The sequence below is a fragment of the Gopherus flavomarginatus genome, chromosome 2 (genome assembly GCF_025201925.1).
Source record: "Gopherus flavomarginatus isolate rGopFla2 chromosome 2, rGopFla2.mat.asm, whole genome shotgun sequence".
Classification (NCBI taxonomy): Eukaryota; Metazoa; Chordata; order Testudines; family Testudinidae; genus Gopherus; species Gopherus flavomarginatus.
Genome location: NC_066618.1, coordinates 150951373 through 151007039, shown reverse-complemented (window position 1 = coordinate 151007039; position 55667 = coordinate 150951373). Strand labels below are relative to the sequence as shown.

The window sequence follows — 55667 nt, the reverse complement described above, 5'->3', positions numbered from 1 at the left end:
CACTCCCTGAGTCAGGGCCTGGCTCTGGGCCCTGCTCCGTGAGGGGGGCTGGAACAGGGTCGGTGACACCCCCCAGCCTCCTCCAGCCAGGGCTGTGCTGGTGTGGCCTACTCTGCTCCTCCGAGCTGCTGGGAGGGTTGGAAGTACCGGGCAGCCCCTCCTCCACATCACCAGGCAGTGCTCTCTGTGCCCCTTACACTGAGGGGTCCTGTGGTGGTGGATGGGGCAGGACTGTCTTCTGTCCTCTTAGCTGAGGCTGATTTGGGGGAGCAAGACCCCCACAGCCTGCAGGTAGGAATGGCTTTCAAACTTAGCAGGGCCTGATAAGGGAAAGGGGCCTTCCTCTTGCCCCCGCCCGCCCAGGGTATGGCAAAATTCCTGGCAAGCTTCATTTCAACCCACCAGACGGAAAAGGAGCTGGGAAAGGCTCTGTAAACACGGCGCCCTTTGAAAACACAAGCTGTAATTCTCCTGTCCGCGGTGACTCACAGTGCTGGGTTTGCATTAAAGCACCAAATCCTCCACACAAAAACAGGGATTTGCCTCTTTAAAACAACGCTGATGGGACTAAAAAACCGGGTCTGGGTCAGCTACTGAAAAGCAGGCACAGTCTAAGTGTGTGTGTGTGTGAGTGATATATAGGCAGAGTGGGCGTTGGCTCCAAGCCAAGCAGAAACTGACAAATGGTTTAATTATAAATATCTGGCTACATGTTATTTGCAAGAAGTGCCCTGCAAAGCCCTGACCCCTCTGGGGTGGTCGCTAAATTTGTAATTAACACAGATTGGCCTCTTCCAAAAACACCCTTGAAATAAGCCAACCTGGAGACAGCATAAACGGGAAGTGGGGAGAAAATCCACTCCCCAGGCAGGTTCTGGCACCACAGGTCAGCCTGTCTCGAGCTTTACAAACATATTAAAGATAATTAGACACAACAGTGGCGTCTATAAACAAGCCTATGGTCTGGAAAGACTTTCCCCCTCGGCGTGGAGCTCGATCCGTTCAGGAAAAGGCCCTATGGTTGTCAGTGCAGACAAGAACACAGAGCTCTGGGAAATGGAGATTGCAAAGAGCTCATTTGCCATCCAAACCATCTTTCAGCATGGGAGGTGGCTAGAGCAGGTTTTTGATTTTATCTTTGGGCCTTATCAAAGCCATAAAACAGCTAATAGCCCCGATTGCAACATAACCAGCAAAGCCCAACAGCTGGGCCACTGATTGCCAAAAATCTGGCTTTTCAGGTGAGCAGTTTTGGGGGCTTTTGGTTGGGGAAGTCGGGACAAAGGCTAACCACTTGCGATAGACACTCTTGTCAGACATGAATAGATGGTCTCTCTGTCATCCAGAGGAGAAAGCAGCAATGAAAGTAACCAAACCATTAGTGACTTATTAGTCAAGCAGCCGGATCTTATTATACTAGGTGGAGGGCTATACAAAAGAGTTTGAAGTTCACCTCCTAGAGTATAATGCCAGCCATCTTTTAAACTTGTCTACATGGTGTTTCAGTACAATTCAAACTGATACTGTTACAGGGGTTACACCAATCTGATGGCAGTGGTGCCACGGGAACAGCGGGAGACAAGGCGTAAAGCAGCTGCTGCAGAACATTGCTTACTCTGAGTTCTCCAGTTCATTTTGCCTGGCGGCTCTGTCTGCAGAGCAGGGATGCCTGCCCACAGCATTAAGGAATATGCCCTTTTTTGCGTCAACTGATCCTCTCTACAGGTGTTGTGAGCCCTACAGACAGGATCCAGTCGCAGGATCAGGCCCAGAAACCTTAGCTGCCCTCTGTTATACTAGTCACAAAAGTGGGGACTTAGGAGTAGACAAAGAATTCAGTGAGCTGGCCGATGCAGCAGATTGAAAGGAATTGCAAACCTGCTTGCAAATTAAGCACATCCAGGAAGGATGGTCCAGCAGTTGGGGCACTAGTCTATGACTTGGATTCAATTCCATGCTCTGCCGCAGACTTCCTGTGTGACCACGGGCAAGTCACTTAGTTATCTGTGCCGCAGTTCCCCATCTGTACAATGGGGACAAGAGTCCTGTCCTACAGGGGTGTGTGAGAACATACACATGAAAGAAGTGCTGTAAGATACTGATGCTATATAAGAGCAGGACGTTATTATTATTTCCCACTAACGTCCAAGTGCATTCATTCCCTCTTTGGGATCACTTTTCGGGACATTTCTAGCCAAGAAACATCTCAGAAACTCTGAATTTTTAACAACTATTTCTGGATATTTGCAATGAGCCAGTTTCCAATGTGTAATCACAAGCTTTTGCACCAGTAAATGGTTCCTAAGAGCGATGCTCAACCAATCAGGAAAGAGAAACAAAGCACCTGTCCAACAAAAACAGCTTGGTCGTTGTCTGCGGAATGGTCTCGGGAACCAGCTCACCAATGAGCTGCAGCCCAAAGATCACTCATAGAAATGATACAGCAAATCACTAGCTCACGCTAGCTCGTTGTGGGGGGGGGGGGCATCGTAGACAGGGCTGGCTCTAGGTTTTTTGCCACGCCAAGCAAAAAAAAAAATTTGGCTGCCTCCCCACCCCAGACCTGGGTTCTCACCCCCCCCACACCAGTGCCCTCCCCCACCCATACCCACACCCCCTGCCGCCCCAGCCCTGAGCTTCTCCTCCCACTCCACCCGCACTCCTTGCCCCCTCAGCCCTGGGCTCCCCACTACCAGTGCTGACTCTGCCTGCTCCCCCCTCACCTCCAGCCGTTCCAGCGCTGGCAGGGTCGGGATAAGCAGTGGGGCTCTCACACCGCACCTCAGCCCATGGTCCCTCCAGCCAGGGATCCTGCCTCCAGAACCGGCCGGGACCCGGGAGGGCAGAGCTGGGGGACCGCCCTGGCAGGGGACTGAGGAGCCGGGGCAGGGAAGCCCTAGAGGGAGCGGAGAGCCAGAGAGTGGGATGAGGACCCTGCATGGCAGTGCCCCACCCTCTATGGCCCCCCGATGTTGCTGCTTCTGGCCGTCCTGCCGCAGTCCCTGGGTGGCTCGGGCCACTTCACCCAGCCCTAGCTGCGGTGCTGGGGGGCGGACACCCTGCGGCACCTGCAGGCAGCTCCCCCCAGCCCGAGTGTCCCCCACTCAGAGCCTGCCTGGCCCAGCCACAAGGTGTGGACACTGCTCCCCCGCAGTGCAAACTGCACCCCCCATGCACGATGCGCTGCTGCTGTCGGGGATGGCTCTAGGCTTTTGCCACCCGAAGCAAAAAAAAAAAAAAAAAGAAGTGTCTGGAATGCTGCCCTTGAAAATGTGCTGCCCCAAGCATGTGCTTGATTTGCTGGTGCCTAGAGCCGGCCCTGATCGTAAATGAGAACTCCATTGTACTGGGTGCTGTACACACATGGCACAGAAAGAGAGGCCCTCCCCCAAGGATCTTACAATCTAAGGCCCTGTTCCTGCAGACGCCTAGGAGACTACTCACTCATGGGAAAATGAAGCACATGCAGGATCAGGGCAGAACAGGACTATGGGTACAAAAAAGAGGCACGAGGTCTAACTGAAAGGCAGTCATCGCAGAGTGGGGCAGGGGCCCTGACCAGGAGCAGATTGTGTGCAGGATACCTATGTAGTAAGGAATAACTGCGAGAAAGTCGTGATCTAATGGCAGACAGAAATTCATCCATTATTCATTAACCACTAACGGGCTAGGCTGGGTAACTCTTCCCGGTCAAGAGCGACACTGGGCCAACGTGTCAGCAGCTGTGTCTCTTTGCATCAAAGAGCTGCCTGGAGCCTGTCATTCCCAGAGTGCACTACCCCATTCTGAGCTCTAAAGCAGTGGTGCTCCACCTTTTTGGGCTCAGAACCCATTAATAAATGTTTATGGCCAGTCACAACCCAGGGGTGGAGGCCCTGGGGCGGTTTTGGTTGGATCCTCACCTTCTGTGTTGTGAAAATGGCTGGGCTTGGCTCTCCACTCCAAGCTATGCAGCCTCTGGGGTTGCAGCGCTGCTCAGCCCCGCCCCCCGACTGGACCAAATTTGTGTGAGTGGAGTTGTGACCTGGCTCATGGGGTTGCAGTGTCACTCACTTAAATTAGGCCTCCCCAGGCTCTCATCATCATGACAGCTAGGCCAATCATGAGTGGCACGAGGATCCCAGAGATTGCAGTGCCTGGAGGATATAGGCAAGCCCAGTTTGTCCTTCAGGACAGCAGCTGCCACGCAACCCTTTGAAACGTTCTGGCGACCCATTTTTGGGTCCCGACGCACAGGTGGAGAAACCCTGCTCTAAAGTACTACTTTGCTTTGTAGGCTGCTTGGATGAAGATGCAGCACCACTGGCAACCTATGTTCCTGCACCCGCATTTGGATCAAGACAGACCAAGTGTCTCAGGCGCTAAGCATTGTGGGATGCACAGGGGCCCCCATCCCATTGTCAAGGGGAGCTTTGGTGTTGTAAGAGCGTCACAGTGAGACCTGTCCTGCTTTGCATGGCCCTGCCTGATCTGTGTTAGAGCGACCCATAGAAGCTCAAAGCCTGCCCTCCATTGCCAGTCCCACCCACTCATGGTTGGACGGAGGGATAGCTCAGTGGTTTGAGCACTGGCCTGCTAAACCCAGGGTTGTGAGTTCAATCCTTGAGGGATCCATTTAGGGAACTGGGGTAAAAATCTGTCTGGGGCTTAGTCCTGCTTTGAGCTGGAGGTTGTCTAGATACATCCTGAGGTCCCTTCCAACCCTGCTATTCTATGCACATCATGTTCTGGGCACCCCACAGTGCATGGGCAGGACTGTGGGGCTTGTGCCAAGCCCTAGATTGATCTGTTCCTGGCTGGCAGAGGGTGTGGTGTTCTTTGAGCCAGCTGATGATGTTTACTGGGAATCAGCCGGCTACTGCCCTTCGTTAGGGTCCAGAGTGACCCGGGTCGACTGCAGCCGGAGCCGCGCCCACCACAGCAGAGGGCGTGGCCAGGATCCCGAGGTGGCGAATGGCCGCGCGGCAGCGAGAAAGGGGGCCGCGTTCTCCCTGCGTCACGCGTCGGCTGCGTGCTCGGCCGGGGGGGGCGGGGCCGGATGGTCACGTGGCCGGCTCAGGCTATAAAATGCGGCCGGCGCCGGCGGCAAGCTGCGTGCGCTGGGAGCTGGTCGGGACGGAGCAGCCGGTTTGAACCAGCTCGATACCTCGGTGAGCGCCGCGCTCGGGCCGGGGAAGTGGCGGGGCCCTGCGCTGCTCGCCGGCGGGAACTGGGGCTGGGGGGCGGGGCGCGCCCCTCCCCCCACGTGCGCCCGGCTGCCCGCGCGGCCCTGGACCTGCCTGAGGCGAGGCGCGCGCGGGAGCAGCCGTTTCCTGCTGCGCGGGAAGGCAAGGCGGGCGCGCGGGAGGGGTGTCCCGGGGGGGGCGCAAGGGGGCTGCGCGGCGCTGCGCTGACGCCCCATGTGTAAGGGAGCTGGCGGGGGCGGGCGGTGCTGAGGCTGGGCACCGGGGAGGTGGTGCGAGGTGCTCTGGGCACAGCCCCCTCTCGCTGGCAGCAGGGCGCGCTCGGTGTGCCCACCTGTGCGCCCGGGGTCGCGGCCTGGCCGGGTTCAGAGGAGCGTGGGGCTGCCCTTGGGCTGGTTGGGAGGGGAGGGCTCGGCTCTCAGAGCAGAGTTTGAATTCACACGGAGGTGATGGAGGTGCCATGTGGCTACAGCGGGGCAGGCGAGCTAGGCAGGGCTCTTCTCCCCCCTGGGGCTAATTCACCTGGCCGGACTAGTGCAAAATGGAGGGTGAAGGTTGAGTTTGCTGGGATTTTCTATTGAGGTGGCTGAGATAAGGTTCGGGTTCTTAGCTATTTGTAGCTAGTTTGAGGCCCCCATGTACCTCCCACCTGGGGCTTGATATAGCCAATTGGTGTAAAAACAAGTGACTTGTTCCCTTGAGATTTTGACACTAAGGCCAGGTCTACAATAGGGAACTGGATTGATATAGTTCCACACCCCTGAATAAAGCTGTTAGGTCAGTTTAACTCCCTGTGTAGACTGTGCTGGTCAGCGGGTTCTCTTGTCAACCTAGCTAATGCCTCTCAGAGTTAGGGTTCTGGCTACAGCATAGGTAACCTGCATGTCAGTGTGGGTAATGTCTTCACTGAAGTGCTGCTGGAGCATTTTAAGTGTAGATTGCTAGTTTGATGTAAAAACACTTTTTTTTTTTTTTTTTTGCTGTGAAGACTTAGCCTTAATGGGTGCCTGAAACAGTGAGGGGCTGAGTATCCACAGAGCCTGTTGATTTCCAGGTGCATGGTGGCTATTTGGTTCCTCAAGTGATAAGGCTGACTTAGATGTCCCAATGTGGACGTCATAATTTCCTCAGGGGGCAGATGGTGGGCAGTCCCTCTTGAGAGGTTCCATCTTGGAATCCGAGTGCCAGCTGGATCCCTCACTTGAGATACTGCAGCCACATAGAAAACCCATAGAAAAGTCTTCTGCCTCCATGCAGCAGATGCTGTTTCCCCAGAGTGTGCTTTGTAGGCTTGCCTTTTCAGGCAGATTGTTCTGCCTTTCCTCTCTCCAGTCTAGTAGGGGGATGATCCTTGGTAGTGTTTCAGGGAGTTTCAGTTTAAGTGTGCCTGTTGCTCAGATGAAAGGTGTTGCTGCCTCCATTCCAACTCATGGTCAAGTTATCTGCAGTCCTTCCTCCTACTTTGCAGCAAAGGTGGTAATGGTGTGTGAGGAGGTCTGGGGCTGGTGCAGTGTAAGACCTGATGTTAAATTGGCTGGATATTAATCTCCTGCCTCTTCTCAGTGTTGTGGTGAAGCATAGCTGCAACACAGATAGGGTATGGGGGGAAATAACTGAGATGTAGGACCTTCTGTTAACATCTGTGATGGGCTCCTTCCTTCCCAAATGCTCTTGGGGAAAGGCAAGAATCTTAATGAACAGTGTCTTTCCTGCTCTGGTTCTTGAGGGCTGGGAGAGGGCTTGCTCCCTCTTCTGATGGCCATTTTCAGGGACATCCAGAGCCAGTGCTGTCACCGTGGGGACTGGCAGCAAACAAACCAAGAGTGAGTAATTTTGCAGCAGCAATAGCCAGGCTAAGCACAAAAGACTGCAGCTTAGGACACAAGGTACTATGGGGAATTCAGCTGAGCTGCCAACATGCCTTACTCAAATCATTGTTCAGGTAAAGGATTTGCAGACTGACTAGGGCTTTTCCTTATTTTGGTGCTTGTCCACACTAGGTAGAGGTGCTGTTACCTTTCAGATTTTAACATGTTAAAATCCTGGTGTAGATGGGGTAAGTTGCAGTTTTAAAATATTAGCTGGCCAGGGATGAGCCATGATGTTAGTTGTCTTGCAGCAGGGCTTCAAAGGGAAGCCACTTCCACTCTCATGCCCCACTGCAGCTTGCATCTGTGGCCTAGCAACAGCCCACTTAGTCCAGGAATCTTTGCTGGCAGGCAGAGCTAGCGATCTTGGGGTTTTGTTATACCCAACGTAGTAGCTGAACACCTGCCGTTTAATAGCAGTGGCAATAGTGAAGTCCCTTAAGGGCTTCATGAAGTCTGACATGTCTCTTTTTGGGGCCAAAACTCTGCTTGGGTAGAGGTGATTTTTGGTAGGGTTTTAAGGATTGAGAGGGCTCTGTGCTGAGTGTCTTATGAAAGAGCTGAAATTGGTAGACCCAGGGCCTGATGTGCCTACCTTCCAGCAGATAATGTTTTCCTTTCTTACTTTTGTGGTTTTGGCTGCACTTCTCCCACCTTCGTGTATATGCACACCCTGTCTGTGGCCCCCTAAAGTTGTGGGGCATCATCAACCTCCTCCCAGCAGTGGCCAAAGTGGCAATCTTTAACACCAGAGAGGAGATGTTGGCTGAGTGGGTTCTCTCTGAATGTGGAGCCTGTTTCCAGTCCTCTCTCCACTTACATATCCAGGCAGAGTTCCTCTGGGCAGCAACTGCTGGCTCCTTTGACACCTTTGAGGATCAGTGGGTGTTGTCTGGGGTTCTCTGCTTGGTGTCCCCTTCAGGTTCCCTACTTTTGACCCTCACCTTGACTTTGTTTTCTGTTGTCTCACGTAATCCTGGGCCCTGTGGATCCTCCCCATAGGCTGGGGAAGAGTCCTTTAGTTCCTTCCTGGAACCCAACAAGAGCAGAATGTTTGTAGCCTGTTCAGGAAATACTTGGCCCAGAGTGTGCCTTTCAGGCTAATAGGGATGGTGGCTATTTTTGTCCTAATAGATTTAAGGTAGGGTTCTGTGTTACTGCCTGCTTGCTTTTAGGTCCTTGCTCCACATGGCAGCATGGTGAGTTGGAATTGGCCCCATTCTTCTAGTCCAGAGCTCGTATCTCTCTCCCCAAGAAATAGTTGATCTGGTACTTGCCATGGGTTTCATGCCCTCTTGTTTTACCATGTTCAGCAACTAGACTCCACTGAACTGCTCTCTAAAATCACTGGCTCAAATCCTCTTCTCTATAGGCTAGAGAGCAGCTCCATTCCAAATCCTGATGGCATTGTCAATGTAGTGGTACTCTTTTAAGCATGCCAGCAGGGGGGAGCTGGCATTCAGCTTGGATTGTGGGAGGGTAGAAATCACAAGGGATCTTGTGTCCCCATCTGCATTGTGTAACATAGGCAGAAGGCCAGGAATACAGCACTAATGGAGCAGCAGATAGTCACTTAGTTTCCTAATGGGTACCCAGTGTGGCCTCTTGCTGCTAAACAGGGATGTAAGCTTGGCCTTGCTCTTACTATTTGGGGGAAGTCTCGCTATGCTATAGCCTTGTGCTCACTTAGCCAGCATCCATGGATCATGGGGACTCAGTTCTCCCTCTCTCATTTCAGGATGAAGAACTTGTGTTCTCTATTTTCTGCACCATGGAATTTTATTCAGCCCTTCTAATTCTCCAGAGCCACAGGAACTCTAGAAAAGAGATTCCCATGCACACCGTATAGCAGTAACTCTCTGGTTCTGAACATATCTTTGTTTAGTTTATTTAATTTTGTAACATTATTTATTAATATTTTCATACCTCATTTTGTTTATGTATCAAAGTTGCAAATTCCTGTTAATTTGAAACCACTAAATTAATAACATGGAATCCACAATTGAATCAACAACGGCTCTGATGGATCTGCTAATAGGAAGTAAGGCATCTGGTCCCATGGTAGCTTTCCTCTGGATGCTGATATTGGGCTTCATCATTGCCTTTGTGTTGGCGTTTTCTGTGGGTGCCAATGATGTGGCAAACTCATTTGGAACTGCAGTGGGGTCAGGTGTGGTGACTCTGCGGCAAGCATGTATCCTGGCATCTATCTTTGAAACGGTGGGCTCTGTTCTGCTGGGTGCTAAAGTGAGTGAGACCATCCGGAAGGGGTTGATTGACGTGGAGATGTACAACTCGACACAAGAGCTACTCATGGCTGGCTCAATCAGTGCTATGTTTGGTGAGTAACATTCTAGCTGCAGCAGCAAAGTGATTAAGTACACATGGATTAGTTATCTTGTTGGAGTGTCTGTCCCCAAATCTGCCATATATTGTAATGGTGACTAGTCACTGAGACACAACTTTGTTGCTTTAGGGTCAGCTGTGTGGCAGCTAGCAGCTTCATTCTTGAGGCTTCCCATTTCTGGTACCCATTGTATTGTTGGAGCTACAATTGGCTTTTCGTTGGTGGCCAAAGGACAGAAAGGCGTCCAGTGGTCAGAGCTGCTTAAAATTGGTAAGTAAAGTACAACCCACTAGCTTTTTCATATGGTAAGGTGTGGCATTAATAAACCATCATAGAATATTAGGGTTGGAAGAGACCTCAGGAGGTCATCTAGTCCAATCCCCTGCTCAAAGCAGGGGCAATGCCAACTAAATCATCCCAGCCAGGGCTTTGCCAAGCTGGGCCTTAAAAACCTCTAAGAATGGAGATTCCACCACCTCCCTAGGGAACCCATTCCAGTGCTTCACCACCTTTCTAGTGAAAGTGTTTCCTAATATCCAACCTAGACCTCCCCCACTGCAACTTGAGACCATGCTCCTTGTTCTGTCTATGGCCTTGGACAACCTTGGATTAGTATGAAATAATAACTGGGTTTTACTTCTCAGAGCCATCTTCTAGTAGCCAGGATATTAATTGCCTCTTTATCTTCTGTCCTAGTGTTGTCCTGGTTCATCTCTCCCCTGCTTTCTGGCATCATGTCTGCTATCCTGTTCTTCCTTGTCCGTATGTTCATTCTTCGTAAGGTAAGGGTGCCAGATCTCCACAATGTGCATCTGCTGTGTGAAAATTGTTCTGCAGCTGAAATTGTATGAGCTAATAGGAATAACCACTCCCGGTCAGGGCAATCTTAAATGCGTATTACTGAGAACTTCGTGATCTTTAATGTTTTGATCTATGCATCTCCCACACTAGCACCCTAGCTGCTGGGCTGCCCTTCATAATTACTGGGTACGTACTTGCCACAGGCTGATATGAACTTTTTGTGGGAAAAGGGAGCATGGAGATCCAGTGCAGTGTTCTGAGAAGCCGTGTCCCCAGCAGTGGGCATGGAAGAAGTTGCTGGGATAGTAACCTGTCATAAGAAACTGCTTATGAATACCAGGCCTTGTTTGAATGCTCCATCTTTCTTATCTGTCTCTGGCTAGTGGTTATCTCAGCACTTTGGAGACTTGAAGACAGGAGGAGCTTTCTCTTTTTCCCCTTCTATCCAAAGCTGCCAGTTCAGGGATTAATACTGCACACCTATCTCATGTCCAATCAGATGGAGAACAGAAGCAGGCATAGCTTCTCCAGCAGCAGCAGCATGAAACTGATAAAACGCTGGCTACTTGTGCTGCTGTCCAATGCCTTGTGGGCTGCAAATCAAACTGACCAGTGTCTTCTTGGCTTTGTGTTGCCGCTGCTTTACCTAGTAGCAGTAGTTAATTCTGGCTGCAGACTGGAAAGCATCACTGCAACTGGAAGAGCTAGAAACTTCTCTTTAATAAAACGTAAAGTCTGTAGACACTGGCTTATGCATCAGACTTCAAAGGGCAGGCTAGCTGAGTAGACCAAATAGATTGTGAAATACCTTCTCCTCAGACCCATTTCATGTTAATACCATTCTGCCTGCCTCTTATTTATACTGTCCAAGTCTCTCTCCCCTCAGCTTGTACTATGCAGTGTTGTAGCTGTTAGGATTGTAAAGAGAGCTCTTTAGTCTTTCAAAGGCAGGAAGGAATCTGGCACCTTGATTGCCACTTGGCACTCAAAGGAACAGTTTGTGGAAGTGCCAATTAGAGCTAGTTGTAACTTGAATGACCTGCCTTAGCATTGAAATGCTTGGGAGAGCTCTGCCCTTGTGATGGAAACTCTGCTTCTCTGCATGACTGAACTGGCAGCTTGCCTACACAGGGAAACTTGGGGCTTGTCTACACTGGCACTTTACAGCGCCAAAACTTGCAGTGCTCAGGGGTATGTTTTTTTCACACCCCTGAGGGTATGGCTACATTTGGAATTTCAAAGCGCTGCCCCAGCAGTGCTGCGGGAGCGCTGCCGCAGCAGTGCTTTGAAGTGTGAGTGTAGTCGGAGCGGCAGCACTGGGAGAGAGCTCTCCCAGCGCTGCATGTAAACCACATCCCTTACGGGTGTAGCGTGCAGCGCTGGGAGCCATGCTCCCAGCGCTGCCGCCCTGATTACACTGACGCTTTACAGCGCTGTATCTTGCAGCACTCGGGGTGTGTTTTTTTTCACACCCCTGAGCGCAAAAGTTGCAGCGCTGTAAAGTGTGAGTGTAGCCGTGGCCTAAGTGAGAAAGTTGCAGTGCGGTAAAGTGCCATTGTAGACGGTGCACCAGCGCTGGGAGCTATTCTCCTTGTGGAGGTAGTTTGTTTTTTTCTCCAAGAGCACTGGGAGAGTGCTCTCCCAGTGCTGTGCTGTGACTACACAAGACACATTAAAGCATGTGGCAGTGCTTTAACGTAGCCAGTGAAGACATGCGCTTAGCAGCAGAACTGTACTGATACAGATATTTGCCATAGCTCCCCATGTACTTGAATGTGTCAACATAGGTAGGTGTATTGGCATAACTACAGCAATATAGTCTTGCTAATTTCTTGATGTTGGCAAGCCCTGGTGGATCTTGGGCTCATGTCTTAAATTAAACCTGCGGACCAGAGGTTCCCAAAACAAGTTCTTGAGATTCCACCAACCTAAAACCAGTTGCTTGAACTTCAGGATGGGCTTTGTCTGGGAGGTTTGACTGTATTGGGCTGAACTCTACTCAACCAGACAAATGCTTTCTGTTGTGAGTCTCCTTGGTTTGGAACTCTTTACAAATACTTTTCTCGTAAGTGGAACAAAAGTAGCAGTTGGAAATGGGAGCATGAAATGAAACTTGTTTGAATGATTTAACACAAGCCACTCTCTATACTCCTGCTGTTCAGTATGCTGAGTAGATCAGTAATCTGAACATGAATTAACACTAAGCATGCTGGTAGTATACAGACTAGATTACAATTAAAGCATCTGTTTAACCAGCGTAGTCTGGTGTCCAGGATTCAACTTGTGTGTAAACAGTTCACAAATATAAAACATAAAACTAGCTCTGGAGTTACCAAGTGTATTTTGAGGATGTTATTGAGTAGCTTAAAACGAACTTCAGATCTCAAATCTAACACTTGTGGATTCTGCTTTGAAAAATGCAGTAATTGTTTTCTCTTAACCTTCCATGGTCATTTGCAACCTGGCAGTAGTTTATGTAGCACAGCTGTCAGATTAATATTGTATAACTGGCCTTTCAAAGTTGTACTCACTATTTAACACTTGTTCAGATGCTTTTATAATAGGACAGAGCAAACACTTTTCAATACATTAAATTTCATTGAGCATCAGAACACTTGGATTTGGCTCCTGGTCAACAGTCTCAAACAATGCCACTGCCTGGGTGAGGTGTTGCTTTCAGTACATAGGAATGCATTTGTGAATAATCTCTCTGAATCAGTCAAATGACTTGAACAATTGGCCTGACTCACCTGGGGAAATGGAGGAAAAAGCCCTTTTGACAAATGAGACTTTTTTCCAAAAGAGACTTCCTTTAGTGGATTGAAGCAAAGACTTCTAGAAAGTGCTGTTGAAAACTGACAGTTTTAGAGAGCATCTGTTCTGATGGGTAGGCTATTGAATACCTGAGAGCAAAATCCAGAGCCTTACAGAATACAGAGAGCAAACAGTCTTGTGACTAGCTACTTTGATGTCTAAAACTTAAAAGTAAAATGCTCTTAAGTGAAGAGTTCTCAAGCATCCGATTCCATCCACTCTTTCTGTGGGATGGGCTGTTCAAAAGGCAACATTGCTGTTTCAGGGAATGTGCATTTCTGCTTTGAAACAACAATGGCAACAGGGAGAGGCCCATTTCTGTCTTCAACATCGAAAGTGCTCTGTTCACTAGCAAGGGGAGAGACTAATTATCAACCCTAAAGCCCCAGTGGATCTTGTGATGCACAAGTTCTAAGGGTTCTTCAGGCCCAGTTCTCTCCTTGCTGACTCCTATGCAACCCCACTGTGGACAGAGCTTTTGCAGCTGTAATAGATAAGCCTGTAATTGGCTTTTAGGAAACAATTGTTTGCACAAGAGACTCCCATCTCCCTCTTCTGGAGCTGCCTCTGCTGGGCTAGTAGGAGGGAAGTAGTAAACTTTTAAGTCTAAGTGCACAAAACAGATCTTTGTAAGAAATTACTATTTTTCTACACTCTTCCATGTAGAGGTGTACTTTAAGTGTCTGCTTTGCTGTTATTTTCAGAGTCTGGGGTCTGGATTTGTATAACATCAAAACTAATCTGTTTTACAGGCAGATCCAGTTCCAAATGGGTTGCGAGCTTTGCCAATCTTCTATGCCTGTACCATAGGGATCAACCTCTTTTCCATCATGTACAGTGGTGCACCTTGTAAGTACATGTCAGAATACTTCAGCGCTGCTTTTATAATTCTTTATAAAAACCTCCATTAAATGCATGATTTACCCCTTTTGCTTTACAGGGCTGAAATCTCCTAGAAGGCTGCCGGCCTGTGCCGGCTACAGAAGGCTGCAGGCTAGCGTGCGCTGAGTTCTAACCTAGATAGTTACCCAACCAAAGAGGCCTGCTCAAAGTCTAAATCACTACAGAGCTTTCTCCTTAGTCTTCACAGGAACAGCAGATAACATGACTTCCCCTTTCCTCTCTCCTACTTATGCTAGAGCTCAGAACCCAGCTGCTGAAGAGTCTCCTTAAGCTTTTCCTATTCTCCAGTAAGGCTAGTTAGCACTGGAGTCTTGTATTGGATTTGCTCAGTTTGGCCTTTCCAGCATGAGAGCTTGCTTGCTTTTCATCCCTAAGAATATATTAACTGCTCCAAAACTTCCTGACCAAGAAGAACAGGCATGTCCTAGCCGGCACAAGTACTCCGAAGAGGAATTCATGCTTCGGAGTTGAAATCTTTTGGGAGCTCCAGATAAAAATGTTTGTTAACTTTCTGTTGCGGTGGGGGGAGAAACACAACTGACAAATGGAACAGGCAGCTGCCATCATAATCCAATGTAGTTTGGCACAGAAGGGCCTGGAGACGTGCAGAGTTAAAAGGCAAGCTGTAGAAAATCAGTCACAGCTACCTTAACAGTCAATTTCAAAACTGTATACTGAACTACTTTATTCAGGGCCTTCTGCCTTGGACTGTGGTGGCAGCTTCAGCTGGGGCTTTCTGCTGTGATGTATTATAAAACAGGTCATCAAGGAACCAGAGCTAGGTAGAGGCTGACAGAGGCAGGTATTCAGTGTCATTCAGACACTTCAGATCTATGTCAGTATTTAGTAGTGAATAGCCTGGTGTGTAGCTATGAAGTAATGACCCCAGCTTTCCCTTCATACATTGGTCCCTTCAAATGCACTTTATGGTCCTGAAATTCTAACAGATGTTGCAGCGCTAGTGGAGTTCAGCCAAAGTGGTGTTTATGCCTGTCAATGACATTGTCTTGTGAAGTAGGGATCTTAACCAGTTAAAGCATAAACAGCATTGCACCATGTGATCCAGTTTATAAGTTTACACATTTACTAGCCAGATTCATGTCAAATTTACATTCTGTAGACAAGGTTTGGTTAAACTTTGTTCCGCTTTAGCTGGGGGTTTTGCCAGACTCTGTATTTGTTGTAAGCTGCTATTAGTGTTCCATGTTAACTAAGCCATATGAAATAGATGTGACATTGTGCACTTGACCTCTGCAGTTCCTTTATCTGCCCTCTATGCACTGGGAGTGTTTATAGTTCTTGGCTGCAGCAGAAAATGCAGAAGCATTTTGATGGCCATTTAGCAAACGCCCGATACCTTAGCTTAAGGCTATAGTAAATATAAGTGAGTAAGTGTCTATGGAAAAAAGTTCAGCCACTCATTTGTAAATGCTTGTGTAACTAGATCAGTTAACACCTTAAAGCCTCTCCTGTTTCAAGAGATGTCGATTTGGTTCTAATTTAAAACTAAGTGCTCTGGAGTGAGATGTAGAAGCTATCATTGTTGCACCATGTGGCTGGAAAAGTCCTATCCTGTCACAAACCTAAAATGCCACATCACTATAAATCTGTTAGAGATCTCCCTTGGATACAGCTCTTCTCCCCCTGGCTATTAGCAGACTGGCATGCCAGGGGGAGTAGCACTGTCTGCTGCAGCAGCAGACTTGCTGCAATGTCAAAGCAAAAAAGCAAGTCAGGACATAAGCCTCTGTGTGTATACTATATTGAGAACTAAACTGAGGGAAGGATGGTAGTGCACGTCTAGTCAGTTGCTGCTGGGTCACCAGCATGTACAATGCTCTCAGTAATCCAGTTTTCCCCAGGGAGGGGAGAGGTCAGGTGAGTCTCCGAACATGTGAAAGAGATTAGCTGGTGAGAGATTGTAATCTGTTGGGGGCTCCCATGTGAGTTAAGCTCTAATTTTTGCGGGGTTAGTATTGGATTTTCTATTACATAGTCACATCTCGCAGATTTTCTGCTAATATAGCAAAGCTGGTGCAGGACACTGCAGACTCCTGGGAGGCAGCAGTGAATGTCATGTGCCAAGCATCCCTTGATCCAGTTTTCTGAAGAGGGTAGTCATACATTGAAGGGGCTCTTGCCCTGGGGTTTTCAAGATTCATTGTTTTATTTCCTAGTGCTGGGCTTTGACAAACTTCCTATCTGGGGTATCCTTCTAATTTCGGCGGGGAGTGCTGTTGTCTGTGCTCTCATCGTCTGGTTCTTTGTGTGTCCAAGAATGAAGAAGAAGATAGAACGTAAGTAATACTTTAGAATGACATAAAATCACATGTTCTGCTTAATGAGTTACTTAAATATCCTGTTTTGGCTTATCTTGCTTGTGGGTGGGGGGAGGGGCAGGAGAGTCTTGCAAATCTCACTTTTAACAGTCTATTTTTATTAAAGGATCTTAAGTGGGGGTGGGGGTTAGCACTCAGATCTCACTCAGCTGCCTCTGAAAATCTCATGAGTCACTTAAGTACTGTATTTGTAATCAAGCTTTTGCTGGTTACTATAAAACTGAACTTGCTTATAACAAGGGGTGGCTTCTAAGAGGGCCCCTTAAGAATACTTCTAGCTCAGTAGCCATCCACTGGCAAGAAAGTACTGTTGACAGGCTGCAGCTAACTTCTGTGCCTACTTATCTGTTTCAGATCAAGCTGCATGGAGTAGGCTTTAGGCACACAGCACAGAACAATTACCTGGAGTGGATATACTCCTAAACAGCACTATTTCATCATTAATCTTAAAGGGTGCCCAGGGTAGAGAATGCAGGAGGCAGTGTGCCTAATTGTGGCATATAACCTTTAATACCATATGTACCTAATGAGCAATCTGACCTTGCTGATGCAGATTAGTTTTAAGTAGGTGATCTCATAACATCCCTGCCTTGTAGCAAAGAATACCTGTTGAAAGGCACTCAGATAGCATTCCTCAGCTTTACCTTCCTAATGTTCTGAGGGGCACCTCTATAAATTACATGCGAGACTTGGGAGAGGCATCCTGAGCAATAAGTAAGAGAAAATATCTATTCACAAGTACCCATGTCAGGTTTGCATAAGTGATGAGAGACTAATAGCTTGTTAAATACTTTCTGGTTGCCTTTGAAAATTTGTCTGTCTAGAGACAGCTCATGCTTGCGGCTGTTAAAGGAGTTTATTCTCTTGCCGGTAATTCAATTTCCCCCCCTTGCTGATGTAACTTAGCAAGTCTGTTTGCAGCTGGTGTGTGTGGAGGGGGGTGGTTCAGCATAGCCTATTCCTAAGCAGAACCCCAGTGACGCACATGCTGCAGTATTTTGAGCAGCCCCACACAGCGCTGCAGCAGAACGAGGGAACTACACAGAGGTTTCATGCTATTATTATCTGACCTGACCAGCCAGGCTTAAAGTTCTGATCAAGTGCTTGCAGTGAGCTAGAGTTCTGAAATCAATGGTCTCTGCTTTCATATAGTGCAGATTGGGAAGATTTTAACTAACTTCTAGTGTTCTTGTTCTGAAGACTTCAAGCATTTGTTAGCTTTGCCCTCCCTCCTGTAAGGTAGAAGTCTTTCCATTTTATGGCCTGGAGAAACAGGCAGATATTAAAGCCAATTTTCAGTCCTGGCTATGCAGTTAGGCTCTTTAAATACCAGGCCATGCTTTCTCAGAGAAGAGCTGAGAACCCACAGCTCCTTTGGGAGTCATTGGAGACCTATGTTCAGATCCTCTGGAAAATGCTACTTGTATTTAGGTGCTTGCTTAGGCAGCCAAAAGTGAATTTAGGCCAAGGTTGTGCAGTCAGTCAGGATCACTCCAGAGTCCCTGTTCTGCCCTAATTAGTAGACTATCTTTCAAACATGAACAGAAACCAAGTCCCACCATCAAGGCTCTAGATTAGAGCTGAGTGAATAATACACTTTTTGGTTTGGGGGCCAAACAGAACCTCATTTTTCAATTTGAAACTAGCCAGTGTTTCTCCCTGGAATGAGAACCAAAATTTTTTTTATGGGGTTTCTTTGGCCCAGACAAACTGTGGTGTGTTTGGTTATTTAGGTGGCTTTTACTTTTTTGGGTTTTTATAACTAAATTTCAAAACAAATCACTGTTTTGAAAGTTAAAACATACAACATGAAACATTGTTTTGCAATGGCCAGAATGAACCATTTCAACAGAGTGGATGAGGTAATCTTTTTTTTGCAGTGTTTCTCAACCTTTTTGATACCAGAGACCAGCTTTCTGCCTTCCTAAACTATCAGGGAGATCTCAGGAACCGGTGTTGGTCCACAGATGGGTTGTTGAGAAACACTATTTTATTAGTCCAACTTCTGTTGGGGGGGCAAGGGGGAAGGGAATCTGATCCAATAAAAGTACCTCACTCACCTTGTCTCTAATATCCTAAACCAACACCACTATAACATTATTTCCCCATTACTTTTTTAGCAGACTTATTGTTTGCTGAATTTTTTTGCCTGCCTCTACTCCAGATGTTTAAAGTTGCGAGAGCTTTAAAGCCGAGCTTGGTTCATTTTTCCAAAACACTCCTTGCAGTGGAAACCCTAGTGTTGTCATGGCTCATCACCATGTGAAAGGTACCTTCCTGCCCAGTGCAGTCTCTGTATTGTCACATGCTTTAAACCAACGAAAGGCACAGATGAGTCACCTGTATACTCCTATGGCTCATGCATGACAAAGTGCAAATTACAGCACTTCATTACTGATACCTGGTGAGAGATTTGCTGCTTAACACTGCTCCCAAGAAGAGTGGCTCTGTCATCTGTATTTAAAATCTTAACTCGTAATCAAATAAGTTTTCTTTTGCACCATTGTAATGTGGTGCAAGTCTTGGCCATATCATGGGCCAGCTTTCAACCATGTAACTTCTCTGGGCTGCTATTTGTGCAATACTAGGAATGTATCTTTAGCTTTTCCTAACACTAAAGTGGAAGCAAAGTATTGGCACTATCTGTTCAGTCAGTTCCTGGTGGCCCACCACTATTCTCATTGTGGAGTAAAGAACCAGTGCTCTGGGAGTAACAAACACAGAGCTCTGCTATGCCATTAGTCACTCTGCCAGTTATAACCATGCCTATACTGGGTGCCAAGGCGGGGCCTGAAATAGTAAAAAAGCACAGTTCAGACTAGTGAGTTCCGTCTGGAGATCTGGCTGTCAGATGCACAGCACATGTGTAACACGTCTAAGCATGTGAGTAGTTAGTTGGTTACTAACTTGAGCTGTAAACTGAAATCCAGCATGCATAAATCTGGGTTCTGACAGGTGCAAGCGTTGCTCAGGTCTCAGTGAATGCAGAGTAGGTTGGAATCAGGTGCTAATGGCTGAATGGGCTTTAAATGGCAGTAGCCTTTGGGAAAGGGGACTACTAAGTCATTGCTCCTTTCCACAGGAGAGGTCAAGTCAAGTCCTTCTGAGAGCCCCTTGATGGAGAAAAAAAACAGCCAGAAGGAAGACCAAGATGAGTATAAAGTGCCACTGGGCAACGGCGTGGGTGACAAGAGCTCTGTCACTGATGTCTCTGCTGTGCATCACAGGGCAGCTGTGGAGGAGAGAACAGTCTCCTTCAATCTCGGAGACGTGGAGGAAGCCGCAGAGCGGGAAAGGCTCCCTAGTGTTGACCTGAAGGAAACCAACATTGATAGTGGTGAGTTGGGGTTAGCACCTGCCTTGACTCAAGGCCTTATGGCTGTAGGTTGAGATGGCCCTGGCAAGTCCAGATTTAGTGGGAATCCCTTAAGCATGCCAGGTGAATCATGACAAAGCATGAGGTCTGTAGTGTTTTTAGTTTGAGGCGTGTTCCTCACTCCTGGACCATGTGGATGTGGGTTAAACTCAAGTTCCATTTGCAGGAGCTGTGCGGTTACCCAGTGGCAACCTTGTTCAGTTCAACCAAGCTGTCAGCAATCAGATCAATTCCAGTGGCCACTACCAGTACCACACTGTGCACAAGGATTCGGGCCTGTACAAAGAGCTGCTGCACAAGCTTCACCTGGCCAAAGTGGGTGATTGCATGGGGGACTCTGGCGACAAGCCCCTGAGACGCAACAACAGCTACACATCGTACACTATGGCCATCTGTGGCATGCCGCTGGATTCATTCCGTGCCAAAGAGGGTGAGCCCAAGGGGGAGGAGATGGAAAAGCTGACTTGGCCTGGAACAGACACTAAGAAGAGGATCCGTATGGACAGCTACACTAGCTACTGCAATGCTGTGGCAGATACCCACCCAGCTGCTGATGTGGATATGGATGTAGGCAAGGTGGAGATAGGCAGTGGTGACAGGAAGTGCAGCACTAGTTCTCTGGAGGAGTGGCATGACCAGGATAGACCAGAAGTGTCTCTGCTCTTCCAGTTCCTGCAGATTCTCACCGCCTGCTTTGGTTCCTTTGCTCATGGTGGCAACGATGTCAGGTCAGTAGACCTAATCTACGTGACAGGTTTTAGCTGGTTACGCTCACTGCAAATGTTAATGCAATATGTTCACTGATTCTCTAGAGCATGTATGTCTAGCTTGCTGGTGTGAAAGCTGCTTATTGTGAGGGCTCTTCTGGTAAATACTTGCAACATTTTCTGGATGACCAGGTTAGTGGGGAGCAAGTTAGGGTTTATAGCAAGATTGGAGTTCATCACTTCTCAAGTCAGCAGCATGGAAAGATTCCTTGATTGTCTCTGACTGGAATGCATCTTTGTTTCCTTTCAGCAATGCCATTGGCCCTCTAGTGGCTCTGTACCTGGTCTATCAGACAGGTGACGTGGCTGCCAAAGTGGCAACTCCCATCTGGCTGCTGCTGTATGGAGGTGCTGGAATCTGCATTGGTCTGTGGGTCTGGGGGAGAAGAGTCATTCAGACCATGGGGAAGGATCTGACTCCTATCACACCATCTAGGTAAGCTGCTTCATGGGGGACACAGGAGGATGCTTATGGTATTTTCAGTACACTGTGTCCTCTGTACTCTCACCACTGTGTACCTAACACATTACTCAGAGGCTGGGTGAGCATGTAATTATACAATGTGGAGTCTGCAGCCTACTGAAATTGAAAGGTTCATTTAATTCTTTCCAGCTTGTTTGCTCACGTTCCAAACTTCCTAGTGCTCTGAGGTACAATAGCTTTGATAGTCATGACGTGGTGGGTTACCGTCAGGAAGACCACTCCACAAATATCACCCCTAATTGATGTTTCCATTGGTATGGTTCTAATATGTGAATTTGAACAGATGGCTGTGGGATCAGGTGCTTGTACTAAACATACATGCCTTCCTCTAGGTCAAAAGCCAGAAGAGCTGAACCTTCCACTGTACCTTATAGCTCCACCCTCTAGAACTCGGGGGTGGACTGCAAAGATCATCCACTGAATTCCCTGCCACCATCTCCAGGTGGCTATCCTAAAGGGGACTATCTCTGATATTCAGGTCCAAGATCATATCAGGGCAATACAGATCAAAGCAAATGCCTTGAGGAATTGGATGCAAATAACTAGAGCTCAGTGAGTGGCAGTGTGAAATCTGCTTAGTCTCCATTGTGTAAAGGGGGTTGCCCTAGAGTTATTTGACTTATCTAGATTCCTGCAGAAATGCATGTATCCACTAGAAATGGAAGGAAAAATGAAGCTCTGATTAAAGATCTCTAGTCTTGCTTCTGGCCTCCAGCTAGGAGCTGTCAAGAAGTCCCAGGTGCACTCTCCATACAAAGCAGAAGTGTGTGTAAACAACAAAAAAAAAATCTAATGCCTTAACAATTAAACTAGTTAATGAGGGAGACCTGGAACCCTGCATAGAACAGGAGCCATAAGCCAAAGTTCTATATGTGCCATGCCATGGACTGTCTGGTGTGCAGGAATCCCTTGCTAACATTGTGTGGCCCATATCAGCCTCTGATATTACTATCTTTGTGTATACACAGTGGCTTCAGCATTGAACTGGCATCTGCTCTGACTGTGGTGATTGCATCAAATGTTGGTCTTCCTATCAGTACAACACACTGCAAAGTAAGTGAAATGCTTGTCTGTATGTTAAATGGCTCCTGTGGTGACCTCCTATTAGTTCTGCAGGAAGTGTCACTATTGTCTCAGGAGATGGAGTTAGTGGTGTAGGGTGTAGGACCAGAAGTAATGGTCTGGTCTACTGAATGAGAATCCAATTGTCTCCCAAGTACTGGTTCTTGCCTTTTTTCCTCCTCAATCTCAGATCTGGTTTATATTGACTTCTAGTAGAATAGCTTCCAAAATATACCAAGCATTGGTCTTGAGTTTGACAGGTCTACAATTTTGCGTGCAGATCTGTCCATTTGTGGATAATGAACATAGAGTAAATGTAGGAAGTGGTGGAGGGAGAAGCTGAAGAGAAAGACGTTGAGGAAAAGTACTGAACTACTTTTCTCCACAGAGAGCTGGTCACCTCCTCCCCATGCTGTGCTGCCCAGTGCAGTAGTCTGGGAGTTGACCTTGTTCGTGAAGACAGAGGCAAAAAAAAAAGCATTGAGTACATTAGCTTTTTCCACATCCTGTCAGTTGGTTGCCTCCCTCATTGAGTAAGTGGCCCACACTTTCCTTGACTTTCTTCTTGTTCCTAACATACCTGAAGAAACCCTTCTTGTTACACTTAACATCTCTTGCTAGCTGCAACTCCAAATGTGATTTGGCCTTCCTGGTTTCACTCCTGCATGCCTGAGCAATATTTTTATACTCCTTCCTGGTCATTTGTCCAATCTTCCACTTCTTGTAAGCTTCTTTTTTGTTTGATTTCACTGTTGAGCCAAGCTGGTTGCTTGCCATATTTACTATTCTTTCTACACATTGAGATAGTTTGGTCCTGCAACCTCAATAAAGATTCTTTAAAATACAGCCAGCTCTCCTGGACTCCTTTCCTCCTCATGTTGTTCTCCCAGGGGATCCTGCCCATCAGTTCCTTGAAGGAGTCAGTCTGCTTTTCTTAAGTCCAGGGTCTGTGTTCTGCTCTCCTTTCTTCCTGTGTCAGGATCCTGAACTCTACCATCTCATGGCCACTGCCTCCCAGGTTCCCATCCACTTTTCCTTTTCCCTACTAATTCTTCCCTGTTGGTGAGCAGCAGGTCAAGAAGAGCTCTGCCCCTAGCTGGTTCCTCCAGCACCTGCACCAGAAAATTGTCCCCTACACTTACTGAATTGTCTGTGCACTGCTTTATTGCTGTCCCAGAAGATATCAGGGTGATTGAAGTCTCCCATGAGAACCAGGGCCTGCAATCTAGTAACTTCTAGTTGCTGGAAGAAAGCCTTGTCCACCTCATCACCATGGTCTATAGCAGATTCCCATCATGACATCACCCTTGTTGCTCTCACTTCTAAACTTAATCCAGGGACTCAAGTTTTTCTGCAGTTTCATACTGGAGCTCTGAGCAGCCATACTGCTCATACATACAGTGCAACTCCCCCACCTTTTCTGCCCTGCCTGTCCTTCCTGAACAGTTTATATCCATCCATGACAGTGCTCCAGTCATATGAGTTATCCCACCAGGTCTGTTGTTCCAATCACATCATAGTTCCTTGACAGCCAGGATGTCCAGTTCTCCCTGCTTGTTTCTCAGGCTTCTTGCATTTGTGTATAGGTACTTAAGATAACTCGCTGATTGTCCTGCTTTCTCAGTATGAGGCAGGAATCCTCCCCTCTTGCGCTCTCCTGCTCATGCTTCCTCCTGGTATCCCATTTCCCCACTTATGTCAGGGCTTTGGTCTCCTTCCCCGATGAACCTAGTTTAAAGCCCTCCTCACTAGGTTAGCCAGCCTGCTTGTGAAGATGCTTTTTCCTGTCTTCGTTAGGTGGAGCCCATCTCTGCCTAGCACTCCTTCTTGAAGCACCATCTCATGGTCAAAGAATCCAAAGCCTTCTCTCCGACACCACCTGCGTAGCCATTCGTTGACTTCCACTATTCAATGGTCTCTACCCAGGTCTTTTCCTTCCACAGGGAGGATGGATGAGAACACCACTTGCACCTCAAACTCCTTTAACCTTCTTCCCAGAGCCACGTAGTCTGCAGTGATCTGCTCAAGGTCATTCCTGGCAGTATCGTTGGTGCCCATGTGGAGAAGCAGGAAGGGTAGTGATCCAAGGTCTTGAGTCTTGGCAGTCTCTGTCACATTGTGAATCTTAGCTCCTGGCAAGCAGCAGACCTCTTGGTTTTCCTGGTTGGGGCAGCAGATGACTCAGTCCCCCTAAAGAGGGAGTCCCCAACCACCACCACCACCTGCTGCCTTCTCTTGGGAGCAGTGGTCATGGAAACCCCATCCCTAGGACAGTGCATATCAAGCCTTCCAATCAGTGGAGTCTCCTTCTGCTCCCTTCCGTCAGATGTATCATCTAGTCCACTCTTTGCATTAGTATCTGCGGAGGGAACATGAAAACAATTGCTCACCTGTATCTCCATTGCTGGTACATGGACACTCCTCCTTCTGGAGGTCACATGCTGCCAAGTTTCTTCACCGTCCTTCTGTTCCCACTGCACAGCCTGCTCTGATTATTCAGAATGTTGTACCCATAGAAGCATATCCAGACATCTGTCCAGGAAATCTTAATTTTCTCTTATGCCATGCAGGGTCGATACTTGTTTCTCCAGACCTTGAACCTTCTCTTCCAATATGGAGACCAGCTTGCACTTTGTGCAAAGTCGCATCTGTCCTGCGAAAGAGACAAACATGGCACATCCTGTACAGGTAACAGCTGAACACTCACCAGCCATATTACCTTCATTCAAAGAGCTTCCTCAGCTGTTGCAGTAACTACTCACAGAAGCCTGCAAGATGAGAGCCTCAGTGCACTCTCCCCAGGTGAACTCCCAGGCAAACTCCTCCTGTTAGCCTCTGCTGTTAGCTGCTCAGCTTGTTCACTGCTGACTGCCTTTTTAGAACAGTCAGGCCCACTAAAGGCACTCCCAATTCACACTTTTCAAACAATCAAGGGCATGGCCAAACTGACAAACTGGCCCTGCAACAGACACTCAATGCAGCATGTAGTGTACCTCCTCAGAGGTGGAGTTGGCAGATGTGATTGCAGAGCCATTGGCCATTATCTCTGAAAACTCATAGTGATCTGGGGGAGGTCCTGGATAACTGGAAAAAGGCTAATGTAGTACCCATCTTAAAGGAAGAGGATTGGGGGAACTACAGACCAGTCAGCCTAACCTCAGTCCCTGGAAAAATCATGGAGCAGGTCCTCAAGGAATCAATTTTGAAGCCCTTAGAGGAGAGGAAAGTGATCAAGAACAGTCAGCATGGATTCACCAAGGGCAAGTCATGCCTGACTAACCTAATTGCCTTCTATGATGAGAACTGTCTCCATGAATGAGGGGAAAGCAGTGGATGTGTTCCTTGACTTTAGCAAAGATTTTGATACGGTCTCCTACAGTATTCTTGCCAGGAAGCCAAGGAAGTACAGGCTGGATGAATGGACTAAAGGTGGATAGAAAGCTGGCTGGATCGTCTGGCTCAACGGATAGTGATCAATGGCTCCATGTCTAGTTGGCAGCCAGTATCAAGCAGAGTGCCCCAAGGGTCGGTCCTGGGGCCAGTTTTGTTCAGAAGATCTTCATTACTGATCTGGAGGATGGTGTGGACTGCACCCTCAGCAAGTTTGCAGATGACACTAAACTGGGAGGAGTGGTAGATATGCTGGAGGGTAGGGATAGGATACAGAGGGGCCTAGACAAATTAGAGGATTGGTCCAAAAGAAATCTGAGGTTCAACAAGGACAAGTGCAGAGTCCTGCTCTTAAGACAGAAGAAGCCCATGCACTGCTACAGACTAGGGACCGAATGGCTTGGCAGCAGTTCTTCAGAAAAGGACCTAGGGGTTATAGTGGACAAGAAGCTGAATATGAGTCAGCAGTGTGCCCATGTCGCCAAGAAGGCTAAGAGCATTCTGGGCTGTATAAGTAGGGGCATTGCCAGCAGATCGAGGGACATGATTTCCCTCTATTCGACATTGGCGAGGCCTCATCTGGAGTACTGTGTCCAGTTTTGGGCCCCACATTACAAGAAGGATGTGGAAAAATTGGAAAGAGTCCAGTGGAGGGCAATGAAAATGATTAGGAGGCTGGAGCACATGACTTACGAGAAGAGGCTGAGGGAACTGGGATTGTTTAGTCTGCAGAAGATAAGAATGAAGGGGGCTTTGATAGCTGCTTTCAACTACTGGAAAGGAGATTCCAAAGAGGATGGATCTAGACTTCTCAGTGGTAGCAGATGACAGAACAAGGAGTAATGGTCTCAAGTTGCAGTGGGAGAGGTGTAGGTTGGATATTAGGAAACACTATTTCACTAGGAGAATGGTAAAGCACTGGAATGGGTTACCTAAGGAGGTGGTGGAATCTCCTTCCTTAGAGGTTTTTAAGATCAGGCTTGACAAAGCCCTGCTGGGATGATTTAGTTGGGGATTTGTCCTGCTTTGAGCAGGGGTTTGGACTAGATGACCTCCTGAGATCCCTTCCAACCCTGACATTCTTTGATTCAATGATACTTAGGCACCATACTGTGGTAGAACCAAAAAACAGTTGTCAAACAGACCCATTACAAAGCTGCCTAGCTCCCTGGGCCACTCAGGTCATGGAGAAACTTCATTCCTATAAGCCTTGCACTTGTGCATCAGATACCTGTAATCTCATTGTGAAACTCTTCTCTGCTGGTCCCTTGCTGCCTGTCTTCATGCTGTGCTGGCTGTGCACCACAGTTCCAACAGGGAGACTGCTCTCCATAATGTGCACAAGGCACTTTGCCACATTTCAGCATGACTCGGGTTTTCTCTGGGCAGGTCTCATTGCATTCAGGCTTGTCTTGTATCTGAATCTAGTCAATGCTGCTGTCTTCTTAGTAAGGCCATATTGGAAACTGAGTTTGCCTGTGGAGGGGCAGCATGTTGGGATGCTGACAGATTGGAGAGGATACCTGAAGAGCTACAAGAATTACCTGAAGTCTAGAAAACCTGCCTTAGATTGAGCTTTTAGTCTAACTATCTTATTTAGAGAAGGCTGAGGTAAACTTTGATAACTGGGGGCATGCTTCTAGCAGATAAAGGCAGAATAAGATCAGTATCTGGAAGCTGAAGGTAGTACATCGGTTTTCAAACTTGGGGGTGCCCCCTAGGCACCATGAGGTTACTGGGTGTGCAGGGACCTGACTGGTTATGGATTTTTTTAAGATTATCAAGTAGGTACTAATCTTATTCCCTGGGGATCCTATCCAACCCTAGTGTGCCTTGGTGCAGGGTGGTTGGGAGGAGGCTGGGAACTGCACAACCTTTGGAGAACTCATTCCCCTGTGGCTTCACTGGGAATCAACATGGCAGCTGTGCTAAACAGGTGTCCTGGCCCCATTGCAGAGACATCACGCCTGGTGCATGTGCAGGTAGGGGGTGGAGCAGCCATGCATGAGTTCCAACTCTAGGCAGCTGGGATTTGGGTGGGGTGCACAAGCTGCCTCCTGGTATGTGCTGCTCAGTCTCTAAAAATTTGCAATGTCTTTCTAAGATACCCTAGCTGACTAGAAGCTGTTGGGTTTGATGCTGGAAGCACTAGGTGGTGGTCTCTGGCCTGCTATGCAGAAGCTGAGACCCTAGTGGTCTCCTAATCTTTAAATTGGTCCCTTGGTGTATCTTCCATAGGTGGGCTCCGTGGTCTCAGTGGGCTGGCTCCGTTCCAGGAAGGCTGTGGACTGGCGTCTCTTCCGTAACATCTTCCTGGCATGGTTTGTCACTGTTCCAATTTCTGGCCTCATCAGTGCAGCTATCATGGCACTGTTCAAGTATGCCATCCTGGGAGTGTGAGACCAGCTCGAGTGAAATCCATATCATCTCACTGCTCTGAGCAACTGAAACAGTGCTAGGATGACTCGCCTGGGGAGGAGATGGGAATATTGCATTTATGCTGTAACTGCTTTCAGGCTAAGTGACTCATCTCTAAAATAGCTGCAAAATAACCAGTGTCCCTGACCTCAGGTCAGTTTCCTGTTTGGGCTGTGAATTACTGTACATATTTCTATATTCTTTTGTATCAAGCTTACCTTCCATTATGTATGTTTGTCACTGAGGTATCCTTTTTTTAAATTTGTTTTTCCTTGGCGCTAAATCTTAGAACTGGCAGGCACAGTAAATTCTGGTGTGACCAGCCTGGAGGGGTGACTATTCCACTGACACATTTGCTCTAGGTTAGTAGTAATGGGCACTATAGCCAGAGGCCACACTTATTTTTTTTTTAAAAATAAAACTTTTAAACTAAACATACCTATTGGCTGACTCCCTGTGGAGCAATACCTATTACACACCATTTCCTGACTATCCCCCCTCCTCTGCAGCTCACATGGTACCTGTGCAACATGTTGCCACCTCCCCAAGAGCTATGAAAGATGCTGAGGGTGGTTCTTGCTAGGAAGCATGTTGTATGTCTAGCTTTGCTTCCATTTCAGTACTTACAGGTGCGAACAAGAGAAACCTGCAGTACCCTGATGCTCCGGTCTTGTGTTGTCTTTTCATTTTGTGCAACTGCACCTGAAGCTCGGGCGCAGGAATTTTGTTTTGAATCTAAGATGGGCTAAACTCTTAATAGAGTTGATTTAAATGTTGAGATCATGGACTGCTCCCACCCCCACTAGCCAAGAACCTAGCTCTCTCCAGTGACCCTGACACTACAGGACTCTGCTCCCCATTGCTACCTCTAACTAAATAAAAGCTTAATTTTTAAAACAAAAATCTTCTTTGGGATTTTCCATCCAGTGAAGTGTTAACATTGATTCCACAAGCAGTGTGCTCCATCCCATGATCTTAGCATGACTAGCTACAGCTGGAGGAACATGACCCCCTTCCAAAGCTACAGCAGCTGGCAGGATTTGAGTGTGCTGGAAGAGCATGTACAAAGAAACTACAAGCAGCAGGAAAGGTGAACTAAGGTTGAGATCAGGGGAGGATCTTCTGTGGTCTAAACTCTATTGTTTGCCTGAGGAAAGCAGTAGGTGCCTAACTGCAGAGTCATTAGAAGCTGCCCTTGGCTACTGCTAGAACAGCTGCATTGCTATATCCAGCCTCTCATTTTCTTAGCTGATGTACTGTTAAAAGAGGCTTCTCAAGGCACACATGCTTGGTTTAAATCAACCCCTGATTTTGGCACACCCTCTAATCCAGTGCTCAGTCTGGTTTGTCAATTGAGGATTAAAAACCTAGCCTGAATGCTCATATTGGTGCAGTGTACTTAGGTTAGGGCAATCCTAGCTGGTGCTGTCACTGTAACAGCTAGGCCCATATCAAATACTGATGTTCCCCAGCTTATGCAAGCGTTCTGTTCTGGAACATCTTGTAACTCTCACTCCTGACTTATGCAAAATTTATCTCCAACCGTTACATGGAAACCCTCACCCCTCCTATTTCTAGCTCACAGAACTTTTTCCATAAGCTTGGATGTGTATATGTTGGCTTTACCTAACTCAGGGAGTATCTGTAGGCTAGAGTGGGAACATTCCTCCCTCCAGCAGGAAGTATAGGTACAGACCTGCTTTGGAGCCAGGCTGAACTATACTGTTTGAACAGTCCCATTTTGCTACTGCCATAGTGGCAGAAGGCAGCATAGCATTCAAATAGTGGGGCCCCTTGTGCTGCAGCTTCCTGTCTTAAAGCATAAAGGAGCTGCCATGGTAGACTGAGAAGGGGTTTGGAAGGAAGGAGTTAATACCTGGCACTTTCCCTCAGTACCTCCCAAATGAGATTATTGTTGTCTCCATTTTACAGGTTGAGAAACATATCCACATCAGAGCTGGAGTGAGCTAGTCCCACTCAGCAGCCCTAGCCACTAGGTGCCACAGTCTCAGCCTGTTGCTGTGGAACAAGCCCTCCATCCCAATGGTCCAGCCTAGCACAAGGAATGGAGGAGTAATTTGAAGGGGCCCCCCCACAGGAGACAGTGCTCTTGCTCTCAGTATAGAGATGGGCATGGGCCTTCTGTTCTCAATTCTCCCTCCTGCTTCACTGGATATGAAAACATAGATGGGGGCAGGGCAGGCACAGTGGCAACTTTCTCAGCATGTCATGGTGGGGTTGAGGGTTGGTTTCCCCTATGCACTCCCAGACAGCTGACCCCTGTTTACAGCAGTGCTCTTACCAGGCAGGGGTGATGGTGCAGTGACACAGCTGGCACTGACACAGAATGGCTCCTCAAGTGGTTGGGTTCAGGAGGTAGTAGGGGGGAGGGGTTAAGGAAGTGGCTTCTAGTACTCCATTTGCTGCTTGCAGTCTTGGGGATCTCCTAATGTAAAGTATCCTCCAGCAACCTGCCTGTGCTTGTGTTAAAGACTGCTGCAAACCCTCTTTCCTCTCTGCTGCTCTTAGCAGTAGATCTCCAAGCACTTGGTCAAGGCTTGTCCTGGCCTGTTTCACAGGGAGTGAAATGAAGGTGCAGAAAGTGGGAGTGGTTTGCCTGAGGTTGCAGAATCCTATGCTGTGCTCTGGCCCAACCTGCTACTCCTAGAAAAGAGAGAGGGCATAAAGATGAGCTTTGCCCTTGGGGCAGGTGCTGGGATAGCACCAGAGGAAGAGGTGAGAAGCAGAACAGCTTGGTGCAGGGGCAGAGGGAACTAGGGTGGGAAGAGGAAGCTGCTGGAGGGCTTTGTACAAGAGGGTGGGGTCCTTGATGCTTCCTCTGAACTCCTCTGCCTGGGGCTAGGGTGGAAACTGACTGAACCAGTTCCAGAATAGCACAGTGGCCCCTAGGATGGGCCTCTGCAGTGTGGGTGCCCAAGTGGAGCTGCGTAGGGCCTGAGTGAGTGCCTAATCCCTTCTAGTGCTGTTGCTGCCTGGAACTTCTCTGAATCCAGCATGATGGGCACCCATGTTACACGGTTGCTCTGGGAACACTGGCCCTCCTGGTGCTGTGACCTAGCAAACCCACTGCACCCACCCAGCCAGCCAGCTGACCTCCCTAAACCATCCCCACTCTAGGGCACATGCTGGACTTGGCATCCCAGCTTCTTCACTGGCCCAGCCATCCCTCCCCAGGAAGGGTGGGGGTGGACAACCCAAAGGAAAGAAGTTACAAGGCCATGCTTCTCTCCACCCTGACCCCCCACGTTTAGACCAGGGTAGGAGCCTGTTGGCACAAGGACCTCTGAGCTGCAGTTCCATGGGGGGGAGGGGTGTTCTTCCCATAGTGGGCCCCCAACCACTTTAGGGGTCACAGGTAACCACAACAGGTCATGCTGGGAGCCTGCTGCATGGCTTGGGTATGTGCTGGGTCCAGTAGAATAGGAGTGGGGGAAAGGGTGCACATGCCACCTCTGTTCTGGGGGGCAGCTCTGGCCAGACCAGCCTCACGTTAGCATGAGGTGATCCAGGGCTTTACCTCTTCCTTGGCGCATGAGCAATAGTGCTCACCCGCATGCCTGTCCCTGTGCAGTTTAAGACCCACCTGTGCTGCTTAGCCCTTTAATTGCCTGGCTGGGGCTGGCCTGGCACACACAGCCCTCGTGTTCGTCCTGATCCCCAGTGTCTCCTGCTTTGCAGGCTGCAGTCTGTAATTAGAGCATTACGTTAATTGATATACACCCCATGTCATGGGGGGCAGCATAAATTAGCAGGAAACGTAAGTGTGGAAGATAACGGAGGCAGTGACTCTGAGTGAGCCCCTGGGTGCTTTCCCAGGCCTGTATCAGTGGGCTGAGGGGCACGTGCTCCCTCTGTTCTGTTGAGCAGTTCTAGGGTTAATAATGTGTCTGAATAAATCCTGCAGATGTGGCTCTCCTGGCTGCAATGGGTGAGGAGGAAGGTATGTGCCTCCATCACAGAAGCTATTCCCTTGTTCACAGATGCCACCTGCAGAGGGTGCTCTGTGCTGTCCTGCCATGGATGTGGCATCCCCACAGAAACCCAGTCTGTCGCTTCCGTGTCCCTCCAGGTCGCTGCGCTGCAGGAGTAGTTCCAGACTCGTCCTATGGATCCCATCCACCAAGCAGGCCGAATTCCCTGCAGCAGGACACCTTTCTGACTCCTGCTGCTGAGAAGCTCTCCAGCTGCCCCAGCAGGGCCGGCTGGGGCCACAGCCTGGTGGATCTCCGACCCTTGTACCTCATCCTCAGTGAATTGGGTGACATCCCCCATGGTCTAGTGTAGTATTTTCAGGCACCCCAGACTGCTGTGTGGAAACTAAAAGGCACAATCCAAGGAACACCTTCCCCTCCAGCAGACGTGCAGACCACAGCCAGGGGCCTAGACGTTGCTGTATAGCAAACCCTGGCAGCCAGTAGCAGAGGGCTGCGTGGGGACCTCTCCTGGGCCGGATCCTGCTGCTGTGGGCAGGCCCTTTGGCAGGAGGGATTCCCGTACAGAGATGTCCCAGCCCGTGCTTGGATATAGCCTGAAAAGCTATGCTGGAGGTGGGGGAAGGAGTTGGTTCCTGCTCTGGGTTGTGATGAGTTCTGTAGAATAGGAGGAATGATAGGTGGAAATGCTGGTGCCTCCCATCCAAGGTCAGCCCCCTCAGGAGGCGGGTTGGTGCCACCTTGACCCCAGTGCCTGTCTGCCATCACTCATCTGGCTTTGCAAAGAGGCATGAGACTTCTTTCTGGATTACAGATGGGGAAACTGAGGAAATAGAAAAGTCAGGGCTAGAATCCAGCAGTGGTGGTTGCTAGTCTTGTGCTTTAACCAATAGACTCTGCTGCTCCAATCTCGGGGGATCTGATAGCATGCTCTCTGTCACAGGGGGGTGGTTTGATCTGCTACCCCAGGGCTGGTAGCAGGGACGGAATGGGGAGAGGTGGGTGATTCCTCAGCCTGCAGCAGCTCTGGGCTTTCCCACACACTGGCTGCTGGGATCTAGCATGTTGCTGTGCAGAGGTGAAACACTGGATCCAGCCTAGAACTGGGGGCAGGTAGCAGCCCTGATTTGTGCTGGCTCTAGGAAGGAACCCCTGGCCCCTCCACCTGCTGCTTGGCTATGGGCACCTCCCACCAAGCTCCAGCCCAATGTCAGTGCAAGGTCACTGGCAGCTGTCACCGACTCATTTAGATCAACTCGCCTCTCGCCTGCTCCCGGCGCTGCTCTGCCAGACTACAGCACTGCAATCCCCAGTGCGCCAGATGCATGTGCGCGGAGGCGCTGGGCCCCCAGACTGATTTACCCACAGCATCTGCCATGCCCCAGCGGTGCTAGGAGACAGCGGCCTCCAGAGATTTATGTGAAAGGCAAGAGACTGGGTACTGCAGGCTGGGGATGGCTGACAGTCCCCTGGGAGCTCACTGGACTCGGGGGCCATGTGGGGATGCTGCTTCTCAAGCAGAGCCGTGCAGTACCTCATCCCTGCTGTGCAAGAGGCAGCCCTGCACCCGTGAAGGGTGTCCCAGAGATTTAGCTCCTGGGGTTCCACTCCGAACTGTGCCACTGGTTCACTGCATGATGTGTTAATCTGTGATTTGGTTTCCCCATCTATGCAACAGGAGTGGTATTTATTTCCAGCGGGGGGGGGGGGATTCTCTGAGCCCCCCACACGGCAGACGTGCCCTCCATCCCCACCCCGGTTTTCAGAGGGCAGCTCGGATCCCTCTGGCTCAGCTGCAGGCTAGATCCCGGGTGTCTGCACGGTGGTTGGAGGAGGATGGAGCCCTTGTGGGATCGGCTGTGTCTGGCCCTGGAGCTAAAGCCCCATCTTCTGCCCTGTGAATCATCCCCAGGGTGAGAGCCTGCAGCCAGGTGGGAGAGTCCAGGGGACCAGTCACTGGGTCTGAGCCCTTCCCCTGGGAGTGAACCTGTCGGGGGAAGAGAGGGGCTGTGAGACCACAGCAGGGAGCATGCTGCGGGAGGGGTTCCCATGCATGTGAGGGGACTGGGAGAGGGCTGCGTGGGCCTAGCAGGCACAGCCACACCCTGGCCTGGCCCGGCCCGCTGAGTTCTCATGTGCTTGTTTCCCATGGGGACAGGAGGTCCCCAGGCTGCACTGCCAGGGGCCATGACTCACTGGGTGTTCCCTTTGGATGCATGGAAGGGCCTAGGGCCCCCCGCTGAGTGGGAGCAGCCCCCACAAAGAGAACGGATTAGTGTCACCCCCTGATCACACCCGTCGGCTATCTGAGACACAGGGAGGATACAGTCTCACATAGGATTCACACGGGATGCACACAGATGGGATACATGTTTGCACGCACACAGGACATACAGAGATGGGTAACCCATGTGTATGCAGAGGATACACACACACAGATGGGATATGTGTGTGCACACGAGATAGGCACACAGAACACACACCAGACACGCACATGGAATATGCACACGCACACTGATGGGATACACACGTGTACACATGTATGCATTCACACACGCAGGATGTGTATATACAACACCCCTGCCTGAGCTCAGAGCATTCCCCAGAGCACCCCATTCCCTGCCCCCATCCCAAATGGGCACGTGGAGCAGCCTGAGATTAGGCTCCAAAATTAGGCTGCCCTGCCCTGTTGCCCTGAGCTCTGCGGTTGGCTGCAGGGATGGGAAAACCCTGCCCAGTGCTGGCAACATTCCCATCCACAATCCTCGTGGGTGCAAGCAACACTGCACTACTACTGCGTAACCCCTCCCCAGGATCCAGCTGGCAGAACTGGGCAGCATCATGGGTTCTGCTAATCAGTTGGCACCATTGAGGTCAACAGTTTTTGGGGCCAAAATCTATTGACATTGGCTTTGGGTGAGGTCAAATGGAACTTCGGTGCTGGGAAGGCCAAAAATTATTTCTGAAGCCAGCGCACGGGTTGGGAGAATTTCCCAGATGCTTCCATGATTTAACGGATGCTGGCCACACACAGGGGCTCTCTGGCCTGCACGTTTGCCTTTCGATATCAGCGGGAGAGAGGATTTGTCTGCACTTCCTGTCCTAGCCCTTGCCAGAAGCTGTGGTCTGGCATTGCTACACGCTGGTAGACAACGGCAATGCTCCACCCCAGAGATGGCTGCATTTCAGCGAGACTTGAAAGGTTCATGCTGCAATATGAAATGGCTCAAGGTCTTGTGGGATTCAAATGGCTAATAAATATGAACTGCTAATAAAGAGCGACACCTCATACGTGTGATTTAATTAGCAAGTGGTGTCATTATCCACACTGGAACAGAGGGCCGAATGGAATGGAGGCAATTGGTGGTTGTGCCGGGTGCTGCCCAGACCCCAACTGAAATTGGGGCCCCGTTGTGCCAGGTGCTGCACAGACAATTCCTGTTCCAAAGAGCTCAAAAAAGACATGACAGTCGAAGGGTGGGAGGGGAAACAAAGGTAGAGAGGAAGTGACTTACTGAAGCTCACACATCAGCCTAGCAGCAGATCTGGGGAGAGAACTGAGCTCTCCTGCCTCCTGTGCAGCCCTCTCCACACCACTAGACCCCGCTGGCCTTGGGCAAGCTGAATGCAGATGTTCCTATTGTCTCACAGGCCCCTGAGGATACACCATTTGGGAGAATGGACAGCATCAGTTGCCCTTCCACACACATCAGGGATGGGCCAGGCGAGAGCAACAGTTGAAGACAGAAGAAAAACACAAGATGCGCTTTAAAAACAAAAATATTCCATGTTTTTTGAGCCAATCTGCTGATGTTTTGGGGTCTGACTCATGTTTTTTGCTCTCTTGAGGTTGGCAACAGCGGGACCTGCTCACGGAAGCCTGTGGTGCAGTGTTCGGAACCCCCTGGAGCTCTCCAAGGGCTTCATGCCCAGATCTATGGCAGTGCCGGAGCCCAGGTGGGAGGAGATGCTGGCCGGTAGCACCACTGCCAGGGCATTGCCTGCCAGGTGGGACGCAGTCTCCGAGCCAGCCAGAGATGGTGAAAGCAGTACCTGCGAGAGCTGAGCATCAGCGAGGAACCTAGGAAACCAAAACCCACAGACTGTACTTACCAGTGTTATGGGGGAAACTGAGGCATGGGGTGGGGAAAGGTCACACAATGAGAACAGAACACAGGAGGCCTGGCTCTCGGGCCTGTGGCCTATTCTCGCATGCTGGCAGCTGGCAGCTTTTGGTCACAGCATGAAATCCTGGAAGAAGCAGCCCTCGCCTGACACTGCTGAAAGACTTTGCCCCCAGAGCTTGGCAGCAGTGCAGGGTCCCAGTTGGCCCTGAGCTGTGGGCACCATGGGGTTATGGCAGAGATCAACCCAGCCTTGCAGCCCCCAACCCATGGGATGCTATGGGAAAGCCAGGCTGCTGCTCCCACAGAAATGCCAGCTATGGAAGGTAAAGGGCTTGGAAGGTAGGGGCCAGCAGGGCCCAGTTGAGCACGGGAGCCTCCCCCCCCCCGGCCTGGCACAGAGCATGGGCAGGACCCTGACATCTGGTGTGGGCTCTGTTATATAAGCTGCTCCTTGGGCAGTGGGCGCAGGGCCTGGTCCTGGGAAGGGAGCTCAGTGCTTTCACTACTCACGGGAGCCATGCCAGGGCAGGTTGGGGGGGCATTGGACTCTTCACCCGGGAACCAGAAATCCCAGCGGAAGCTCATTCAGAGCCCTGGCTGGCAGCACCATGGGTGCCACAGGGGCTGAATACAAATGGGCTGTCCCTGCAGGCTGGGCACAGGATCACCAGGAGGCAGCAGCTTTCACAGGATTGCCAAAGCAGGGACCACAGGCAGCAGGGGTCTGCTCAGGGAGGGGCATGGGGGTTACAACAGCGGGACTGGGCGTCAGGCCTCCTCTGATATCAACACAGAGCAGCATGGGCTTTAAAACCAACCCTACCAAAACACACACACACACCTGCTCCCCACGCACTATCCCCTGTGAGAGAACAACCCACACGTGATAGGTGCTTCATGCATGACTGCAAGGAGCCCAGATATCATGGTGATGGGGTGGGATAAGAACTTATAAGAATTCCTACCTAGCACGTTTCATCCGTAGATCTAGAGCACTTTACCAAGGAGCTGAGTATCATTCCCCTGGAGCATCAGAACTGGTAGCACTGCCTGGAGTTAGCATTCCCTGGCATGTCCTAGGATAAGATCTTGCTTGTCACTTGACCATAATTGAACCGGTTTGGGCTGGTTCCAGCCTCCAGCTGCATATTTTGGAAAAGCTTCAGCTAAAAGGCTCAGCTGTTTCCAAGTAGGAGATATGGGGTCTTGGCTGGCCCATGCTAGGGCCACAGCAGCGACCTGAGGGCTTGAGTTAAACCCTCCCCCAGCTGCTGCAGGGGAGGTGGGAAGGGGGCAAACAGTGGATGGAGCTGGGTTGGGACAGCTCTGTGCTCTGGGTGATGGTGGGGGGGGGGAGCAGGAAACAGCTGAGGCAACTAAAACAACCAGCAGCTGCATTGGCTAGGACCACATGGTAACCAAGTACCAGGGCTAGGCATGGCCGACAGGATCAGGGCAGGGAGGACTGGGGGTGGTTGGGGAATCTAACTCCATACACCCCCATCTAGGTTTTCTTTCTTTTTTTCTTTCTCATGCTCAACATTAGGGAACCGAGGACTCTAAGATCTTTCCCCTACACTCTAATAATAGCTACTAATCATCCTTCACTCTCTTTAGCCCCCTCCAGGTTGGGATCCCAAAGTTCTTTTCAAACATCAGCAAACTGCCCTCGACACCTCCTGCTCCTGTCTTCCTGCGGCTGTCAGGATTATCCACACTGGACAGCTGGGTAAACTGAGGCACAGCACCAGGGCATGACTTGCCCTGAGGTCACATGCTGAGTCTTCTGATTGCCAGCGCTACACTGACCACGCCCTGCGATAAGAATCCCAAAGGCAGAGTGTCACAGAGGGTGGGGGAGACAAGGCCCTGCACCCCCGGCTTCCTGAGATTCACCGTGACTCTCAGTCAGCCAGTAAAGCAGGTTTATTTAGACGACAGGAACACAGTCCAAGAAAGGTCTTGCAGGCACAGACAACAGGACCCCCTCAGTTAGGTCCCTCCTGGAGGTGGGGGGGCAGTGAGGCCAGAGCCCCGTTGGGAGGCCAGAGCCCCATCTAGGCTCCCCTCCATTTTCCCAGCCAGCAACAAACTGAAACTCCCTCCTGCCAACTTACTCAGCCTCCCCGTGGCTCCTCCCCCAGCCTTTGTCCAGTTTCCCGGGCAGAGGTGTCACCTGGCCCCAACCTCCTTTCTGGGTTCTCATGTTCCCTGCTCAGGTATCTTCCCTCAAGGAAAGCCTCCCATCCCCCAACGCAGACAGTCCCAGCCACACTCCCCTGCAACCTTCCCAGGTCAATACTCCCCACTCAGTCTTCAAAGAACACATGAAGAACAGTCCCACTTTGTCACACACAGCTTTCCGTGGAGATAGGTTCGGGCTGGGGCCATTCAGAAGCTTGTCTCTAGCAGTGAGCAGGGAAAGGCCCTGCCTGATTCCTGGCTCCATGCCCGTACCCTGGATGATGCTCCGATGAGGGACAGATCCTGTCCCTACCCATGCGGCTGCCCATGGCCCCAGCCGGCCGACCGGTGGGTGTTTAACAGGCATTCCTGGGCTGTTTCTCCCACCCAGAATCTTGCCAGCCCATTTTGGAGGGTGTTGCCCAGAACCATGCAGCTGATAACGCCGGCATGCAGCTCAGCCTGTGTCAGGACGGAGAACTCCAGAGTGTCTGAGAAAAACAGCCCCTTCAAGGCTGCCATCTGCCCCCTGCCTCGCCCCCACCGATCTTGGCTTGGTGTGTAAGGTGGCGGGGGAGGGAGGGCCTGGAACTCCTGCTTCCTCCTGCAGCCTGTCCCTGGGGGAGAGAGAGAAGGCAGCAGGCGGCTGTGCTGACACCATCCTTATCAGGGCAGAGCAGCAAGGGATAGGCCCCCACTGTCAGCACAGGGCCTTTCTAGTGCCTTATCAGTCAGGCCAGGCGAGGGCAGGCCAGCAGCTGGGGTGGGCTGGCAGGTCTTGCTCCACGGGTCAGGGCTCCCTGCCAGGGAGCACAGAGCCCAAGGCAGGCTGTGCTACTGTTGCCAGGGCCAGCCTTAGGGAAAATGGCACTCTGGGAGAACTTGCATTTTGGTGCCCCTGGCCCCTAGGGGTGTGGCACTCCCCATTCCCCCCAGCCCCTTCACTGTGCCCCCTTCATCCCTGCCTGCTCCCACTCCCCTAATCCCTACACCCCCTTTGCTCCCAACCTCTGCCCCCCTCCTGTGCCATAATCCCTACACTGTGCCACTTCACCCCTAATCCCTGCACCTCCCTCCTTAGCCCCTAACCCCTGCACTGTGCCCCCTCATCCCAACCCCTGCTCACTCCTGAGCCCCTAACCCCTGCACTGTGCCCCCTCATCCCAACTCCAGCCCCCTCCTGAGCCCCAACCCCTGCCCTCTGCTGCCCCGCGCAGCCCTAGGGGGCTGTGAGGGGGGAGGAAGAAGCCATGTCAGGGCTTCCTGCATCCAGGTCACTTTCCCTGTGGGCTGTTTAAGGGGAGGGCAGGAGAGCAGCAGCCTCTGCACGGGCCAGGTGGGGAAGTGACCTGGATCCAGGGAGCCCTGGGGTGTGTGAAGGAGGAGGAGTGTGTGACAGTGTGTGTGTCTGAGTGAGTGTAGGAGCACTCAGGGGCAGGAGCCTGAGCTAGGCTTGTGCAGACAAAAGCAGCCACCAGCAGCTCTGGCCCCAGAGAGGAACAGCAATGACGGACTCCCCCTGTCCTGTCACCCCAGCTCAGTAGGAATTGGGGACACCACGCAGCACCATCAGCCCCCCCCCCCCCCCCCCCCGCAGAGCAGACAGGAGGAGGCTCCCAGTCTGGGGTGGCCAGGGGCGACTCCAGGGATGAACAGGGGGAGGGGGGGACAGGAACAGCAGCGGCTGAGCACATGGAGCAGGGCGGGGAGATACCCGGGGGCTAGGGGGGGGGCACTCCAGCTCCTGTTTGCCCACCTACTCCCTGCAGCTCGGGTTTCTCTCCCTCCCAGATGGCCCTGAGCACAGGTCAGGTGGGAATCCAAACCCACCTTGGGCGGGAGCCTGTACACCCAGCCCAGAGGGCAGCCCTGTTACATTTCCCGCACCCACCCCACTGCCCCAGGTTTTCCTGAGCCTCCCTGGCAGAGCGCTGAGCCCCTGGGCACCTGTCCAGGCTCTGGGCAGCCCCTCCAGTCCCAGATCTGCTATGGAACTGAGGCCTGTGAGAGGGCTGCACCCCTCCTTACTCATGGCAGGCCTTGGGGGTTCTGGTCTACAAGGGTGCGGGGGGGTGGGGGGCAGGGAGCCCTGTATAAATCCAGCAGGCTGATCGGGCACTTCATGTCCTGCCCGCCGGGAGCTTTCTTTCCTTCTGCAGTAGCCAGGGGTGTGGTCCTGGCCGCCCCCACTCAAAGGAGGTGCTCCATGGTGGTACCGGGGTATTTCTGGGTTGAGGGTCCTTGGCTCACGCTCACCCCCTTGCTGCCTTAGCTGCTTCCCCGCCATTCCCAACTGGGGGGGGGGAGAGGGTGAGGCATCCTGCAGCCCGCTTAGAGAGAAGGGCCCCAGGGAGTTTCCACGCAGTGTCTGGGCAGCCAGGAGGGCACAGCCGCTGGCTGGCACCTGGGGTAGGTGAAGGCCAGAGGTGAAAGTAAGCCAGTTCAGTCCAGTACAGGGTACTGGAAAGAACCAGTACGCCATGCCAGACTGGACCGGCTTCCCAGCGGTGATTTAAAGGGTCCTGGAGCTCCAGCCCCTGGGAAGCCCCAGGCCCTTTAAAGCACCATCCGAGCCCTGCTGCCAGAACTCCAGCAGCAATTTAAAGGACCTGGGGCTCCCCACAGTGACAGGAATGCTGGGCCCTTTAAATCACTGCTAGAGCCTGCTGCTGCTACCCCAGCCCTAACCTGAGTCCTGCTGCCCCAGGGTAGCAGTGGCAGGGCTCCCGTGGTGATTTAAAGGGCCCGGACCTCTGCAGAGGCCAGTGTCATGAGTCCTTTAATTCGATCCTGAGCGCTGGGGCTCCCAGCTGCCTCTGGGGTGATTGAAAGGCCCCACCTCTTCCGGCTGAGGCCATGCCCCACTCAGGACTCCGGCATACTGGTAAGTCCTTTAAGGCTGCTCTCCATGAGGCCCTGCTGAGCAGGCACAGACCACCTGTGTGGTCACATGGCTACTATACAGGGTGGACTAGTGGCTATAGTGGGGGATTGAAGTCAGGACTCCTGGGCTCTGTTCCTGGGGAAGCTCGCAGCGCCATGATAGAATCACTGTGCCATTGCTCCTGGGGAAGCTCACAGCGCTGCACTGAACTGCAGTCTTCTCAAACAGAAGGTCCTGCAGCCAAGGCCCAGCCACCCCACTCCTTTGCCTACCATTCCCCCTATTGGTGACTCATCTGTTAGGGAGGCAGGGCCCTGACACATAGTCAGCATCCTGCATCCTTGCTGGCTGGCTCTGTGCCCCCTGGTTAGGGGAACCTCTGGCATTCAAGAATAGGCCGGCATCATGGGGTGAGACAGAGAGCCTGACCTGCGGAGGCTGGAGCCCAGCTGATCTCATCTGTGTCGCAACAAACACAGGGGGTTGTGGAGTTACTCTGCCGTGAGAACTCTGCCAGAACTGAGGAGTGTGGGGCTGGTGTACCCCTCTTGGGAAATGCCTGGGCACTGCGGGGCTCTATGCCACCCCTAGAGGGGACCCCGATGCAAGAGTCATTCCAAGGGGGGTGGATTGGGGGCAAGAGCTGGTGGCTGAGCTGGGCTGTCCTGTACAACAGGGAGGGCAGCATGGGGAATCCCCTCCCCACTATGGTACCAGCTACCTTCTCTCAGTCCTTGGGCTGGCCCCAGTGTCAGCACAGCAGACGATTCAGTGGCTAGTATTCGCAGGGCACTGTTCTGAGGAAGCTCACAGCTCTGGGAATCACACTGCACACCCTGAGCCAGGGCATGGGTGAAGGTGGCTGGATTAGCAGAGCTGTCCAGAGTGACTGAAGGGGGACAGAGGGGAGGGGGCAGACTCAGCTCCTGGGGCAGACCGGCTTCACAGCTCCCACCACCCTGGGCACCTGCCAATCAGGCCAGGGGACTGGGCAGCAAAGGGTGGGGTGTAGGACCCCAGCTTTCCCACCAACTGCTGAATGAGGTGTGGGGGCAGATGCCTTGAGCCCTGGGCTGGACTTGGACTCTGCAGCTGGGAGGTGGCTGAGCGGGACATGGGGATCGGGGTCAGGGCAGCTTCACCTGGGGCCCCCTTCCCAGTGCCCTGCAGGATCACTTCAGTGTGACCACGTCGACCCCAGTGCAGTCACTCCTCATAGACCTTGGCGGGAGAAAAGGCCAGGTCTGGCCTCGGGCACGGGCGGGAGGGATGGTGAAAGGGGGAGATGGAGCTGTGGGGCAGAGAAAGCAAATGCAGAATCTCCTCCTCCCACCCCCTCCAGCTCGGCATGGCACAGTTCGCACAGCGGAAAGGAACCTGGGAGCTGAACTCAGCAGGCGAATCCACCACCAGGGGGCGCCTGGGCACCAAAAAACTGGGGACCCGAAGCCCACTGGAAACAGCCTTCCAATGCAGGAGCACATGGATCTATCCCCAGACCTCCACCCCGCAATTAATCCAGCCCCAGGCCCCCCTGCAATCTCTCTATCCCCACACATCTATCTATCTATTTATGTTGTGCTGATCACCCGGCACATGAGCTCCTGGCACTCAAAATGCTGACGGACAAGGTGCTGGAACTAGGGGTGCTGGGGGTGTAGCACCCTCTAGTTTGAAGTGGTTTCCATCATATCCAGGATTTACAGTTTGGTTCAATGACTCTCAGTGCCCCCACTATAACCCTCTGCTAACGAGTGCACTGGGAGTACTGGGTTGGGAGATGCTCACACTGGCCCACTGGGCAGGTGCTGAAAGCCATGGAGAGCTGGAGAGCACAGTGCGTTGTGGGGAGTGTTGGGGGTCATTGTGCTGTGTCCTGGACCTGTGCCCCCAGGTTCAGAGCTGGGGTCTTGGTGAGTGGGCTGACTGCCAGATACATGACTCACCCCATAGCCAAACACCTCTGAGAGGGGAGTGGGGTCTAGTGATTTTGAGGACAAGGGCTGGGAGCCAGGACTCTTGGGTTCTCTCCCTGGCTTGGAAAGGGGGCTGGCTGATGCCCAGAAATGAGGCTGAAATCCAGATGGGAGGAGAGGGGTCTGATTACCTCTCCGACTGTTGTCCTACTCCATCTCCCAGGGAGACTCGGTTCCCAAGATGGACAGTGGGTCCCTTTTTGGCCTCCTTGGTGCATTCCCATGCTTAAGAGTGGAATGAAGCATATGTCAAAGAGTTCTGTGGCAGATGTATTGGATTAGTCTATAAGGTGCCACAGGACTCTTTGTCACTTTTTACAGATCCAGTCTAACACGGCTACCCCTCTGATACATGAAGTGTGTGTGTGTGTATTTCTGCATGCACGCCCCCCGTGCTAACTACTATGGACCACTTCCCTCCCACAGCCAGGGAGAGAACCCAGGAGTCCTGGCTTCCAGCCCTAACCACTAGATATCACTCCTTCCCCAGAGCTGGGAAGAAAACCCAGACATAACCATAGGCGCTGGAACTAGGCGTGCAGCACCCCCTGGCTTGAAGTGGTTTCCATCATACACAGGGTTTATAGTTTGGTTCAGTGGCTCTTGGCTCCCCCACTATACAAATGGTTCCAGAGCTCCGGACATAATGCTGAGCTTGATAAGTTTATGGAGGGGATGGTGTGATGGGGCTGCCTACAATGGCATGGAGCCGATCTGCAACTGCTAGCAGCAAATACCCACACCATCTGGAGATAGGACACTAGATGGGGAGGGTTCCCTGAGTTACTACAGAGAATCCTTTCCCAGGTGTCTGCCTGTTGGGTCCTGCCCATATGCTCAGGGTCAAACTGATCGCTAGATTTGGGATCAGGAAGGAATTTTCCCCAAGGTCAGATTGGCAGAGACCCTGGGGGGGGAGGTTGCCTCCCTTTGCAACGTGGGGCCTGAGTCACTTGCAGGTTTAAACTAGTGGGAAATGGTGGAGTTTCTGTAACTTGGGGTCTTTAAACCATGAGTTGAGGACATCAATCACTCAGCAGAGATTCAAGGTCTGTTACAGGAGGGAGTGGGTGCAGTTCTGTGGCCTGCCATGTGCAGAAGGTGAGACTAGAGGATCAAGATGGTCCCTTCTGACCTTACAGTCTATGAGTCTGAGCTATAGGCTTGCATGCATTCCCAAGAGCGTGCAAGCTGGTACAGCTGTTCACACTGACTGTGCTTGTCAGTCTGTGTGCAGGTATCTTGGTGGCTGTTTCTGGGTTCCTTACAGCCCTGGGGGACATGCTACGAGGGCAGGGATCAGCCCTGTGGTGACCCTCCCTGTGAAGGAAGAGGAGCTGCTGGTTCCCCAGGTGTCAGTCCTTCCCCTAAATAGACAGTCTGGTTTTCTGGTTTGTAGCTTCCCTGGTGCGTCTGGAGGAGAGCAGCCTGCAGCCTTCAGCCCTGGAGCAGCGGCTTGTCTCTCCTTGCAGGAGTTTGTAAAGGTTGCAGGCAGGAGGCAGCCCTTAACTGGATCATAGAATCATAGAATGCTAGGACTGGAAGGGACCTCGAGAGGTCATCTAGTCTAGTCCCCTGCACTCATGGCAGGACTATGTATTATCTAACCTATCCCTGACAGGTGTTTGTCCAACCTGCTCTTAAAAATCCCCAATGATGGAGATTCCACAACCTCCTAGACAATTTATTCCAGGGCTTAACCACCCTGACAGTTCGGAAGTCTTTTCTAATGTCCAGCATAAACCTCCCTTGCTGCAATTTAAGCCCATTGCTTCTTGTCCTGTCCTCAGAGGTTAAGAACAATTTTTCTCCCTCTTCCTTGTAACGACCTTTTATGTACTTGAAAACTGTTATCATGTCACCTCTCCGTCTTCTCTTCTCCAGACTAAACAAACCCAATTTTGTCAATCTTCCCTCATAGGTCATGTTTTCTAGAACTTTCATCATTTTTGTTGCTCTTCTCTGGACTTTCTCTAATTTGTCCACATCTTTCCTGGAATGTGGCACCCAGAACTGGACACAATGCTCCAGTTGAGGCCTAGTCAGTGTGGAGTAGAGCAGAAGAATTGTTTCTCGTGTCTTGCTTACAACACTCCTGCTAATCCAGCCCAGAATGATGTTCGCTTTTTTTGCAGCAGCGTTACACTGTTGACTCATATTTAGCTTGTGATCCACTATGACCCCCAGATCCCTTTCCGCAGGACTCCTTCCTAGGCAGTCATTGCCCAGGGATCCGGGGTCCCTAGCTGACCTGAGGTAACCCCTTCTTAGCTTATAGGGGAAAGGGGCCAATATAGGCGCTGACTCCGTTGCTGCTGTGTGGTTGGAGCACCCACAGAAAAAAAATAGTGGATGCTGAGCACCCGCCGGCAGGCCCCTCCTCCCCCTGTGGTAACAATCAGGCAAAGTACTAACAAACTTCAACAGGACTTTATTTTTAAAGTGGAAACCTCTTTACCAAGCTGCTGCTGCACCCTCTGTAACTCTTACTCTGCCTCCTCAACTCCTCCTTCCTCCTTCCTGTTTCCTGTCCTTTCAGACTCCCAACAGCCAGTGCTCCCAGTTCTAATAATTACAAGCAACATCTAAACGCCACACCCCCGCAGCGCCGATCAGCTCATCCCTCTCCCCCACAGTGCCTCCCACCAGCCGCCATCAGCTGTTTGGCAGCATCCCGGGAGAGGAACAGGGGGTGGGCCTGGGCGACACATGGCCCAGATGCAGAGAGTGGAAGGAGTGGGACCAGCCCCTTCCAGCCACTGAGACCCTTGGCGGTTGCCTGAGAGAGCAGGGCTAGAGAGGTGACTCCCGCTGCCTGCCCGGGCTCGGGTGCTGGGGTCCCTGGCAGCCGAGCCAGGTGGGGAGCGGAAGCCACCTCCTCCCCAGCCAGGCTCTCTCAGGCAGTTGCAGGGCAGGGCTGCAGAGCAGCGACCGGGAGGGGCCGGCAGGGCCGGCTTTAGGACCTGTGGGGCCCGATTCCATGGTCTGGGTCTTCGGCGGCACTTTGGCGGGGGTCCACTCCATGTTTTCCACCGCCGAAATGCCGCCAAAGACCCCAGAGAGAACCCCTGCCCGCCGCCAAAATGCCACCGGAGTGGACCGCCGCTGGGTGAGCCTAAGGCGAGGGGCCTTCTTAGATGATCAGATTGGTCCCTTCTGACCTATGAGTCTATGAGTCTATGAGTGTGGGCGCAGGGCCCGATTTCGGGGAATTGGTGGAATCGGCCTAAAGCTGGCCCTGGGTGCCAGCGTTAAAAGTGGCTCCCTCCTGCTCCCTGTCTGGGCTCCTGGGGGGCAGGGAGAGTAGCAGAACATGCCAGGAGGGCAGGTGCAGTGGTAGGACAAAGTGCCCCCTCACAGGTAACACAGGGCGGGGAGAGTGTGGTGGCCCCAGGGCTGAGCATGGGGACACACACACGTGACCTGCCCTTTTGCTTGTCCCCCTCCCCCATTATGGGGAGGGATGAGTTGAATAGGGGGCACCCTTGGGGGAGGGGTCGGAGTAGGGGCGGGAAGACGTGGGGTAGGGGTGGGGCATTGGGGGAAGGGATGGAGTGGGGGCGGGGCCTGGGACGGAGCAGGGTGTCGAGCATCCCCTGGGAAATCTGGAAGTTGGTGCCTATGACTGGCCTTCCACCATCTCGTCTGACTGTCACAAATCCCCTCCTGCTCAACGCCCTGCGGCTGCGCCGTGGGCTGAGAACCAGGGCACCCTCGACAGGCCGTGCCTAATCCGTGCCCTGCATGGCTCTCCGAAGCAGAAGGGTTGAAGCGACAGGAACCGTTGCATTCCCTGGTATGTCTGTCCTTGTTCCGGTGCATCCATTTCTGGGGGTCTGTGACGAGGGCCCGAGTAGGTAGTGCCGGAGGGTTCGAATGGCCTGTTTTACTGCCAAGCATTCCTTCTTCACCACGGCGTACTTTGGCTCTCTGGGAGCTTCCTACTAAGGTACAAGACCAGAGGTTCTTCCTCTCTGACCAGGTGGGGAAATCCAGCTCCCAACTGGACCTCGGAGGCATCCCTCTGTAGTATAAACTCCTGCTCAAAGTTTGGGACCACCAGTATCGGGTTACTGCAGAGGGCTGTCCTCAGCTCTGCACAGGCCTCTTTAGCCGCACTGCTCCATACCATGACGTCTGGGCCCCAGGCCTTGATCAGGTCTGTCAAAGGCTATGGTGTGTGATGCTGTAGGATTGATATTACTGTGGTTCTACAATTGCAATGACTCTGGTACAAAGTAAGGTGTCAATGGAACAGCTATGAATTACTAAATGTGATTATCCGGTTTATAAGCACGTATCGTTGTATCTCCAATTATGAATACTGGCCATAGACTTGTGTATCATACATATGTTGTACTCCTGGGTGACACCCTCCCATAATTGACATTAGGTACATGCGGAGGGCCCATTCACGACACTCCACTCTAACAATGGGCCATAGAAGAAATTCACTCCACCCTGTAACCCTTCCTGCGATCGCCTCAGTAAGGATATGGGCAATGGGTGCCCCTGTGGGTCATCAGAGCATGTAAAGACATGTGCTATGCCCATGTGAGCCTGGACTCCATCTTGGGCCAGTAACTTTCCACAAACGGGCTTGAGCTGTGTTTGGGCCAGTAAAATTCCAGGCACATGGCAGAGAATATAAAAGACCCTTGAGATAGCTCCATTTTGCCTCTTCCGGGCTCTGATTCTCTGGACTGTGGATTTACAACTAAAAGGAACATTTTGAACTATGGATTGAGAACCTTCTAATCTTCTGGCAGTTCCCAGAGAGACTTTACAAGCCAGCCATCTATACCATTGCTGCTACAAACCTGCTATAAGGACATTGCAATTATGTGTATGCATTTCACTTATTAGCCGTTATTAAGTCTCTTCTTTTCTTCTGTTATTAAACCTTTAGATTTTAGTCATTAAAGGATTGGCAGCAGAGTGATCACTGGGGAAGAGCTGAGTTATAGATTGACCTGGCTAAGTGGCTGATCTCTGGGATCGGAAGGACCCTATATTCGATGAAATTGATTTTCAATAACCACTCCACACAGAGTCCAGTGCCTGGGTGGTGAGCCACAGGCTATGGTGCCTAAGGAGCCTGCATTTTTGGCTTCTTGTTAACCAGTGTGGTGAGACAGACGGTCACTTTTGTTACTGGCCTGATGCAGGACCGGCACTAGGGGTTTGAGTGCCCTAGGCGGATGGCAATTTCACTGCCTTGCGTGCTGGTCCCGCGGCTGCGCTGGAGCTGCTGCAGTGGTGCCTGTGGAGGGTCCAGCGCTCCGTGGCTCCGGTGGAGATGCCGCAGTGGTGCCTGCGGGAGGTCCACTGGAGCCGCGCGAGCAGCTGACCGTCCGCAGGCACAACAGTGGCAGCTCCACCAGAGCCGCGGAGCACCAGACCCTCCGCAGGCACCACTGCGGCAGCTCCACCGGAGCCGCCTGCAGCCCCCTCTGGCAAAACGGCGCCCACCATTTATTCTGGCGCCCTAGGCGATTGCCTAGGCTGCCTAAATGGTAGCGCCGGCCCTGGCCTGATGTAATCTAATGATAGAAGAACCACCAGTTTCGGTGAGTCTGTCCCATTTCTTAGCAGTGTATCCTGAATTTGGCATCCTCAGCTGTGTCCCACTGAGGCCCAGTGACACCCTGGTAGCAAAGTGGGGAATGAATTGCCCGTAGTACCCCATAATCTCCAGAAATGCTCTGATCTGTTTCTTCTGGATCAGTCACAGCCAACTGTGTATCATTCAAGTTTGTGTGGATGGTGTTTCATGACGCCTCTTCCCGCGGTACCTGAGGTATTTGACTTTTGCTTGCACCTTTGGAGGGATTCACAGTGAAACCTGCTTTCCTTGGGGTATCTAGTGCTGCATCCACCTTTTCCGAGTGCGTCCCAGTCATAACATTTCTTCCCAGATCTGGACCTTAGCGTCCAAAATATGGGTGTTAGCATGAAAACCTCCAAGCTTAGTTACCAGCTTGGACCTGGTATCGCTGCCACCAGCTAAGAATTATACAGTGCCTAGCTCACTGTGGTCTCCCCAAAACCTTCGTTGGGGGACCCCCAGACTCAGATGCCTTGAGTCTTACAACAAAGGGAAATAATCCCCTCCCCTTGTTTCCTTGTTACTTCCTCCCAGGCTCCCCTCCCTGGACGACCCTCGGAGATTCCCTGCTTCCAGTCCTGGAAACACAAGTACCGAGAGATCGAATCTCTCCCCCTCACCCAGAGGGTATGCAAAGTCAGGTTTAGTAAATCTAACACAAAGAGATTTTCCCCTTGACTTTTTCCTTCCACCAGTTCCCTGGTGAGCTGCAGACTCAATTCCCTGGAGTCTCCACTAAAGAAAAACTCCAACAGGTCTTAAAAAGAAAGCTTTATATAAAAAAAGAAAGAAAAAGACATTAAAAATAGTCTCTGTAATAAGATGACAATATACAGGGTCAATTGCTTAAAGGAAAAAAATGAATAAACAGCCTTATCCAAAAAGAATACAATTTAACACATTCCAGCAACTACACACATGTAAATACAAAAGAAAACAATATAAACCTATTGTCTTACTATCCTTGTACTTACAACTTGGAAACAGAAGATTAGAAAGGCAGGAGACAGAAAAATCACTCTCAGAGCCGAGAGGGCACAGACACAAGACAAAGAACAACGAACTCACCCCCAAAACTTCCCTCCACCCAGATTTGAAAAAGTCTTGTTTCTTGATTGGTCCTCTGGTCAGGTGTTTGGTTCTCTGCGTTAACCCTTTACAGGTAAAAGAACATTAACCCTTAGCTATCTGTTTATGACAGTCCCACAATCTGGGCTGTGTATGACCACATCTCCCAGGTGAGCAGCAGCATACTTGCGGTGTGGACCTAATAGTTTATCAATGAGCTATTGGAAGGTTGCTGGAGGAGGATGGTGTACTGGCACAACCCTTCTGGGGTAGAAAAGGCTTTGGCTTCTGTCAAGGTATGTTTCCCACTTTGAACTTTAGCGTCCAGAAAGTGGGGACCTGCATGTACCCTTCTAAGCTTAATTCCTAGCTTAGATCTGATAGTGCTGCCACCAACCAGAAATTCCAGTGTCTGGTACACTCCCTGTCCCCCAAAACCTTCCCTAGGGGACCCAAGACCCAAACCCTTCGGTCCTAAAACAAGGAGAAATAAACCAGTTCCCCTCCTTTCCCTCTCCCAGACTTTCCCCTTCCTGGGTTACCCTGAGAGACTACTGTTACCCAAACTCCTTGGATTTTAAAACAGAGAGGAATTAACCTTTCCCCCCGCTCCTTTCCCCCCACCAATCCCTGGTGAGTTCAGACCCAATCCCCTTGGGTCTTAAACAAGGAAAAAAATCAATCAGGTTCTTAAAAAAGAAAGCTTTTAATTATAGAAAGAAAGAAGTAAAAATTATCTCTGTAAAATCAAGATGGAAAATGTTTACAGGGGACAGGTGAGCAAAGCCCACAGGTAAGTGGGGAACAAGACCTGGGAGATGGGTTGGAAACAGGAGGGAGCACGGGCTATAATGGCAGAGAGAAAGGAGGGTCAGGGCAAAGCTGAGAGGCAAGATCAAACCAGTATCTTAGATGCCTATATACAAATGCGAGAAGTATGGGTAATAAGCAGGAAGAACTGGAAGTGCTAATAAATAAATACAACTATGACATTGTTGGCATTACTGAAACTTGGTGGGATAATACAAACGACTGGAATGTTGGTGTGGATGGGTATAGTTTGCTCAGGAAGGATAGACAGGGGAAAAAGGGAGGAGATGTTGCCTTATATATTAAAAATGTACACATTTGGACTGAGGTAGAGATGGACATAGGAGATGGGAGTGTTGAGAGTCTCTGGGTTAGGGCTAAAAGGGGTAAAAAACACGGGTGATGTCGTGCTGGGAGTCTACTACAGGCCACCTAACCAGGTAGAAGAGGTGGATGAGGCTTTTTTCAAACAACTAACAAAATCATCCAAAGCCCAAGATTTGGTGGTGATGGGGGACTTCAACTATCCAGATATATGTTAGGAAAATAACACTGCGGGGCACAGACTATCCAATAAGTTCCTGGACTGCATTGCAGACAACTTTTTATTTCAGAAAGTTGAAAAAGCTACTGGGGGGGAAGCTGTTCTAGACTTGATTTTAACAAATAGGGAAGAACTCATTGAGAATTTGAAAGTAGAAGGAAGCTTCGGTGAAAGTGATCATGAAATCATAGAGTTTGCAAGTCTAAGGAAGGGTAGAAGGGAGTACAGCAAAATAGAGACAATGGATTTCAGGAAGGCAGATTCTGGTAAGCTCAGAGAGCTGATAGGTAAGGTCCCATGGGAATCAAGACTGAGGGGAAAAACAACTGAGGAGAGTTGGCAGTTTTTCAAAGGGACGCTATTAAGGGCCCAAAAGCAAGCTATTCCGATGGTTAGGAAAGATAGAAAATGTGGCAAAAGACCACCTTGGCTTAACCACGAGATCTTGTGTGATCTACAAAATAAAAAGGCGTCATACAAAAAATGGAAACTAGGTCAGATTACAAAGGACCAATATAGGCAAATAACACAGGAATGCAGAGGCAAGATTAGAAAGGCAAAGGCACAAAATGAGCTCAAACTAGCTATGAGAATAAAGGGAAACAAGAAGACTTTTTATCAATACATTAGAAGCAAGAGGAAGACCAAGGACAGGGTAGGCCCACTGCTCAGTGAGGAGGGGGAAACAGTAACGGGAGACTTGGAAATGGCAGAGATGCTTAATGACTTCTTCGTTTCGGTCTTCACTGAGAAGTCTGAAGGAATGTCTAATATAGTGAATGCTTACGGGAAGAGGGTAGGTTTAGAAGTTAAAATAAAAAAAGAGCAAGTAAAAAATCACTTAGAAAAGTTAGATGCCTGCAAGTCACCAGGGCCTGATGAAATGCATCCTAGAATAATCAAGGAGTTAATAGAGGAGGTATCTGAGCCTCTAGCTATTATCTTTGGGAAATCATGGGAGACGGGGAAGATTCCAGAAGACTGGAAGGGGGCAAATATAGTGCCCATCTATAAAAAGGGAAATAAAAACAACCCAGGAAACTACAGACCAGTTAGTTTAACTTCTGTGCCAGGGAAGATAATGGAGCAGATAATTAAAGAAATCATCTGCAAACACTTGGAAGGTGGTAAGGTGATAGGGAATAGCCAGCATGGATTTGTAAAGAACAAATCGTGTCAAACTAATCTGATAAGCATTCTTTGATAGGATAACGAACCTTGTGGATAAGGGAGAAGCGGTGGATGTGATATACCTAGACTTTAGTAAGGCATTTGATACGGTCTCGCATGATATTCTTATAGACAAACTAGGAAAGTACAATTTAGATGGGGCTACTATAAGGTGGGTGCGTAACTGGCTGGATAACCGTACTCAGAGAGTAGTTATTAATGGCTCCCAATCCTGCTGGAAAGGTATAACAAGTGGGGTTCTGCAGGGGTCTGTTTTGGGACCGGCTCTGTTCAATATCTTCATCAACGATTTAGATGTTGGCATAGAAAGTATGCTTATTAAGTTTGCGGACGATACCAAACTGGGAGAGATTGCAACTGCTTTGGAGGACAGGGTCAAAATTCAAAACGATCTGGACAAATTGGAGAAATGGTCTGAGGTAAACAGGATGAAGTTCAATAAAGATAAATGCAAAGTGCTCCATTTAGGAAGGAACAATCAGTTTCACACATACAGAATGGGAGGAGACTGTCTAGGAAGGAGTATGGTAGAAAGAGATCTAGGGGTCATAGTGGACCACAAGCTTAATATGAGTCAACAGTGTGATACTGTTGCAAAAAAAGCAAATGTGATTCTGGGATGCATTAACAGGTGTGTTGTAAACAAGACATGAGAAATCATTCTTCCACTTTACTCTGCGCTGGTTAGGCCTCAACTGGAGTATTGTGTCCAGTTCTGGGCACCGCATTTCAAGAAAGATGTGGAGAAACTGGAGAGGGTCCAGAGAAGAGCAACGAGAATGATTAAAGGTCTTGAGAACATGAGCTATGAAGGAAGGCTGAAAGAATTGGGTTTGTTTAGTTTGGAAAAGAGAAGACTGAGAGGGGACATGATAGCAGTTTTCAGGTATCTAAAAGGGTGTCATCAGGAGGAGAAAACTTGTTCACCTTAGCCTCCAATGATAGAACAAGAAGCAATGGGCTTAAACTGCAGCAAGAGAGATTTAGGTTGGACATTAGGAAAAAGTTCTTAACTGTCAGGGCACTGGAATAGATTGCCTAGGGAAGTTGTGGAATCTCCATCTCTGGAGATATTTAAGAGTAGGTTAGATAAATGTCTATTAGGGATGGTCTAGACAGTATTTGGTCCTGCCATGAGGGCAGGGGACTGGACTCGATGACCTCTCGAGGTCCCTTCCCATCCTAGAGTCTATGAGTCTTCAGCTTATATAGACTAGAGGGACTCCCTCCCCCCTAGCCTAAGATACAAGTTACAGCAAACAGAGGTAAAAATATCCTTCCAGCAAAATACAGATTCACAAGTTAAGAAAACAAACATAAGCCTAATCCGCCTTTTCTAGCTAGTACTTACTGTTTTGAACATGAGAGACTGTTTTAGAAAGGTTGGAGAAAGACCTGGTTGCACGTCTGGTCCCTCTTAGCCCCAAGAGTGAACAAAGAACAAAACAAAGCACAAACAAAGACTTCTCTCCACCAACATTTGAAAGTATCTTGTCCCCCCATTGGTCCTCTGGTCAGGTGTCAGCCAGGTTCACTGAGCTTCTTAACCCTTTACAGTTAAAAGAGACATTAACCCTTAACCATCTGTTTATGACAGCTTCCTTGGCCAGAGGGATTGACCAATAACCTGTGGTCAGGTTGATGTGGACAAGAATCGTGCTTCTCCCAGTTGGTCAATAAGCTCATCTATCTGATGTATGGGCAGGCATCGAACTGGACCACCTGGTTTAATTTCTGGAAGTCATTGCAGAATCTCCTGGTGCCATCTGGCTTAAGGCACTGGAATGACTGGACGAGAGCATTGACTATGGCACTCCTCAGTGACTCCCAGCTCTAACAGCCTCTTGACTTTGGTCCTGATCTCTTCTCTTTTTGCCTCTGGGATCTGGTCTGGTTTCTGCCCCCAGCAAATTACATAAAGCAGCTTTTCCAGCCAGGCAGCCTCCCACATCCCCCCACAACCTGCTCCTACCTTCCAGCCCCTCAGCCTTGACCTGCACTATCCCAGCCCCAGAACTAAGAGTTGGCTGTTGTTTGGAGCCTGCAGCCAGCGGGAACCATGACAAGCTTTTCTTAGGGGGGCACATGCTTGTTTGCTCCATCAGCACTACCCTGGGGATCAGGACACTTGGGTTCTGGCCCTGGCTCTCAGAGGGGTGTGTTGGGTAACAGTTAGAGCTGGGCTGATCAGTACATGTAGATTGGGTGCATTTGCAGGTGCTATGCTGGAGACCTGGGCAGCCAGCCTGCTGGCCCGCTTTGTAAAATTAGGGGGGTGTCCTAATCAGTGCCAGCCTACCCGGGGAGGCTTTGCTCATTGCTGAAATACAAACACAGACAGCAGGGGTCCGGCTCCAGCTCCCACTATGCGCCTTGTTCTCAGTGCAGAGCATCTCCCCTGGGTAGCAGCGGGTTGGCTTTGGGGGATGGGGGGATCCACTGGGAAATGCCCTCCCAGGCAGAGTGACCTGGCAGAATCTGGTGCCCATAGGAGGGCTGCCCCCCCCTCGCCACTGGGACGGAAGGAGACCTTGAACTTTGCTTGTTTGCCATTTGCAGGGAATTCGTTCACCCTCACCCGATGCACACCCCCAGGATGGATCCTCCTCCAACCCACCTCCTTCCCCCATCCTCGAGGTCCCATTGCCGAGCACTCTGCTGCTGATGCAGTGCTGGCTATTTGAACAGGAGCGATAAGGGGGCCAGGGCCACTGGGGGTCAGCCAGGCTGGGGGAGTGTGAGGAGGGATGAAAGATCAGCTGTGAGAAGAGAGACTGCTGCAGATGGGCTGCTGGGGGATGAATGGTGCTGGCGGCACTGACTCATGGGGGCAATTCAGCCCTCCTGATCCCCTGTGTCCTCTGCTTGCCTGCTCCCCACCCAGGGCAGGGAATGCACTAGCCCCTCTCCCCTGCTGGGAGTCTTCTGTGTTTTAAATGGTTTAGAGGCAATTTGGTGTCCATGAAAGCAAGGGCCTGAGAGTACAGTGTGATGTGGGGGTAGGGACTAGCCCCCTCCACTGCCAGTGCCCCTCAATCCTGACCTGCAGCCTTTCTGCTATCCCAGCCCTGGGCTCCCCACAAACAGCTCTGCTGGTGCCCCTCACTCCTGACTGCAGCCCCCTCCTCCATGCTATATCAGCTGATTAATTCAAAGGACTCTCCCCTGCAAATGGGCTTGGCTGTAGATTTGTCAGTAACATTTCTGAGCAATAATAACCATACATGACACCCCCTGTAGCCTGGCACTGCTGCCCCACGGCACAGTCCTGAGTCCCAGACTCACTGTTCAAAGCCGGCACAGACACATCTAACACAATCATGATACAAATGGCAAACTGTGGGGCATGGACCCATACACATGATGGGAGCTGTGAACGAGTCACTCAGCCCAGGGCACTCTCCCCTCGCAGTCAGTGCAGGCCCCAATGCCCAAGCCCAGCACTAGGGGGCACTGTGCTGCGGGCAGTGAGGTGGGGGCTCAGTGGGGGGGATTGCCCCACACACTCAGTGCTGTTCCCAGTGCCCCAGAGTGGTGCTGAAGGATCCTGAGAGGCTGTTCTGGGGTGTA

At 50.6% G+C, this 55667-nt stretch overlaps 1 protein-coding gene and 1 long non-coding RNA gene across 2 annotated transcripts; one reads left to right on the top strand and one right to left on the bottom strand.

Annotated features, from left to right (window-relative positions):
- Positions 1-5056: 5056 nt before the first annotated feature.
- SLC20A1 (solute carrier family 20 member 1) lies at positions 5057-28190 on the top strand. The gene is made up of 11 exons (XM_050937441.1): positions 5057-5150; positions 8790-9392; positions 9528-9668; positions 10095-10180; positions 13766-13862; positions 16094-16213; positions 19338-19592; positions 19798-20359; positions 20649-20834; positions 21851-21935; positions 27573-28190. Exons 2-11 carry the CDS (start codon positions 9041-9043, stop codon positions 27732-27734), a joined length of 2046 nt encoding a protein of 681 aa, XP_050793398.1. The 5' UTR covers positions 5057-5150; positions 8790-9040; the 3' UTR covers positions 27735-28190.
- A 7282-nt stretch (positions 28191-35472) lies between these two features.
- On the bottom strand, positions 35473-37862 carry LOC127043631 (uncharacterized). Its single transcript, XR_007772282.1, has 2 exons — positions 36798-37862; positions 35473-35786 (listed from the first exon to the last, which is right to left on the bottom strand). It is a non-coding gene; the product is annotated as an uncharacterized LOC127043631 (long non-coding RNA).
- Positions 37863-55667: the final 17805 nt, after the last annotated feature.

Excerpts from the sequence above, each read along its gene's own strand:
- SLC20A1 (XM_050937441.1), top strand. The coding sequence starts at position 9,041 with ATGGAATCCACAATTGAATCAACAACGGCTCTGATGGATCTGCTAATA. Across the intron at positions 13,863-16,093 it reads CATGTACAGTGGTGCACCTT|TGCTGGGCTTTGACAAACTT; the intron begins GTAAGTACATGT and ends TTTATTTCCTAG. Across the intron at positions 20,835-21,850 it reads ACTCCTATCACACCATCTAG|TGGCTTCAGCATTGAACTGG; the intron begins GTAAGCTGCTTC and ends GTGTATACACAG.